The sequence below is a fragment of the Plecotus auritus genome (assembly GCF_963455305.1).
Source record: "Plecotus auritus genome assembly, chromosome: 12".
NCBI classification, from domain to species: Eukaryota; Metazoa; Chordata; class Mammalia; order Chiroptera; family Vespertilionidae; genus Plecotus; species Plecotus auritus.
Window position 1 is genome coordinate 10,742,859 of NC_137778.1, and position 58,633 is coordinate 10,801,491.

General features: G+C 40.4%; 1 protein-coding gene across 1 annotated transcript; it reads left to right on the forward strand.

Moving 5' to 3' along the window:
• Positions 1–27,227: 27,227 nt before the first annotated feature.
• LOC308237245 (complement receptor type 2-like) lies at positions 27,228–56,176 on the forward strand (the record flags this gene model as incomplete). The annotated part of the gene is made up of 25 exons (XM_080647799.1): positions 27,228–27,285; positions 33,422–33,601; positions 34,932–35,031; positions 35,453–35,541; positions 36,173–36,571; positions 37,495–37,671; positions 37,757–37,859; positions 38,508–38,593; positions 39,761–40,150; positions 41,462–41,650; positions 41,736–41,835; positions 42,072–42,154; positions 42,894–43,301; positions 43,902–44,078; positions 44,158–44,248; positions 44,543–44,619; positions 45,496–45,903; positions 46,284–46,460; positions 46,534–46,621; positions 46,976–47,058; positions 47,575–47,967; positions 49,565–49,750; positions 50,773–50,961; positions 52,635–52,710; positions 56,083–56,176. The coding sequence occupies 25 exons, from the start codon at positions 27,228–27,230 to the stop codon at positions 56,174–56,176; spliced, it is 4,401 nt and encodes a 1,466-aa protein (XP_080503925.1).
• Between the last annotated feature and the right edge of the window lie 2,457 nt (positions 56,177–58,633).

The window sequence follows — 58,633 nt, forward strand, 5'->3', positions numbered from 1 at the left end:
CAATGGATGCCTATATTGTTTCTATATCTTGGCTTCAAAATATTTTTTAGCATATTTAAATGCCACTGGGAATGATCCAATGTTAGGAAGCATTTGTATATGTAGAAAAGAGAAGAACTATTTGGTAATGTAATGTTTTTGAAATATTAGAGAAGAGTAGAATCCAATACTCAGGTGAAAAGATTAACCTTAATTAGGAGTAGAGATGGGGGAAGAAGCAGAAGATAGGTTTAGATGGAGGTTCATAGAATTGGTAGAAGGAAATTCAAATATATCTCTGATGGCGAACCGATGTTACCCAATAAATTCAATTTTTAAAAAAGAATGAGGTGAGAAGGCAGGAACAGGGGCAATATGCTTGGAAGAATAGAGAGTATAAAGAAGGTTCAAAGTTATTACTGAGAAAGTGAATTAAGAAGAAAAAAACTGTAAAGTTGCCGTGCAAGGTGGAATAGACATTTGATATTGGTTACTGAATTTATCTACCAGTACAACCTGCAATTAAAGAATAAGAAGGTGCAGGGGAAGCAGAAAAATAGAGTTGACCCAGATTTGGAGTTTTCTAAACACTTGTAATAAAATAACACTATATAATAAAAGTCTAATATGCTAAGTGTCCAGTCGTTCAGTCGGCTGTTCAACCAATCGAAGTGTAATATGCTAATGATATGCTAAGGCCTCTCAACTGCTTGCTATGACATGCACTGACCACCAGGGGACAGTCAATCAGTCAAACAGTCGCTATGACGTGCACTGACCATCAGGGGGCAGACACTCCAACAGTAGGTTAGCTTGCTGCTGGGGTCTGGCCGATCGGGACTCAGCGATACAGGCTGGACATGCTCTGGAGCCCTCCTGCAGTCCCTCCTCAGCTGGTCAACCTCCCACGTTCCTCCCCGGCCCTGATCATGCACCGGTGGGGTCTCTCAGCCTTGCCTGTGCCCTCTTACAATCCTGGACCCCTCAGGGGATGTCAAAGAGCCGGTTTCGGCCAGATGATGGAACGACCAGTCACTATGATGCGCACTGACCACCAGGGGGCAGATGCTCAATGCAGGAGCTGCCCCCTGGTGGTCAGTGCACTGCCACAGGGGGAGCACCACTCAGCAAGAAGCCAGGCTGATGGCTGGCTAGTGCAGCAGCGGTGGCAGGAGCCTCTCCCGCCTCTGCAGCAGCACTAAGGATGTCCAACTGCCATGAGTTGGACATCCCCTGAGAACTCCTGGACTGCAAGAGGGCACAGGCTGGGCTGAGGAACCCCCCAAGTGCACAAATTTCATGCACTGGGCCTCTAGTATAATATAAAGGCATACTATGCAAATCGACTGAACGACTGAACAGCAGAATGACTGTCTGGACAACTTTCCAGATGACCATGCTATAACATGCACTGGCACCAGGCCAGCCAAGGCAGGTACAGTGCAATTGGTTGCAGGGGGTCCCGCCATCACCCCATGATCACCCCAGAGAGGGAGGCCCAGGCCACCCTCTGCACAGCGATTGATGTGGAGCCCCGGCTGGGTGAGTGGAACCTCCCTCTGCTGGGCTATCAATCGTGGAACCCTGTGATCGATCACCCTGCAGTGGGAGGCCCAGGCCACCCAGCTGGCAGTGCTGCAGTGGGTGGGCGGGGTCACTGGCCAGCAACACTGTGGCAGGTGTGCAGGGCCAGCCAGCGATCACCCTGCAGAGGGAGGCCCAGGCCAGCCAAGCAAACGCACTCCACACCTGTTGCCCACAGAGGCGACCGGTGATGGGGGCGGGGAAAGGCAGCACACCACAGATGGCAAGCAGTGGCAGAGGTGGGGGCAGGGCCAGCTGCCGGCAGCCGGGGGGAGGAAAGCCCTGATAGGCCCTGATTGCTGGCCAGGCCTAGGCACCCTGCTCAAAGGGTCCTAGATTGCGAGAGGGCGCAGGCTGAGCTGAGGGACAGCCCTCCACCATGCATGAATTTTGTGCACTGGGTCTCTAGTCCTATATAATAAAAGCCTAATATGCTAAGTGTCCGGTCATCTGGTCGGCCATTCAACCAACCAAAGTGTAATGTGCTAATGATATGCTAAGGTCGCTCAACCACTTGCTATGACGTGCACTAACCACCAGGGAGCAGACAGTCAACTGGTTGACCAGTTGCTATGATGTGCACTGACCACCAGGGGGCAGACACTGACCAGTAGGTTAGCTTGCTGCTGGGGTCTGGCTGATCGGGACTGAACGAGATGGGCCAGACACCCTCCCTTGGTCTCTCCCCAGCTTGCCAACCTACTGTGTCCCTCCCCAGCCTCGATCATGCACTGGTGGGGTCCCTTGGCCTAGCCTACACCCTCTCGCAATCTGGGACCCCTTGGGGGATGTCGGAGAGCCGGTTTTGGCCTGATCCTGCAGGTCAGGCCGAGGGACCCCACTGGTGCATGAATTCGTGCACCGGGCCTCTATAAGAAAATAGAGAGGCAAAGGAGGCTCATGTTATTGGTAGAAGTGCTATTAAATTTGTGGATTATAGTATCTAGATTGATTAAGGAACTGAAGAAAGAGTGAAGTGGAGGGGCTACACAAGGTCCTAATTTGGTCAAACAAAAGTCATGAATGGTAGCAGTTTATTTTCTTTAAAAAATTTTTATTGTTTTCCTTTTTATTGAATATATTGGGGTTGGTGATGGAAGAAGACTTGATTTGGGGCAGTGAACATACAATACAGTGTACAGGTAATGTGTTGTAGAATTATGCACTTGAAACCTGTATAATTTTGTTAAAGAGTAAGTAGAAGTTCCTAATAGAGTCAAACAAAGGTCAAGAGTAAGTAGTTGAATAAGTAAGTTGAATATAAAGGAGAAAATAAATAGAGAGCAAGATGTTGAATTAATGATTTTGGAAGTTATGCAAAATTATGACATAACAAGGCCCAGAGTGTTACCAAGGAAGTGGTTTGTTTAAAATACCTACTTGAAACTATGCTAAATTTTAACCTTGCTCTTAAAGTTAATATACAGACAATTATCATTTTATCAGTTTATATTATTTTTAAAAATAAATCCACTAGGGATAAATGTTCATGTTCAGTCTCTGAATCTATTCTCATAGACTTTATTTACATATTTTAAACTAGCAACTGTAAAATTTTATATTTAGGTTGCATACTTCCTTTCAATGGCATTCAAATTTCTTTTACCCACCTACCAGTTCTACAACCTTGGCTGATCACCAGAATCACCTGTGGAGCTTTTTAAATTTATGAATTCCCAGCCTGCCCACAGTTAACCAGCAGATTAAGTAGTTCTCAGGTGGAGGATGGGAATATACACAGGCTTCCCAAGTAATTCTGACTATTTATCAGGGGTGACAACATTGAACCATTGGCCTGAGAGATGGGGAAGAATTCTGCCTTTGATTTCTCAACTCCTCAATACAAACTTTGGAACTAGTCATCTAAAAGGAAGCAGTGGGAACAGTGGAAATGCTAGAAGAAGGTGCCACAAACTATAAACAAATGAAGTAAAAATATACATTTCATGAAGCCAAATTTATGGATTTTAAGTAATTTTAAAATATTAAGATATTCCATTATTTTATCTTCTGGTTGTCTTAAAAAAAGGAGCAAGGGCTATTTCACAATTTCTCTATTATAAAAGTACAATAAAATTATAATAACTATTGTAACATTATATAATAACTGTATGATAGATTCACTTTACTATAAAATGGTATAAATATTTGTGATATTAATTTCAAACTGTTCTTTTTAAATATTCTCCTCCATATATGATTTTTGAAAATTGAAAAAAGAGATAACTGGAAAGTTATTGTAGAAGACTTATTAAAGACTAGAGGCCCGGTGCATGAAATTCACCCAGCCTGCACCCTCTCTAATCTGGGACCCTTGAGGGATGTCCGACTGCCCGTTTAGGCCCAATCCCAGCCTAAACAGGCAGTCGGACATCCCTCTCACAATCCAGGACTACTGGCTCCCAACTGCTTGCCTATCTGCCTTCCTGATTGCCCCTAACCACTTCTGCTTGCCAGCCTGATCACCTCCTAACCACTTCCCTGCCAGCCTGATTGACGCCTAACTGTTCCCCTGCCAGCCCGATTGCCCCTAACTGCCCTCCCCTGCCAGTCTGGGTGCCCCTAACTGCCCTCTCCTGCTGGCCTGGGTCCCCCAACTGTCCTCCCCTGCAGGCCTGCCCCCCCCCCAAGTGCCTTCCCCTGCAGGCCTGGTCCCCCCCCCACAACTGCCCTCCCCTGCTGGCCTGATCACCCCTAACTGCCCTCCCCTGCTGGCCTTATCACCCACAACTGTTCTCCCCTGCAGGGCAGCTCCCCCCCGCCCCCCAACTGCCCTCCCCTGCTGGCCTGGTATCCCCCAATTGCCCTCCTCTGCCAGCCCGGTCACCCTTAACTGTCCTCCCCTGCAGGCCTGGTCCCCTGCAACTGCCCTCCCCTGCAGGCCTGGTCCCCCCTAACTGCCCTCCCTTGCAGGCCATCTTGTGGTGGCCATCTTGTGTCCACATGGGGGCAGCCATCTTTGACCACATGGGGGCAGCCATCTTGTGTGTTGGAGTGATGGTCAATTTGCATATTACTCTTCTATTAGATAAAGATGATGCTGAAAACTACTAAAATAGCCAAAGGAATACAAAGAAGAGAAAAAAGAGAGTGATTTATGATAGGATAGAGACAACTTCGGATTAGGGATGACATCTTTAGATTTCTACAAGATCTCTAAAACTAACTTTGTATAAACTATATCTTTAAGTGACACAAAAAAGAAAGTTTTAACAACTTTTATTTAAAAAGTAGTTTCAAATCATGATTACTTCAAATTACATGACCATTCCTAATATTAGCTTCGTCGTTAATAACAACAAAAACAATCAGAGACTTAAAACCAACTTTCAAAGTAGCTATTGTCACAAACACTCTTTAACCTAAGAAGGACCAGAAAAAGAAGAATCGAAAAGAAGTGCAATGTACCTTGTTTCCTATTTCCCATGGGAACTCTGACAGCAGTTTAAGATTAAAACCTACAGGGGGAAGGGAGGAAGTGAAGTTAGTTATGTAAGTCAAATCACCACAAAATAGCTAGAGAAAAAAAGAGCAGTGAGACTCACCAACTCCAGGTAGAGGCAATGAAACCCTTTTAAAGTCCATATGTTTAGAAACATAGTTCAGTGACTATAAAACACCACTGTGAAGCACATGCATGATCTATGAGTTAGTGCTTCAGTTAATTTTACCTAAATCCTTACAAAATAATTATTCCTTACAATTGATAATTCACCTTAAGTAGAAGCCTGACTTTGGTCCTCTCAGTGACTTGGAACAATTATTGATGGCAGGTGTATGGAATTTGTGGTTGATCTGAAGTATACTAGTAAATGAATAGCCAGAGCTTATTGAAAGGAGAAGGATCCAAAATAATACTGATATAGGAAAACTTTAGGTCAAATCTAACATAAAGAAATATTAAAAACATAACTATAAGTGCTGGTACTTAATTATTTAAAAAATCTTCAAATGTTCAAATGCTTAGGTTCAGCATGGAAACTAACATGGCTTAAAAGCAGCATGTGTGGAAACCATTCAGTATTAAATTAACTCAATATTAGCCAATAAGGTGTTAGAACATTCTAAATCACTGCTGTTGTTTTGGAAAACATTAACACAAGTATAGTGTTCAGGAAAAGGAAAATGATAATCTCATTCTTATCTTCACTGAACCCTGCATGATGTTGAGGTCAGCTTTGCCCACCATATTTTAGAATGAGCATAAGCAAACCGGGCTGTTAGCAACAGTGAAGATGATGGTACCAGAACCCGACTCTAATGTAATTAATTAAAGAAGTGAAATACTTGGCCTATAGAAGAGAAAGATACAGCTGGTGTCAAATACGTGAAGCAGCATTAGCTCATTCTGTGTAGCTCCAAATGGCAGGACTCGGTAAGGCCAATGGCTGATGGACGAATTTTGTTTCCATGCCAAAACAAGTAAGGAGAAAATGCCCTTACAAATTTCAACTCAAGGGACAACTAGTAAAGCTCTTTGAGGATAATACTAGCACAGAGTCATGCTTTAGACCAGGGGTGGGCAAACTTTTTGACTCGAGGGCCACAATGGGTTCTTAAACTGGACCGGAGGACCGGAACAAAAGCATGGATGGAGTGTTTGTGTGAACTAATATAAATTCAAAGTAAAGGAGCGGAGGGGAGAGCAAGAGTACCCTCCGCTCTTTCGGCTCCACGGGCCGGATAGAACAGCCAAACGGGCCGGATCTGGCCCGCGGTCCGTAGTTTGCCCATGGCTGCTTTAGACAGAGGAATGAAATGTTCAGTGACTTTAAAAGTTGCTCAAGTATTGGTGCCAAGCTAACAACATCAAAATAATAACCTGGGAGATCATTAAAGACAAAAGTTCTAGATCCTTCACTCGGGGCTTCTGAATTATTTGGACTTAATTTAGGTTGTAGCACAGGAATCTACATCTTCAACATGCTCTTTGGTCATTGTGATAACCAGCCATGTTGGGAAAGCACTGAATCGTATTATTTCTAAAAGCCTATTCCAACTCTAAATGTTATAATCCCAAATGCATACAAAAGATGATGCTGTTGGCCAAATGGTCTAATGAAATATTCAGTGAGGTTAATATAATTTATATTTATTAATTTGCCATTAGTTAACTTACAAGAATATCCTAAAAATATGACCTGAAAGAGAATTTAGAAGAGTGAAGAAACAAAAAACAATGGTAGGTCATTTATTGTCTAATTATTCTACTAGACAAATTAAGATCATTAATGTTGGTTAGATTTTATGGATGCTCTGGGGTCAAATATAATACTCCTTTGCTATCCTGTAGAAAGCACCGGTCTTTCTTAGTCTAATACAGGGATTTTCCAAAGGGAGCAAAGGACCTTTTGTCCAAGTAGCCAATTGTACTGTCTCGTTAAAAAATACATATTAGAAAGAAAACTGCTATGATGAAAAGTTTCACAAAGCACAAATGTCCTTTAGTCAGCATGAACATAAGCCAGTAACTCTCAGGATTTACTGTTATCTACTCCTGGATCCTGTTTCCACTTTGTTGTACTCAAACAGGCATCACTGGGACCCCAGACAATCATTTGTTTCCATAGAGCAAGGACAGCTGAACTGATAAAGCTGTGATAAAGGCAGCGTTTCTACAGAGAGGCTGTAGGCCTCTTTTATGTAGATTAGTCTTAAAAGTGCTAATGAAGTGACTTAAAAATCATAAAACATGAGGGCTAACACGGCTCTCAAGAGTATACATTTCAAAGGCTTGGAGAAGTAATGTGACTTGACCAAAGTCTTTCCCTTAGACACTGATGGGACTGAGAGACTAGAATCTGAAACTCCAGTCTCGGGCATGTAGAAAAAGAAAATCCAAGAGCCTCTATCTCAGATACCACTATTGGTAAAATTAGCCCCAATGTAAGTGGAGGCAGGCAATTGTGATGGGAGATGTAATTAACACTCAGCTTGCTCCGTGCTGATGGAGTGATAACCGGGTGGTGATTTGCTCTGCATGTAGAAGGTGTATATGTAGCTTGACTATGGCAGGGGAATCAATAACAGTGGTGATTCAAGAACAAAGGGAAAGAACTGGAGGCTAAATTCAGGATATTGGGATGGAAATTTAACCTAGGGACTCTGGATTAGGATTTAGGAGATACCATTTATATAAGAAATAGTAAGAGAACCAGAAACAGTGCAGAAAGAGGACAATCCTGCAAAGCAAGAGATTTCAATGCATTCAACACATTGTGGATTCCTTGAGGGGCGGGAGGTGAGGAGAAGACACCTAGATAGGAATAATGGACTTTATTTATAACGTTGGCCCTGAAGTAAAGTCCTAGAGCAGTGGTCGGCAAACTCATTAGTCAACAGAGCCAAATATCAACAGTATAACGATTGAAATTTCTTTTGAGGGCCAAATTTTTTAAACTTAAACTTCTTCTAACGCCACTTCTTCAAAATAGACTTGCCCAGGCCGTGGTATTTTGTGGAAGAGCCACACTCAAGGGGCCAAAGAGCCGCATGTGGCTCGCGAGCCGCAGTTTGCCAACCACAGTCCTAGAGGAATTTAAGAAATTCAAAATGAGTTAAATAGTAGAGAAATCCTCAAATAAATTAGTGTCTATGAGGGAATATTGGGAAATATTCTAGAAGAAAATTAGGATTTTGGTCCACCTATCAAATTGGAGAACAACTGTTACTAAACAAAAGAGTTCATCACCTGGAACCTGCAGAGCTGAAAACTGAACACCAAGTTTTGCAGTGAAGACAGTAGAGTCGCTTCATTTGCAGAGAACTAAGCATGGAGAACGAGAAGCTGTATCGCTTAAAGCCTGAATTCCCCGATGGAGAACAATCAGAAGGTTTTAAGGAATTAGGAGCAAAAAGCACACAGAAGCTCTAGCTGGTTTGGCTCAGTGGATAGAACATCGGTCTGCGGACTGAAGGGTCCCTGGTTTAATTCTGGCCAAGGGCACATGCCCAGGTTGCAGGCTCAATCCCCCAGTAGGGGTCGTGCAGGAGGCAGGCAATCAATGATTCTCTCATCATTGATGTTTCTATCTCTCTATCCCTCTCCTTTCCTCTCTGAAATCAATAAAAATACATTAAAAAAAAAAAAAAGCACACAGAATCCCTGGCGGGACAAGTTTGACGGGAGAGTTTTGGAACGTGACCATTTATGGTAAGAGGCTTCAGCACTGGATCTCCCTGGAAACAGAGCTTTTGCTTCTGAAAGTGTTCTGGTGTTCATGCTCCGGTTAGGCACCACCTTTTGGGTTCGTGGGGAGGAGCGAGACTTTGGTTCTGGGTGCAGCTGGAGAACAGGGGTTGCACCTGCGCAGGACTGTCCCTGTAAAATAACTCAAAGGTTATATTAATCACCTATCTGCTTTAGGGAGAAGAACCAGTTTTGAACTGGTCTGTGGGATTTGTGTGCTGTTTCACAACCAGGTATTATAAAATAAGACTTTATATCTAGAAATGCTAACAACTAGCTGTCATTCAATCTTTTCGGATAGGAATCTGGAGTAATAGTTAAGTTGGGTAAATGGTTAAGTAAATTTTGGAATATGTTTAGTGGCATATTAATATGGATATTAAAATGATACATATGGAGCTTTTAGAAATACATGAAAAAAATTTAAGGCCTAGGATAAGTGAAAAAGTAGTACATATATCACAGGGTTGTTGTAAAAATTAAACTATAAACAATTGCTATGAACATAATTTTAAACAATAAAGTAGCTTTAAAATATAAACTATTACTATATAACTATAGAAAAATTATTTTTGCATTTGCATAAAGATTTTAAAAGATCACAGAATATATGTAGCTGTTGTCTTAAGAAGAATGGTTAAGGGCCTAATCCTATCTAATAAAGATGGAATATGCTAATTGACCCTCACGCCGTCGCAAATATGGCAGCACCCACAGCCAATAAGGAGGGAATATGCTAATTGACTGCCACACCCTCAAAGATGGTGGTGCCCACAGCCACAAGATGGTGGCTCCCAGTCCCCTCAGCCCCGCCGGGGCGGCAGGCACACGGCAAGGCTGGACGCGCCCTCAGGCGGGCCAGGCCTTGCTGCACACCTGCCTCTGGAGTCCCCCAGTTCCCTCAGCCCCCCAGCTGCCTAGGGCCGGCCCAAGGTGCAGGCAAGCCTCAATGGCGGCTGCCCAGCCGCCCAGGGCTGGCTCGAGGGGCAGGCAAGCCTCAATGGCGGATGCCCAGCTGATGCCCAAGGCACAGGCAAGTCTTGGATGTCGGCCACCCAGCTGCCCAGGGCTGCCCAAGGCTCAGGTAACCAGGGCTGGCCAAGGCTTGCGCTGCCGGCAGTGGCAGCAGCAGAGGTGTGATGGGGGTGTCACCTTCCCCTGATTGCTGGGTCACCTCCTGCCCCTGAGGGCTCCCAGACTGTGAGAGGGGGCAGGCCAGGCTGAGGGACCCCCCCCTCCAGTGCTTGAATTTTCATGCACCAGCCCTCTAGTTTTTAAATAAAACTTTCAAATAATACACATTTGTTTTAAACAGTTAATTGAATCTTTTGGCCAAATTGAGAACCATATAAAATGTAAATTTCAGGGGCCTATGGGAGGAATAAAATGTAGTTACCATTCCATAAAATCTTGAGGAAGAATGGAGATCCATGAATGGAAACACTAAAGGAAAACATGTACTGCAATTATAATGATCTTATCAAAAGTTAAAATCTTTAGCTGAAACCGGTTTGGCTCAGTGGATAGAGCATCAGCCTGCGGACTGAAGGGTCCTGGGTTCGATTCCGGTCAAGGGCACGTACCTTGGTTGCAGGCACATCCCCAGTGGGAGGTGTGCGGGAGGCAGCTGATCGATGTTTCTCTCTCATCGATGTTTCTAGCTCTCTATCCCTCTCCCTTCCTCTCTGTAAAAAATCAATAAAATATATTTAAAAAAAAACTTAGTTAAAAAAAAAAGTTAAAATTTTTAGTGAAAATTTTTTACACTATAGAATTAGAAAATGAACCAGATGACACTTACTGGGACAAAAAAGTTGACGCCCCAATTCCAAATTGGGATAGAAATTTAACTTAGGGTCTCTAGATTAGGATTTATGAGATATCATTTATACAATAAACTAGAGGCCTGGTACACAAAAATTCGTGCACTCGGGGGGTCCCTCAGCCCGGCTTGTGCCCTCTTGCAGTCCAGGACCCCTCAGGAGATGTCCACCTGCTGGCTTAGTTCTGCTCCCCAGGGGATTTGGCCTAAACTGCCAGTCAGACATCCCTCTGGCATCCCAGGAGCCCTCGAGGGATGTCTGACTGACGGTAAGCCGTCAGTCAGACATCCTTAGTGCTGCTGAGGAGGCAGGAGAGGATTGCCGCTGCCCTCGCAGCTGTCAGCCTGGCTTGTGGCTGAGCAGAGCTCCCCCGTGGGAGCACACTGACCACCAGGGGGCAGCTCTTGCATTGAGCGTCTGCCCCTGGTGGTCAGTGCGTGTCATAGCCACCAGTCATTCCAGGTCATTCGGCCATTAGGGTCAATTTGCATATTACCCTTTTATTATATAGGATAGAATGTTATATAAATAGAAGGCTTCAAAAAATGGCAAGATCTGGAATATGGGTTTTGTGCTGGGTAAATGGCAACTTCCAAAACACAAAGAGTGTTATCATCATAAGAAGTATGTGTGCATTTTCAATTTTGCCAAGAGAAGTCTTCCCTCTTTGTCTTCCCAGAATCCTACCATAGTGAGACCTTAAGCAGAAGTTTTGGGGTATTTGATTCCATCATGAAAATCCTTTGCAACTTGGACATGACTAAGGATATTTTCTTTTAAAAAAAAATGCTTCTCTAAGTCTTGATGTTTCAAGTTTTTAAATTACCCTTCACCTGCTTCTTTCATTGGCTCCTTTAAAAAAAAAATGTTTTCATTGATTTCAGAGAGACGAAGGAAGAGGAAGAGATAGAAACATTAATGATGAGAGAGAATCATCAATAGGCTGTTTCCTGCACGCCCCCTACTGGGATTCGAGCCTGCAATCTGGGCACGTGCCTGGAATCAAACCCTAACCTCCTGGTTCATGGGTTGATGCTCAACCACTGAGACATACCAGCTGGGCCATTGACTCCTGTCTTGATTTGGGTTGCCCCAGAAACAAATTTGAGTGCTCATGGTCCTTAGGGGAGACATCTCTGTAAAAGGTTACTGGCAAAAATAGTTTATAAAGTAGTAAATACAGACAAAGACTATTGAAACGAGGAAAAGAACTGCAAACAGGTTTGCCATAAAAAAAAAAAAAAAAAGATGTTACGTGAAGAAGAAACTGTGTGATATATTATTACATGTTGAAATTGGGAAACTGACTTCAGACGCAGTAGAAACACCTTCACTTTCCAAACACATTTAAGCAAAGAACAATGGGAGAAGCATGACCAATTTTACTGACAAATGAATTGTTAACAGTTGAAGAAATTAATGTTAAAGGCACAAGGAGGGAGTGATGCCATGTGGGAGTAATTCAGAAATAAAGCAATCGAACGGATAAATAAACAACAACAAAACCTTTCGCTGAGGCCTAAACCAGAGCCTCTGCGGGTGGTTATGCAGTTTGCTCTGCCCAGAGCTGAAGTAGCTAAAATAGAGTCCAGTTCAAGTCCAGCTCCCCAGCACAGGGTTCCTTCTGCCTCAAAGGGGCCCTGTTCTAGAGGCTGTGGCTAGGGGTACAAAGTATGTCAAGAAATCTTCATGACTGCTGTTAAGCTTGCAAAATCACCACCCATGGAAGCAGTAATAGCTTGTAAAATAAAAAAAATCCCTGGAGGAAAAACTGCATGTCTACTCACTCTGAGCAAGTTCACTTATTATTACTTATTCCACTTCTTCTACAAGCTGTTTCAGAGAAGCAAATTTTTAGATGTATGACTTACAAATGCTGGGGAATTCTTATCTGTAATTTATGGTATTAAAAGATAAACGGTTATTAACAGGAACTGAGAAGATGTTTAGATGCAGTGGTTCATTAATAGTTTCATGCATTATTTAACTTTGATGCATGAACTGTTTTCTTAAACTTCCGAAGGAAGGAAATGTTTCTTTTATTTGCTATATATTACAATGGAACTTGAAATAGTTATTAATTATCACTTAAAATCATATGTTCTCTGGCAAGAGTTTATAGACTTTCTGGGACATTTACAGTTTGGGAGATAATAGATTATCTAAGTTTCTTATCTGCTGTCACTGTTGATTTTATATATCTTTGCTCCCTATTAATTGGAATCAGTAGTGAGATTGTATATGCACGTGAAAGTTGTAGACCCTTAATGAATTTTGCCCTTTTCATTTATTTGCTATATTTGCAAATATTAACTAACATTGATCTACTTCTATCAAATATATATAAAAATAGCCCACTCTCAAATTGTGTGGTGCTGCCCAATGACCTGGGAATTTTAAAAAGGGATCTTTGGAAATGCTTATAAAATAAAGTTTTTATTATATTTATTGCTGGTGGGTCTTGTATTGCTTTTGATTTTAGAGAAATTGCTTTTATTTTAAGCTTTAAATTCTATGTCTTCATAGTGAGCAAAGTGATTTAGAGCTTTTATAGAGCTGTTAGAATTGCTTTAATAAGCTTAGTAATTTTTTATGCATATCATTAGTCTTATCATGAACAAATTGACTTTTTCACTGGATTAGTTGTAGTATTTGTCATATGAATTACACATTTTACAGCTTGTAGATTTTAATGAAATTCAAAACTACTTCACTTGATTATTCTTCGTCTTGTTTCTAATGTTGAGAATAATTCTTTCAAATTCCTCTTAATACAAAAACTGAATTTCAACTCATGAAAATTTACTCTTGGAGATAAATAATGATGGAAGAAGGACCTGACTTTGGGTGATGAATGCATGATGCAATATACAGATGATGTGTTATATAGAGTTGCACACTTGAAAGCTGTATAATTTTATTAACCAAGGTCACACCAATAAATTCAATAAAAATTTTAAAAAGAGAAAATAAATAAAATTGTATGAAATAGAGTAACAAAAAGAAATAACATGCTCTTGGTCTTTAAAAATGCCTTTTCAAAAATCTCACTTTTGTCAATATGGATGTGGCTCAGCGATTGAGTATTGACCCAGGAACCAAGTGGTCACCAGTTTGATTCTGCCTGGTTTTGAGGTCGATCCCCAGTGGGGGGCCTGTAGGAAATAGCCTAATTCTCTCTCATCATTGATGTTTCTCTCTCCTTTCCTCTATGAAATCAATAAACATATATATATATATATTTTTAAATCTCACTTTATTCTTCTTTGTGTATATATACACACATACATAAAAGCATATATACATATATATTTAATTAACTAATAATAATCTGTATAATTTGGCACTGTCTTTCCTCAATCTTCAAATTTTCAGTGAAAAACTTAAAAAAATGATTGATGATTAAATTAGGAAAAGTGCTTTCTTTTTAATGAAATTGTGTCTTAAGTGTTTGGAATTTAATTTAATGTCATTAGTACATTAGTTTGTTAACATTCTTTTAACAGTGAACTGTAGGCAAGGAAAATGAACTAAAGGACTTCTTCACCTGTCAAGGAGGAATAGGAATAAAGAAAAAGAGTCATGACTAATCCTTATCTTCTTGAAACCAAAGATCTTTGTTTAAAATTTGGACAAACCCAAGGAAGAAATAAAGGAGCCACTGAGAAAGGGTGGAGAAGTCTGGAAGGAGAGTGAAGAGACACCCTCTTCCACTACTTACTGGCTCCTCACTGCTCTTCTTAAACAGGCCACCTCAGGAGGCAAAGACGGATGCCACAGATGACAGCAATCAGTCCCATTCCCAGGGGTGCTCAGGGGGGGCATTCTGAGTATTCTGCACTTCTGAAAACTGTAATTTTTCAAACACAGAATCTGAAATAGGTTAAATGCAGTAAAATATGACATGCAAATCCATGAGTTTTGCAGGAAGGTAGGTCCAAATGGCAGCAAAACCTCTTCTGCCTTGACTTCAAAGGAAGAAAATATAAATGCTGATGAAATGTCTGTGAAAAGTTAGGTAGCCTGGAAAGCCCCTGTAAATGTCCCCCTCCCCTAGCCTCCTGACCATCCCACACCATTGTCACCTCTAGCACCACCACCTGGTGTCAAGGTTCAGCATCGCAACCCGATATTTGAACATTTTCATGGACTATTCATTAACATTACGTGATAGAATTATACTGAGGTAATTTACAATACAGGATGCTGGTTTTAAACTGGTCACTCGCTGAAATAGTTAATTGGTTTAGGAGGGAGGGTGGGGGGATTGTCCTAGCCAGGATCTAGACACAGATTCCACTAGATCTGATATTACATTAATTCTGCTTTCCAAAAGGGAACAACATTGCTCTTTATGTGACTTCTGAATAAACTTCTTTCACTATTGAGGGTGCCACATTCCACACTCCAAAGCCAATATGGAAACCCCCCAGAGAGAGCAGTTCCTCTTCTGCTTTTTAAATGAACCAGACTTCCCCCAGTAAATCTCTAGGAATTGATTTTCCTTTAAAAAAAAAAAAAACCACAAAAAAACCTCCAAGATATTTTATTGTATTCAAGAGACCCACATTCCAGTTAATTTAATTAGATGGTATAAACATTGAAGCTGTTTTAAAGTCCATATTAATGTCACGACAGGATTAGTGTCACGACAGATTCCTAAAACACTATTTGAGTTGGGAAAAATTAAGTCACGTGGAGAATGATTTTCTTCTCTGGTAGCTATCTGGGGGCTCTCTACCATGCCCAGACATTCACTGTACATGTGTGTTCTTGGCAATATGCCAGGAAGTTCAGGTCCCATACCCTGTCACCACCCAAAACCACAAGTTGCATATGTGTTAGCCCCATTTGTACAATGGCAATCGTCGTACAGTGTGTTAGTGCAAGGATCCCCTCCATAACCTAGGGTTGCTTTCCAACATAGTACAGATTAGCAATTCCAAAACTTTCTGTGTATTCTAGGATTAAGCAAACAAGTTCATACATCGTAGATAATGGGAACTAGGTATCTCTGTGGGAGAAGGAAGTTGCAAAGATGGAAAGAGGGAAGTTTATGTTATCTATGGTAATGGACTAGAATGTGAAGAATTGATGAAATCCATGACTTAGATATAAATCTATAATAATAAAAGCATAATATGCTAATTAGACCAGATGGCAGAACGACCTTCCGGATGACCTTCCGGACGAAGCCGGGGCTGTGAGGGCGGAGGCAAGCCGCTGCGGCTGCGAGGGCTGAGCCCCTTGCATGAATTTCATGCATTGGGCCTCTACTATAGATATAAAAATATTTAAATAGACATAGAATAGGTATACATACATATATTTCTCAGAACTGCTTTCTCAGAGGGGGTAGAAGCAATGATACTCCAATAGCAATAAGCACACTTAGCATCAAGATCTTGGTTTTCAAATACTGTTCTTTGCTAAAAGAAACCAGCCCTCTTTGGAGAAATGGCAAGTTCCATTATGTATATGGAAAAATGCAAAGTGAGTCTGGGACATCTTGTGTTGCCAGAAAGAAAAGCTCAAAGAATGAGGGGGTATTGGTCAATATGACACAGGAGCTAAGTTTGAGGGATCCTACTGGCAAAAACAGGGGCAAGCTGAGCACCAAAATAAATAATGATAATAATAAATTATGAGCCCTAGCCGGTTTGGCTCACTGGATAGAGCATCGGCCTGGGGACTGAAGGGTCCCAGGTTCGATTCTGGTCAACGGCATGTGCCTTGGTTGCAGGCACATCCCCAGTGGGGGGTGTGCAGGAGGCAGCTGATCGATGCTTCTCTCTCATCGATGTTTCTAGCTCTCTATCCCTCCCCCTTCCTCTCTGTAAGGAATCAATAAAAATATATTAAAAAATAATAAAATAAAATAAATTATGAGCCACTGAATAAAGTCTATATTGATATATTGAGTCCATGTTGATATAGATAAATGAATGAATACATAAATGGGAGCACTAGCCAGTTTTTCTCAGTGGTTAGAGTGTTGGCCCAATGGACTGAAGGGTCCCAGGTTTGATTCCGGTCAAAGGCATGTACCTCAGTTGCAGGCTCAAACCTCACAAAGTTGTCCTTGATAATTGAAAGAGATGAAGATTTCTAGACAAGCAAAAGCTGAAGTAATTCATCACCACAAGACCAGTCTTACAAAAAAAATGTTAAAGGAACTTCTTCAAGCTCAAGTAAAAGGGTGCAAATTAGTAACAGGAGAACATATGAAAGTATAATCTCACTGATAAAAATAAAAATATAGTTAAATTCAGAATGCTCTAATGTTGTAATGGTGGTGGCTAAATCATATTTAAAGAAGATTCCATCTAGCAGCAGCAAAATACATATTTTTTTTAAGTGCACATAATACATCCTCTAGTATATGTTAGGCCACAAAATAAGTAATAACAAATTTAATAAAATTGGATCCATTTCAAGCATCTTTTCTGACCACAATGGTATGAACTAGAAAACAATTACAAGAAGAAAAACTGAAAATGTCTTAGATATGTAGAGATTAAACAACATGCCACTAAACAATCAATGGATCAAACATATAAAAATAAAAATAAATCTTGAGACAAAATAAAATGGAACTACCACACATCAAAACTTATAGAATGCAGCTAAAGCAATTCTGAGAGGCAAGTTCATAGCAATAAATACCTACATCAACAACAAAAAATCTCAAACAACCAAATTTTATATCTCAAGGAACTAGAAAAAGAAGAACAAAACCCAAAGTTAGGATAATGAAGGAAATAACAGAAATATAGGCTAAAAAGACAATAGAAAAGATCAGTGAAACTAAGCTATTTTTTCAAAAGATAAAAAAATTACAAACCTTAGCTAGATTTACCAAGAAATAGAGGACTCAAATAAATAAAATTATAAATGAAAAAGGAACTTATACCAAATAAATACAAAGGATCATGAGAGACTATTATGAATAATTATAGACCAACAAATTGGGCAACCTATAAGAAATAGATAAATTCCTAGAAACATACAACCTATCAAGATTGAATTATGAAAAAAAATTAAATCTTAATAGACCAATTACTAGTAAGGATATTGAATCAATACTCAAAAATCTCCCAACCTAGAAAAGTCCAGGATCACATGGTTTCACTGGTGAATTCTACCAAATATTTAAAGAAAAATTAATACCAAGCCTTTTCAAATTCTTCCAAAATAGAAGAGGAGGCAATACTTCCAAACTCATTTTAAAAGGCCAGTATTACCCTCAGATGAGAACCGGAGGAGGATGCTACAAGAGAAGTACATTGCAGGCCAACTTCTCTCATTATATTTAAAAATCTTTAATAAAACATTAGCAAATGAAATTCAACAATACATTAAAAAGATCATATATATCATGACTAAGTGATATTTATTGCAGGGATGTAAGGATGGTTTAACATTCACAAATCAATCAATGCGATATACCACATTAACAAAATGAAGGATAAAAACCATATCATGTGAATAGATGTAAAACAGCATTTGACAAAATCCAACATACATTCATAATAAAACTTAAACTGGGTAAAGAGGGAATGTATCTCAACATAACAAAGGCCATATATGATAAGTCCACAGTTGTTCATGATCTTTACCATTAAGATCAGGAACAAGAGAAGAATGCCCACTCTTGCCACTTTATTCAAGTTAGTACTGGAAGTTCTGCCAGATTAATTAGTTAAAGATACAGAGGGAGAGAAAGAGAGAGAAGACACATCCAAATCAGTCAAGGAAAATATATAAAAGGCATACAAATCAGGAAGAAAGAAGTAAAACTGTGTCTATTTGCAGACAGCATGGTATTATATATAGAAACCCTAAAGATTCTAATAAAAAATTGTCAGAACTAATAAATTCAGTAAAGTTTCAAGATACAAGGTCATACACAAAAATCTGTTGCTTTTCTATAAACTAACAAATTATCATGAAGAGAAATTAAGAAAACAATACCATAGCTTGGCCGGCATGACTCAGTGGTTGAGTGTTGACCTATAAACCAGGAGGTCATGGTTCAATTCCCTGTCAGGGCACATGCCTGGGTTGTGGGCTTGATCCCCAGTGTGGGGCATGCAGGAGGCAGCCAATCAATAATTTTCTCTCATCATTGATGTTCTATCTCTCCCTCTTCCTTCCTTACTGAAATCAATCAATATATATATTTTAAAAACATTAAAGGTAACATTTGAGAAAAGAAAGCAATAACATTTATAATTACATCAAATGAATAGAATATCTAGAAATAAATTTAACCAGGGAGGAAAAAGGTCTGTACACTAGAAACTATAAGACATTAATGAAAGAAATTGAAGAAGACACAAAAAATAGAAAGATGTTTTGTGTTCATAGATTGGAAGAATTAATATTGTTATAATGCCCACAGTACCCAAAGTGATCTACAGATCCAATGCAACCCCTATCAAAATTTCAATGACATTTTTCACATATATATATAAAACAATCTTAAAATTTGTATGAACCACAAAGACTACAAGTAGCCAAAGCAATCTTGAGAAAGAACAAAGCTGATGGCATCACAATTCCTGATTTCAAACTATATTACAAAGCTATAAAAGTCAAAACAGTATGGTATTTACATAAACCAGAAACATAGGTCAATGGAATACAATTGAGCATCCAGAAATATATCCATACATATAGGTCAATTAATATATGACAAATAACCAAGAATATACAATGGGGGAAGGATAGTCTCTTCAATAAATGGTGGTGGTCAAACCTAATAGCCATGTGCAAAAAAATGAAACTGGTCCCCTATCTTACACCATACACAAAAATTAACTTAAAGTCTATTAAGACTTAAACCTAAGACCTGAAACCATAAAACTCTTGGACAAAAACATAGAGGGGTAAGCTCATTGACACTGGTCTTGACAGAGGTGTTTTTTTGTTTTGTTTTGTTTTGACACCAAAAGCAAATGCAACATAAGCAAAAATAAACAAGTGTGACTACATCAAATTAAAAATCTTCTGCACAGCGGGCAGGAAAAGGTGCTCAACTTTACTAATTATCAGGGAAATGTAAGTCAAAACCACAATGAGACATCACCTCACACCTGTTAGAATGGCTATCACCTAGAAGACAAGAGCTAACAAGTGTTGGAGATGATGTGGAAGTCTTTTGGTGGGAATGTAAATTGGCGCAGCCACTAAGAAAACAGTATGGCAAGTCCTCAAAAAATTGAAAATAGAACTACCATATACTCCACTTCTGAGTATATATCTAAAGGAAAATAAATCACTACAAGGAATAGTTGGATAAATGAATAAAGAAAATGTCACACACAGAGACAGAGGAATATCATTCATCCATTAAAAAGAATGAAAACTTGCCATTTGTGACAATAGATGAATCTTGAGAGGGCATAATGTGAAGTGAAATAAGTCACATAGAGAAAGACAAATACTCTATGCTTTCACATATATGTGGAATCTAACAAAACTAAACACACATAGAAACAGAGATCAGGTTGGATGTTGCCAGGGGTGGGGGCCAAGGAGTGGGGTGAATGGATCAAGGTGGTCAAAAGGCACCAATTTCCTGTTGACAATAAATAAGTTCTGGAGATATAATGTACAGCACGTTGACTATATTTAACAATACTGTATTGTATATTTGGAAGTTACTAACAAAATAGATCTTAAAAGTTCTCATCATAAGAAAAAAAGGTGATGGTAGTTAACTAAACTTACTGTGGTAATCATTTCACAATATATACATATATCAAATCATTATGTTGTGTACCTTAAACTAATATAATATTATATGTCAACTAGAGGCCCGGTTCATGAAATTCGTGCATGGGGGGCGGGGAGGAGGCTGGCCTGCACCCTCTCCAAGCCGAGACCCCTTGGGGGATGTTTGACTGCCTTCTCGCAATCGGGGACCACTGGCTCCTAACTGCTCACCTGCCTGCTGGCCTGATTGCCCCTAACTGCCCTCCCCTGCCGGCCTGGTCACCCCTAACCACCACTGCCTTGACCCCCGCCACCATGGCTTTGTGCAGAAGGACATCCAGATGGATGTCTGGTCTAATTGTCCTTTTATTAGCATATTGTCCTTTTATTAGTATAGGTTATATGACATAAACTCTAAGGTAGAATTGCATTAGTAGAAATTAAGAGACATTTCGTTAAAAAATGTATATTGGTTTGATATGATCAAATCCACTTGTTTATGACAAAAATCAAGTCTTTAAGAATAGGATTGCTTGCCATAGCTGGTTTGGCTCAGTGACTAGAGCTTCAGCCTGAGGACTGAAGGGTCCCAGGTTCAATTCTGGTCAAGGGCACATGCCTGGGTTGCGAGCTTGATCCCCTGTAGGGCGTGTGCAGGAGGCAGCCGATCAATGATTCCTTCTCATCATTGATGTTTCTATCTCTCTCCCTCTCCCTTCCTCTCTGAAATCAATAAAAACATATTTTAAAATATAAAAGAATAAGAATGCTTTGCTATCAAAGCCAACTAAGGTGTGTCATTCGTTGTCCCTGATGAAGTCTGAGCAGCTCAGTTGCTAAGCGACTTCACTGGGTTCTTATCAAATAAAATCCGTGGAGAAGCATCTACGCCCACCATGCATTTAGGCTATAAAGACCGAAAGTTGTGGAGGACAGAGTGCTTCTGGGGTAGGAGACTCTGAGGGTCAGCCGCTGGGAGGCAGGGAAGATGCAGGAATGACCAGTGCCTGGAAGCTCCAGAGGATCTGGGATATGCAAATCTGCTGGGGGCAGGGTCAGGCCCTGCGCTCTGAGAGGTCAGGTCTGGAGGGAGGGCAGGGGTGTGGTTCCAGAGATCCCCTTCCTGTGAGGCTCCTCCTCCTCCCTTCAACCCCGTAACCTGTCCATTTGGATGAAGGGGGTGGGAAGCAGGTAGCAATGCCTGGGCAGGATGCCCCTCATTCCCGAATCTCTCCCAGGGCGGGGGAGGGGTGTTTGTATTGGTTTATTTGATTTTTCTTACAGGTTTCCTTCTGCTTACTCGCCAGAGCTGCCCCCTGTGATGCCTTTTCCCTTCCTTCCTCACTGCCCGGAGCTAATGCGCATGAGATCTAAACCAAGCCACCGCTTGCTGCTGCTTAGATAGGCACCGGCTGAGCCATTTGCAGAGGGTTTATCATCCCTTCTGGATGTTTCCTTGGAAACCACAAACTCAAGATAGCAGAGCCAGGGCTGCCGCTTCTCAGCGCTGGCTCTCCTCAGTCAGCTGCTGAATTTACTTGAAGAATGTAGAATAATTTATTTATTTTATTTTTTATTTTTTATTTTTTGTATTTAAGCAGTTTTGTTTTTTATTATTTTTTTTTATTGTTTGAAGTATTACCAATAGTAGTACATATGTCTCCTTTTTTTTTCCCCATTGACCTCCCCCCCGGCCTCCCCTACCCCCCAGTACATGCCTTTACCTGCCCACCCCCAGTGTCTTGTATCCATTAGTTATGCTTATATGCATGCGTACAAGTCCTTCAGTTGATCTCTTACAGCCCCCCCCCCCCTCCGCAACCTCCCCTGCCTTCCCGCTATAGTTTGATAGTCTGTTCAATGCTTCTTTGCCTTTGTATCTATTTTTTCCCCATTTCTTTCCTTTAAAAAATCTTGCCTCTGCAGACTAGAAATAAACATATAATAACAAAAAATGTTTGAGTCCTAATTTCAATGTCCAACAGTTCTGAGTCCCCATTTCAATGTCAAACAGTTCCTTATGTGTACATGTCAGCAATGATATCTGGATGGTGGGCCCATGGTGGCAATGCAGGTCCGACCCTCTCTGGTTTGGTCCTAGGCAACCTGCTGCGACGCACAGCTGCTGACTGCTAGCGTGGCAAGGCATCGTCAGTGTCTTCCATCTCTGGACTGTTTCTCTTCTTGTCTTTGTGGTTGGAGCAGACCTGCCAATTCCTCTCTGTTGCAGGAATCCACATGGTCTTGGAGTTGTCTTCTGAAAATATACAAACATATTCTCGACCAAAAGTTAATAAAGGAATCTTTTCTATATAATTGATTTGGGATCCTTTTTATTTTTGCCCCAACGCTTTTCCTTTGTCTTATTTAGACATCATGTGTGTTTTTCATGGGTGTCTTGCTGTTAGCATTACAAATGAAAGTGAATTTTGTAAAGTAAAAATTTTCTAGATGTAATTTACTTATAGGATATTTTTCCTTACATGATATTACCCTACTATCCCCCTTTTTTTGATTAGTGGAGGCTTTTGTAAATTTTATAATGCAGTCTTGATAACTTTAAATTTTAATTTTTTGCACAAAAATATGACTGCTTTAGTTTCATTGCATGTTCAGGAATTTTACCATGAAATGAACTACCAATAGAAATTTTAGTTACCACTTTAGGAACAGCTTTTTGTCCAGTACAATTAAATTTTCTTGAATATTCACTTATTTCAATTAGCCTATTTAAATTAATCTGAAAACTTTATTATTTTACTGTCAAATTTAATACTCTACCAACAATCTTAGTTTACCCTGTAAATATTAGTGGAAAGGATTATTTGCATTCTTGAGTAGGCCCTGAGCATTCCTGGTGCTAGGCTGGATTTAGATATAGGGCAGCTGCTGTCGGCCAAGTCTCTGTCTGTTACCTGGGTTAGAATAATTTTTAAACTATACTAAAGTGTGTACAATTAGGTCAAAGCATTATGCAGTTGTTTCCTATTAATTTGTATGATTGAGGGTCCTGAGTGTTTGAGGATGTCAGCTCTCACAGAGCATAGTGATTTTAACTATTGAATTTAACCAAAGTCTCCAGTGACTCTTGTGGATGGGTGGCCTCTGGGCCGGTGGCCGCTTCTGCCAGGAGCCGCTCCCCAGCCTGGCGGCCTTTGGGCCCAGCGGCAAGGCATGCCTGCTCGCGCCTCCACTGGTGGCTGCATCCACCGGGGCCGCTCCACCTCAACCAGGGCGGGGATGCCGCGGGCCTGCTCGCGGCCCCCAGCCGGGCGGCCTCCGGGCTGGACAGCGTTGTGGGCCCACACAGGCCTCCGGTGGTGGCCACTTCCGCTGGTGGCCATTTCCGCTGGGGGCCGCTCCCAGACCGCACCTGACCAGTCCTGACTATTATGCACCTGACTGGTCGTGACTGCTAAGGCATCCGGGCTAATTAGCATATCCCTCGATTATCATATAGGATGATATCTCAATAAAACTTGGAAAAATAGGAATAAAAATAAATGTCAGTTACCACTATGAAAAATGTTCATCTCATTCAAAAGAGCTCTTATAGAAAGACTCAGAATGATGTTTGACCATTATCTGGGTTCATAAAATTAATCATCATGGCATCCAATAGGATATCATAGAGTAACTTCGGAGGATGGATTTTAAAGGACACTGTGGCTTCTGCCTTACTCTCTTATAATGGGAGAAGAAACCAGAACCATGTTTCAACCATGTTGAAAGGATACTCAGAGTCCTATGATGAGGTCCACATGGTAAGAATATGGGGCCTCCAGCCAAAAGCCATGTGAGTGAGCCATCTTAGATGAGGATCCTCCAGTCCCAGTCAGGCCTTCAGATGACTGCACTTCTAGCTGATGTATTGACTGCAACCTCATGAGAAATTCCAAACCAGAATTACCTCCCTAAGCTGCTCTCAAATTCCTGACAGAGAAACTGTGTGAGATAATGTTTATTCGTGCTTTAAATCAATATGTTTAGGGTAATTTGTTACTGTGCAATAGATAACTAATTTAAAAGTCATTCTACTGCTGACTGGCATGGCTCAGTGGTTGAGCATTGACCTATGAACCAGGAGGTCACGGTTCGATTCCCAGTCAGGGCACATGCCCGGGTTGCAGGCTTGATCCCCAATGTAGGGCGTGCAGGAGGCAGCTGATCAATGATTATCTCTAATCCTTGATGTTTCTATCTCTCTCTTCTTCTTCCTTCCTCTTTGAAACTAATAAAACAATTTTTTAAAAAGCCATTCTACCAAAGTAATTGATGTGTACTCTTCAAAAATGTCAAGGTCATGAAAGACAAACACACACACACACACACACACACACACACAATACAAACAAACCCTGAAGACTTTTTTTCAGATCAACTGAGAGAAAAACATACATAACAGTCAAATGAAATGTGTGATCTTAGAACAACAACAACAAAAAGTGTGTGTGTGTGTGTGTATTTGCTAAAATAAACATCATCAAGGCAATTGGAGAAATTTGAGTACTATCTGCTGCTTAGGTAATAGTATTGTACCAATATTAATTTTCTGGTTTTGCTCATTGCATTGTAGTTATGTAAGAGAAGGTTCTCAGTTTTAGGAAATGCACACTGAAGAATTGAGAGGAGGGGTGTTATACCTGTAACTTATCTCAAACAGTTCCAAAGTAACAATTATATGTGCAAGTATCTCTTGCTTTCTCTCCATATATATATATACTAGAAGCCCAGTGCACGAAATTCATGTATGGGGGGGGGGGAGGGTAGGGGGTCCCTCTGTCCAGCCTGCACCCTCTCACAATCCGGGACATCCCTCTCATAATCCAGGACTGCTGGCTCCTAACTGCTCACCTGCCTGCCTGCCTGATCGCCCCCTAACCACTCACCTGCCTGCCTTATCAGCCCCCACTACCACGGCTTCATCCAGAAGGACATCCGGTAGGTCATTTGGCTGTCCAGTCTAATTAGCATATTATGCTTTTATTATTATAGATATATATCCATATATAAAAATATCCATATATATAGCACTATATCTATCTACTAGAGGCCAGGTGCATGAAATTCATGCACCGGGGGGGGGGGTGTCCCTCAGCCCAGCCTGCACCCTCTCCAATCTGGGACCCCTCGAGGGATGTCCGACTGCCTGTTTAGGCCCGATCCTGGGCAGTCAGACATCCCTCTCACTATCCAGGACTACTGGCTCCCAACTGCTCGCCTGCCTGCCTTCCTGATTGCCCCTAACCGCTTCTGCCTGCCAGCCTGATCACCCCCTAACCACTCCCCTGCCAGCCTGATTGATACCTAACTGATCCCCTGCCAGCCTGTTTACCCCTAACTGCCCTCCCCTGCAGGCCTGGTCACCCCTAACTGCCCTCCCCTGTAGGCCTGGTCACCCCTAACTGTCCTCCCCTGCAGGCCTGGTCCCCCCCAACTGCTCTCCCCTGCAGGCCTGGGTCCCTCCCAACTGCCTTTCCCTGCAGGCCTGGTTGCCCCCAACTGCCCTCCTCTGCCGACTTGGTCACCCCTAACTGCCCTCCCCTGCTGGCCTGATCACCCACAACTGCCCTCCTTGGAGACTTGGTCCCTCCCAACTGCCCTCTCCTGCTGGCCATCTTGTGGTGGCCATCTTGTGTCCACATGGGGGCAGGATCTTTGACCACATGGGGGCAGCCATCTTGTGTGTTGGAGTGATGGTCAATCTGCATATTACTCTTTTATTAGATAGGATAGAGGCCTGGTGCATGGATGGGGGCCAGCTGGTTTGCCCTGAAGGGTGTCCCGGATCAGGGTGGGGGTTCCCTTGGGGCATGAGGCGGCCTGGGCGAGGGGCCTCTGGTGGTTTGCAGGCTGGCCACGCCCCCTGGCAACCCAAATGGAGGCCCTGGTATCTGGGGTTTATTTATCTTCTACAATTGAAACTTTGTAGCCTGGAGCGGAGCCAAGCCTTCTGCTTGCTCCGTGGCAGCAGCCATTTCTGTTGGGATGTATGTATCTTCTATAATTGAAACTTTGTAGCCTTAAGCGGAGGCCTAGGCCGGCCAGGGCTGCAGAAGCATGGCTTCCTCCATCACCACGGGTAACCCTAGCCTCCTGCTCTTTCCAGCTCTGTGGCTGCCGCCATTTCTGTTTGGTTTTATGTATCTTCTATCATTGAAACTTTGTAGCCTTGAGTGGAGGCCTAGGCCGGCAAGGGCCGGCGGAAAGCTTGGCTTCCTCCATTGCCGGGGAAACCCATGCCTCCTTCCTGCTCTCTGTGGCTGTAGCCATCTTGGTTGGGTTTATTTGCATATTCTCTCCTGATTGGCTTGTGGGCGTGGCTTGTGGGTGTAGCAGAGTGATGGTTAATTTGCATATTACTCTTTTATTAGATAGGATATCTATTATTCTATATCTATTCTATATCCATCCATCCAAAGTGAGAGAGAATGAGAAAGAAAACAGTGAAATGTTAACATCTGGAAAATTATATACATATTTTATATATATAAATGGTTTGTACCATTCTTGCAAGTTTTCTGTAGAAATTATTTCAAAATAAAAAGGACATAATATTAGAGGTTTGCTGCTGTTCATATTTTTCCTAAGTAAACTGTTGTTTCAACAGTTAAAGTCATTAAAAACTTTTGAAATGAATTTCGTGGATCCAAGCAAAAAAAATAATAATAATAATAATAAATGGAAGGGAAGAGAAGGGAAGGGAGGGGAGGGGAGAGAGTTCCTCCTTCTGCCCGCCCCCGCTGGCACGGGCGTCCCGCCCCCAGGCAGCCTGCAGGTGTGCCCGCAGAGCTAGCACGTGGTGTCAGACTCTATTTAAGAGCCCACCTTCCCTCGCTTGCAGCTGCCTCCTGTTCCAGCCCTGCCCTCCCGGAGCTGCCGGAGGCTCGCGGGTCTCGGACACATCCCGCCGCCGGGGCTGCCACCGGGGCATGGGTGCCGCGGGCCTGCTCTGGGTTTTCTTGGCTCTCATCACGCCAGGGGTCCTCGGTGAGCAGGGAGGGGGAGCGCGGAGGTAGGGACGCGACTGTCTGGGTCAGGGAAGATCTCTGCGCCGCCATGCAAAGCAGCGTCCAAAGCGAGAAGGCGGGGGCAGTGCCAAACGCTAGCCTGCCTCCCGCTCGCTCTGGGGGACCCCCGGGATCTCTTGGTCCTGAAGGTCCTCACTCTAGGTCCCCGGGGCTGGGACCACCGGACCTGGAGGCTGCACCGCAGAGGGGCACTGTGTGATGTGCCTGGGGAGGCGGTGGCGTGCACCCTGGCTCCCCGCTCCTGTCTCAGCAGGTGCTTCTCGCTCTCAGACCGGAGGTCTAGGGGCCACGCCGCACGCTCCACGCTCCGCTGGGCGCGGGAGTTTCTGCAGCCGCTGAATCCGCCCCTGCCCAGTAAAAGCAGCAGATCCTCCCGCTGCCTTCCCTGAGTAAGAATAACTAACGCCTAGTGCCCAGGCATGGTTCTATGTATTTTTTTTTTTGACTTGTAATATTGGTAATGAGATCCCAACTTGGAGTTATTTAGGAAACTTGAGGCATGAATTAAAGCTAGTTGTCTTTATGTTATTTACCTTCTGTCATGGTGAGGGTGCCAGGAGGTCTCATTTAATTTTATTGGTACCGCCTCTAACCCTCAAGAGCGGCACAATTTAAAGAAATGTTTTAATTTTTTTTTTTTTTTTTAAGATTAGTCTCCTGGAGAGAAGATAGGTCTAACTACCTCCAGTGTACAGTGAATTCCTGGTTTATTAAGAAGCTATTGTAGGCAGACCTCAATAACTGGGTGACTTTGGGCAAGTCGTTCAGCTCCCTGATCCTCAGTTTCCTCATCTGTGAAATGATGCCAGTAATAAACGGCCTTCCAGAACTGTCCTGAGTAGCAGGTGAAATGGGCAAATGAGAGTTAGATGCTAGCTCTTACTACTAAATATCAGTAATAAGGCTACACCGCATGAACCGTTCTTATGGAGCCAGCACTTAAGCTTAGCCACCTCCAGCTTGCTAAGGGCAACCACATAAACTGGTTCTATTACAGCAGATTGTGTCTGCCTCCTGACATTTAACTTTCTCCTGACCATCAGCTCCCTCTGAATGCACCTTCACAACTTCCGCTAACCCCTCTCTGAGGCACAGTTGCAGACTTGACTTCTCAGCCGCATGGCATTCCCATTTCTAAATTTCAAAGAGGTTATTATCAATTGAAAATCAGATTCTCCCCTAGCCCTGCCAGTTCATCCTTTCTTCCAAGTAGGCCAGAGCATCCTCTCCCAGTACCAGTGCAGGACCCTCCTATCACTCAGCTCCAGACACAACCTCCTCTGGCTATTCTGATCTCAGTCCTTAATTTTTCCAATAGTGAAAATCAGATTTTTGAAACTATATATATATATATATTTATCATTATTCCACTTCTTTGCTCAAAAATCTAAAAGGATTTCCTACTGCCTGTGGGATTTAAAAAAAAAAAAATCAAATGTCTTCAGCCTTTCAGGCCATTTGTAATTGGATCCCATCTAAGCATGACCCTCCAAATTCCCCGTTCTTCTGATCATGAATGTACCATTGATTGTCTTTGCTAACTGTTGATTCATGGTTCTTTGTTCATGCTTTGCCCATATCCCCCATCCAGACTTTTGCTCCTACTGTGTTCCTTCCCTGGCCTATCCCTTGACTCCTGGCCAGTTCTTGCCCTTGAGCATGCTCAAGAAATCCCTGCCCAGAGATTCATAGGTTTGGGTTGTGGCCCAGAAAGCTGAGGTTTAACAAGCTCTCTGGAAAATTCTGAGGCAGGTGTCTATAGGGCACACGGCTGTGAGCAGTCCTATGGGCAGCAAATTTCTTTCTTAAGAGTATTGATTGCTCCACTTCTTTCTTTTGTCTGTTTGCATACACTGATTCCTTTACTGTTTATATTTCACTCTTGCCAAAATTCTCAACTAGGAATTTTCTTGTCTTCTAATCCTCTACCTCTGTCAAAGATCAGATCCTTTTTCTCTGTTGATTAAAACCTGCCAAGGGCTTCCCACCACATTAGAACAAAGTCAATGCCCCTTATCCTTGACTCCAGGCCTCTGCCCCTCTCTCTCTCTGAAATTCTCTGTCCTGCCCCCTCACTTCCTCTGCTCCAGCCACATTGACTTTCTTTCCATTCATTCCTTGAATACATTCAACGTTTGTTTAGCCTTTGCACTAGGTGTTCCCTCTGTTGAAATGATCCTCCTACAGATCATCTTGACTGTCTCCTTCTGGGCATTCAGGTCTCAACTTCATCTGGACACTTCTCTGACTCTTACCTGAAACAGTCCTCCCCCAGGTCACTCTGGATCACATAACCACGTTCTATTTCCCAAAGAGCCCCTATCATTATATGAAACATTCTTGTTTACTTATTTACTTGTTTGGGGCTTGGTCCCTCGCTGGAATACAAGTTCCAGTGGAGCAAGACCTTTCCCTGTTTCATTACCCAAAGAACTCTAGAACGAGCGTATAACTAGGTGTTCAATAAGATTGTTCTTTTCAGAAGCATCGAATAGACTGTCAAACTTCAGCAGGAAGGTAGGGGAGACTTGGCGGGGTGGTAAGAGATCAACTTGTATGCATGCATATAAGCATAACCAATAGAGACAGACACTTAGGGGGGTGAGGGCATGTGCCAGGGGGTGGGGTGGGGGAGGCCAGGGGGAGGTCAAAGGAGACATATGTTCTACTATTTGTAATACTTTAAACAAGGAAGGAAGGAAGGAAGGAAGGAAGGAAGGAAGGAAGGAAGGAAGGAAGGAAGGAAGGAAGGAAGAAAGGAAGGAAGGAAGGAAGGAAGGAAGGGAGGGAGGAAGGTCTTTTCCTCCTGTAACAATGGAAAAGGTATTCTTTCTGCTGACAAAGTCAGCTCCTCTCCCTGTGTTCATGACCTCCTTCCATCCCCTCCTGCCTTCGGAAGGACTTTACTTCTGCAGATGTCCCTGACTTGCATCGTTGCATTTATACCACTTGTTGGCTCAAGCCCACCAGCCGTTAAACATGCCCGAGGACGTCTTCTATTTGGGAAAGGGGACTTCTCATAACACCGTGGAGCTGCATTTTTCTGCCTGTCTTCTCATCATTCTCAGCAAAACTCATTGGCTGCTTGCTCACATGACTTTATCTCCTTAACCCACTCCAGACAGGCTTCTTTCCCCACCAATCTCCAAAAACTGCTCTCAGCAAAGTTACTACTGCCCTTCATGCTGGCAAATCCAGTGATCATTTTCTATTCTTGGCTTTCTCAGTCTTTTAGCAAAAGCTGAATATTTCCAGCCTCTTAAAACAGCCCCATTCCCATTTTCCAAGATAAGACACTACTTTTTTCTGGACCTCCCTGGCTGCTCTTGTTCCTTTTTGCCCTATCTCTAAATATTTGAGGGTTTGGAGGCTCAATGCTGGACCTCTTCTGTTTTTCTCAACCCTTTTTCCTCCTAAGAGATCGCATCCAATCTCATGGTTTTAAATACTATTTATATACTAATGACTCATTATCTATAGCCCTGACCTATCTCCTGAGTGGCAAATTTGTACATCCAACTACCTACCTGGCATCTCCATCTGGAGACCTAGTAAGTATGTTAAATATACCAAATCTAAAGTGGAATCAATTCTGTTCCTACAGCACCCTGACACACACACACACACACACACACACACACACACACACACACACACCAAAAAAGCAAAAAAAAAAAAAAAAAAAATTGGTTCTTTCCCATCTTAGCACATAGTATTACCAGCAAACCAGTAGCTCAAGTCAAAAGCCTGGAAGTTATTACTAAATCCTCTCATTTTCTTATGTAACAAAAAGTCTTAATTCTATTTTTTCAAATACATGCTGAATTTCATCCACTTCTCACTATCTCTCTCTGGTCTAAGCCTCACTTTTCTGTCTGAACTACTATAATAGACTCCAGACTATGCTCTTCATTCCTGAAAGTAAAAGTTCACTCTATTCTCCACCCAATTGCCAGACTATTCTTTTAAAAAAGTAAATCAGACCACATGACTCTCCTGTTTTGAACTCTCCAAGGATTCGACTCAGGATAACACCCAGACATCTTCCTGTGGCCTGAGGAGCCCCCTGTGATCCATCCTTACAGAGTCTTCTCACTTGATCTCATGCCACTCTGTTCTGATCACTGCATGCCAGCCACACTTGCCTTTTGTCTATCCTAAAGTGTAGCAAATCCATCCCTGCTGTTAGGCCTCTGCCTAAAATGTGATTGTTCATTGATGCATCTCCTGTGCTTAGGACAGTGCCTTGGTTAATATTCATAACCACCGTTCAAAAATGATCAAGTAGCCAGTGTTAAGGCATTTGATTATAATAATTCTCAATGATCATTTCTCCTACCTGTTTTCCGACTGAATTTTTGGTTTTATTTTTATTATCCTCTACAGTTATTCTTCATTAATTTCAAATGGATTTCTAAGCCATGCTAGGTAAATCCCCTTGGATCCAAATAAAAAGTTAAATGTATCGTTCCCTAGAAACTGCTTTGCCTCGTTAGTTTTCACGATAGTTTAAGGGATGTCTATGTCAATGTCTTGCCACTATCTTCTATTTTAGGTCCAGTCATGATCGACTCTGATTTTTATTCTGGATTTTAGGAAGATGCCTGCAGGATTAAGAAAATTTGTATTACTTAATGACTCATCAACTAACCTTCACTTTTCTGATATGGAACAGACTATGATTGCTGGAAATTCTGTCTCTGATCTGGGATTTTGGCAGTTTCATGACTAATGAGAGCTAGTGTCTGCCAAAAGAGAAAGAGTCCCCAGTTGTCCTTATTGGGGATAAAAATTTCTCACTATTTTCCATCTGGGAAGTGTTAATTCTTATCTCCTTTCACTCCAGAAGGTCATGATATAAAGTACCTTCGTGCTTTTGCTACTTCAAAACCTTACACCATATCGTTGCTGCTGATTAAATATTGTGGACTTACATTGGCTTTCCAACTGGTAGTGAGTTATTTGGTATTGTCCTTATTTAAATTGGATAATTGCAGGTTAAATCACTTGCTTAGAGTCAATTGGCACACGTCATGATAGCGAAGTTGGTCAAAGCCTGTCTTTTCCTAAAGAGCCTTGCTGATTGTCACAGGCATGCACTTGGGAACATTTGTAGGTGTTAATAGAGGAAACTAAAGACATTCAGGGAATAAACAGGAGGAGACCTACAGTGAGGTCTGGGTCCCAGCAATGATGGCTATTCTTAACCCAGTCTGTCTGACTTCTCCGACAGAAGTGTTGGGCTGCAAAAAGGCTGGGTCTGGCTACAACCTTGGGAGCTCTGTTTGTCTTTGTGTCAGTCCATAATTTTTCTTTCACCTGAATCTGTCTCAGACTCATTTGAAAAAAATAATAAATTTCATGTTCAAATATACTGCCATTCTGGAGTTAAAAATTTTCCAGGCATATCCTCAAAGTATGTGGGTATCACAGATTCTTATCTATCTCCTAGGATAAAATTTGTTTCATCATTAATATTATTATTATTTAACTAACAGGAACTGACTTGAAATGACTTGTTCCTTTTATCTAGTACAGTTCAGAAAGAAATTACTAAGCTCTCTTAGAGAGCATGTTATTCTACTAGGTTAATGGAATACAATCATAAAAAAATAATAAATAAACACTTTTTATTGCTAGGACCTAAAGTTTTAATGACTAAGATAGTAATGTGAATTCATTAAAGTAATGTTAGAGAATCAAACATGTACTCAGTGTATAAGGTATCGGATGTACTTAGTTTCCAATGCTAGCCTGGAAATCTTTTTATTTGTAAGGTTTTAGTTTTTATTTATGAGGTTGAAAGAATATCACATTACTCCAGGATACATATGGAATTTAATGAAAAGTGATTTTCTCCATATCTTCCTAAAATCTCTAAAGTCTATTCTAAAATGTCTTTGAACTTCCGAGCTTATTTCTTTGTATATGTACCCCTAACTGCGACATAAGTTTTTTTGGTGCCAGAATTTTTTGTCCCATTTTAGGTTTACTTTCTACAGATTAAAGTTGTCAGGAAAATTAGTGACGAAACAGAAGCAGAGTGCAAGTTTTAGCCTCTCTTACTTTGATATTCCTGTGGTTTTTGTCTGTAGGTCAGTGTAAGTTCCTGCCAAGCTATCCTTTTGCTAAGCCTACAGTTAGGAGTGATCAGTCTGAGTTTGCTGTTGGGACACCTTGGAAATATGAATGCCTTCCTGGGTATATAAAAAGCTCATTCTTAATCACCTGTCTAGAGACCTCCCAGTGGTCAAATGCTCAGCATTACTGTAAACGTGAGTATTCTATAATAGAGGCATCTTTAGGTCTATAAGTGTATCTCTGTGAGCTAACTTGCTATTTTTCACAGTAAATGACCAGTGAATTAGTAAGTCCTCTTAATGAAGGGGAGGGCTGGGTTTTCCATGTTTTCTTTTACTCCTAAGGGCATTGAGTATTGAGGTTAAGTCATCACAGCTGGCCAATCCTACTTACCTGTAATCTCCATGAGTTTGCTCTATGCTCTCTGTACTGTGTTACAGTGAGTTGTAAGTTAGTATGCAAGGGATATTAGTTTCACTTCATTTTTACCCCATTTATTCAAGAGATATTTTTGAGTAACTAATAGGTAGGAAGCTTTAGGCTAGGTGATGGGGCTGGAGAGAACCATAAAGGTCTCCTAGTCCTTTCCTGTGAAGAATTCCTTTACTAATTGTAAAGACTGACTTTAAACAGATACTACACTATGATGTAATTTCAATCATTCATAGAAATAAATTTACATGGGATCATAGAGAAGTAAATAAGAAATGCTGTCTAGATGAATTAGGGAAATCCAGGCATTACAGGTTGAGGAAACAGCATATGCAAAAGCACCAATATATGAAAGACCATGAGGTCTGTGGAAAGTAGAAAAATTCAGTGTGGTTGCAGTATGAGGTGCGTGGTGAGGAATAGTAGTTGATTAAATGGATTGGAGCTTAACTGTGACAGGGCATGATTTTTTTCCTGATCAACAATGGTAAGTCATTATAAGTTTTTAAATGTAGGTGGTGGCATGACCGTATTTGTGCTTCTGAAAGATAATGTGGGCAGTGGTAGATGTGCATAGAAGATGGAGACCAAGGGACCCCAGAGTTAGAAAGGGAAATTTTGTTACTCAATGATCCAGTGAGAGATTAAAACAGTGATAACATAGTTGGTTTGGAGAGTTTTGGAATTCAGGCACTAAAATTGGATGACCAGATGAATGAAGGTCAGGGGATAAAGAATGAGTTACAGAAAGGAAATGGTGACTGTACGTGTGCTTTTTCTAAGCCACAAGGCTTGGTAAATGATGCCATCACCTGACAGAATATAAAAAGGGGAAAGAGGGATTATAATTATGGTTGGCCACAAATTATGTTTGCATGCACACTCAAAATACAGACTATGTGCTTTAAACAAATACTGTTCTGGAGTTGACTATTCCCTTGGGAGATAGAAATTTTGTAAATGTCAAAATTTCTTTAAATAAACATAAATAAGCTAGTCAGCAAGTCCAGTGAGGTTGGGATTTAATATAAAACACAAAAGGTCCCTCAAATTCCAGTCCCAAATCCTGTTTCGTTTTGTTTTCCCCTGTAGGTAAATCATGTGTGAGTCCTGGAGAACTCCTCTATGGCTCTGTCTTCACACCCATGGGTATCATGTTTGAGTCAACAATTACATATTCTTGTAATAAAGGGTGAGTTGGCAGGCGATATCTCCAGGGCACAGGGGTTTTACAGCAGCCTTCCAAGAGAGATCTGAGTAACTGCCACCTACTCTTCAAAGTAGATAAGCAGAAAAAATATCACCTACCTGAACTGCTCTCTAGACTACCTTTCAGGATTATCCACTGGAGAGGATCTCTAGAAAACAAAATGGCGCTTGGGCTACTTCCCCGTCTTCCCTCTTCCAATTTTAAATCTCTAGTGTTACTGACAAGAAGGCAACTTTTGTTTGGCTTCAGATTCTTTAGCTTTTTGTATGAGTCCTTAGTCTATCACTGCTATTTGTCCCACACGGTTTTCCGTTTCTTTGCCATTCTTTCAGTGGACAAAGAACTAAGCTTTCCTAAAATGTACATGTAGCTGGGAGATGATCACTCATCTCTTTGTCTTTAGATATCGACTCATTGGTGCATCATCTGCTACATGTGTTATCTCACACAACAATATTGTAACCTGGAATAGGGACATGCCTGTTTGTGAATGTGAGTAAAATGATCCCTGTATTGCACCCTATGTAATTCTGCTTATAGCCTTCTAGGGGGAAATGAGGCATCTACATATCAGAATGAGTACCCAGGAAAGTTATAGTTGATTTGGGAAGTTCTGGGCACAGAGTTATGGTTTGTTTACATTCTTCTAATCCCTCCTATTCCTACCTCACTTTCCCTTGGTGATAAGTTATTTTATAGTGAATAAGGGTTTAAATCTAAAATATGCTATGAGATTACAGACTGCGAAGTTTACACCATGCACAATGTAGGTCATCCCAGGAGCCTCCTACAACAGTTTATCTGTATTCTGGGGGTGGGATCTACTGACAGGATCGTAGCTTTGTGTTTTGTTTTTGTGTGTGTGTGTGTGTGTGTGTGTTTTGTTGTTTTGGGTTTTTTTTTGTTTTTTTTTTTTTTTGAGGTTTCATCAGGGAAGATTCATGTACCTTCCTACCCTGCTCCTCCTATTTATAACCATCTTTGAGATAAGGATACACAATTTCAAAAAAAAATGGCTTAATTGTAGGTTGAATTAGAGTTCATTTTGCAAGACTGAAGACAAAATTCCTAGAAGATATAACATTAAAATGTCTTCTTTCTTTTCCCACCTAACCCCAAAAAGCTATTCCTTGTAAGTCACCCCCAGCCATCTCCAATGGGGAATTTTATGGCAGCAGTACAGATAACTTTTACTATGGAATGGTGGTGACTTATTGGTGCCATGTTGGACCGAATGGGAAAAAGCTCTTTGACCTCGTGGGTAAGAGGTCAATATATTGCACCAGCAAAGACAATCAAGTTGGCATCTGGAGCAGCCCTCCTCCTCAGTGTATTGAGTTAGTCAAATGCCCATTTCCAGAAGTTGAAAATGGAATTATGGAATCTGGATATAGACGTTCATTTTTCTTAAATGATACTGTGATGTTTAAGTGTAAGCCTGGCTTTACCATGAAAGGCAGCAACACGGCTTGGTGCCGACCAAACAATAAATGGGATCCTCCACTGCCAAGTTGCTTCAAGGGTGAGTTGGGCTGAAAATTCGATGATCTATAAGTGAAATGAGACCTTTGATTGAATAGATAGCACAGTGGCTATGAGAAAAGGAGGAGAAAGATAGTAGAGGTGGTTGGGTATCCTTGTTAAAGAATTTGAAAGTAAACTTTGAAAGTAACATCTTAATGTTGAAGAGGTAGGAAATTTACCATATTTTGGAACAGTGTAGGGGAATTTAGATCCTTAAAGAAAAAAGAAAGCATATAGAGCAGAGCCAAGGAGCAGAGATTTTTCTAAAACATATTAAATTTTATTTAAATTGGGATATATAAATTCTCAATCTTATTGGCCATGAGGTTGGGAGAAGTTTGCTAGTGTCAGTATTTGATTCAAAAGACTGTAGACATTATACATTCTCATATTGAATAACGTAGCCTTTATGAGGTTAGAATTAAGATTGAGTCTCTTCCCTCATTCTTCCTTTCTCCCCTATTCTTTCTGAGAAATGTGTAACTTACCAAAAAAAGGACAACATTTGGAGCCCCTCTTACACGACTCAGAACCTTCATCAACTTGGTTTGGGGAGCAGGAAAATTGAGGACAATTTTGGTCGTGATTATGTATTACCAAAGTTTGAATCCCTTGACTACAATATTAGTGAAAGGATAACCAGGTCATTTTAGTTAAATGAAGTGGAAAATGATGAGTGGATGTAATGTTTCTGATACAGATCCAAAGAGACAAAGCAGGTGGTTGTATACTTCATCATGTCTAAAAAGAGTAATGCATGTTAGCCCACTCCATCTCACCAAAGGAGTCTCTGCTTTACATTGGGGAGAGTTGACAGGACCATCTTCATCCCATCCCTACCAACAACAAGTTGGCTTAGGTTGTAGAGAAGAAAGTTCTTATTTCAGAAATAAAAAGCCTCTGGTCCTGCTCTTTTCTCAGGGTGTCTACCACCTCCACATATCCACCATGGTAATTATAACAAAATGGATAAGGAATTCTTTGCAATTGGACAGAACGTGTCCTACAGTTGTGAGCCTGGCTACACTCTCATTGGAGCTAACCCTACACAGTGTACATCCTTGGGAACCTGGAGCCATACAGCCCCCAATTGTGAAGGTGCCTAAAGCTCTATTCCATCTTAAGGGAACTCAACTGTTAACTGACTTTTCGTGTGCTAGCCTTGTTTCTTTTTTTCCCCTAGTGAAATCATGTGATGCCATCCCCAACCAACTTCTCAATGGCCAGGTGGTGGCTCCTCCTAATCTCCAGCTTGGGGCAAAGGTTTCTTTTGTTTGTGATGAGGGGTGAGTGTGAGGTGACAGGGCCTGAATTGAGACCATGACTCATAGCTAAGCATTGCAAAATGTAATTTGTAAAGACAGTTTGTTTTCCTGTCTTAGCCTTTCCCTCTTTCCCTTTTATGACTAAGAATTCTCATTCTCTTATTAACCAAACCCTACTGGTTTCTTCAAGTGTGTGTATTGTGCATGGCCAGCCCAAACTGGGAATTACACACTTATCAATTGAAAAAGCAAAGTTTGGGATCACAATTTAAGCACCCTCTTTTGGAGATGAATAGATAATAGGGGTTTAGTAAGTGGGGCTCTTTGGGTGAACTTAGGGAACAAGGTCTTTGATGTCTTCTTTACTTTGAACCTGAGGTTGTTTTCATTCTACATGGTCAAGAGAATCTTGACATTTGGATACCAAAGAGAAAAGGGATAATTTTTTTAAAAAATATGTGATCATTAGGATATTTTTCTCTGTGTTTTCACCTGGTCTGAAGTCTTCACCTGGTCTGATTCACAAACAATGTTGGACTGTTCCCTTAACCCTTAAATGCTGAAAATAATAGAGCTAATTTATACCACTTACGTGAGAGAAGTGATTAAGTCCATGCAACTGAGAACTGGTTTGTTCTGATGATGATTTGCTGCCCCTTATTGTTTAAGGTACCGTTTAAATGGCAAATCTTCTAGTCAGTGTGTCTCTGAAGGAATGAGAGTACTCTGGAATAATAAGTTTCCTGTCTGTGAACGTGAGTAGAAGCGAAAATAAGTATGAACTTTGCCTCTTGAATTTTGGTGTGTTCTCATGCATTTATCAGTCATAACATCTTATCCATATGTATACTTTGAACATGTACACGCCACTCTTTGGTATGTTCTACCATGCAGACCAAAACTAAATTTATTCAGTGTACTACATCTTGTTTTGAGTCTTCTATTTATATTAAGGTAAAGGCTCTTATCCCACTGGAACTGAGCAGCACTGCTGTGCTGAAATGGTGTGGTGTGTGTTCTTATCCCAGTTCCTCTACTGATGAGCAGCTCTTGGAGCTAAATGGAAATCAACCAGCAGTTCTGGAGGTTGGAACTTTTCCATTTGTTCTGAGACTCACTCAGGAAAGTTGTGCATATACCAACACAGCCATAAATAAGTAACAATATGACAAGTATCTTAAGGATATGAGATCGTTATTCCAAACTCTTGATCACTTCCTGTGGCTTTTTCAAAGGGATTCAGCATCAAAGGATGAGAAATGACTGTAGCGAGGCTGCAGTCCCTTTGGTAGAGGGGAAGAATGTACTTCCACCACTTGTAGCCCTCACTGTATGTTTGAAATAGGCATCCGATAATTTGTACGTTTCAGGTATTGTTCTTGTTCCTTTCAGGTACTTGCATCTCTCTGACTTCTCATCTCAACATTATGAAGTAGCTTAATTTATACAATAGACTAGGAAACTGAGGCTTAGAGAGGGTAAGACTTGCCTAAGGTCACTCAGCTATTCAATAACAGTGGGAATTTGAAACCAGGTCTGAGTCCATATTTCATTAGTCCATGGTACCTCCCCACATGTGATTAGCATGTTATTAACATTATTTTCACAGCTGTTTACCTTTAGTTTTATTAAAATTTATTAGACTCTGAATTATTTAATAGATTATCTTTCATTGTTATTGTTTGGTCAAGATGGTACTTTTAAGTCCTATATTGATTTGTTTGCTGAGAAACAAAAGAAAGGTAAGAATTTAGGAGCTTGGGGATAAGTAGGGACGCTGAGTCCCTAAGGAATAAATTATACAGATTTCTAAGTCTGTTTCTGATGAGGTGACATACACTATATTTGGAGCTTTAATCTACATCTGAATCTTTTTCTTGTCATAGTCAATATTACCACATATTTCCTTTTCTATTTTTCAGGGATTTCTTGTGACTCTCCTCCTCCTATCCAAAATGGTCGGAATAGTTATATTTCGGGCCCCATACCTCTTAACACTTTGGTGAGGTACAGCTGTGCCTACAACTACCGCATCATTGGAGAAAAGAATCTTTTTTGTATAAGTAAAGACCAAGTGAAAGGAATCTGGGATAAAGCTGCCCCTACATGTGAATATCTCAACAGGAGCTCTATTTGCTCTGAGCCCATAGTGGCAGGGGGACACAGAGATAAAATATCTAGACCACCATACAGACATGGTGATTCTGTGACCTTTACCTGTAATGCCAACTTCACCATGAAAGGAAACAAGACCGTTTGGTGCCAAGCAAATAGCAGGTGGGGGCCGACACCACTACCAACCTGTGAGAGTGGTGAGTAAGAGAGAAAATCAACCTCAAGGGCGGGTGGATCCTTGCATTTCTCTGCAGATAATGTTTTGTTTCATTCTGAACAAAGAACAGTGTCAATGTGTAAAGGGTAGGGGGGAAGGGGGAAGCATGGCAAAGGGTGAAAATTATTGTTCCTTGTTTTTATTTTTTGTCACCAAGGATATGGATGTTCATTTAACAAACATCAATAGAACAGAAAATTTTAAAATATGATGATAAAAAGTAATTGAACACACCTAATAAGTGAAATGAATGAGTCTCACAAGATTGAGGGTGAGACTTTGATGGTGCTGTGTGAATTGTGTGGTTTTAAACTATATATGTGGGTTAATGTTAAAATGAGAAGAAATATACCCGATGTTTTAGAACTCACCTGTAAGTAGATGTTAATACAGTCTGGCAGAAATGATGCCTGTTCTATGAGACCTCTATAAACACTTCCTGAAGTGATGCACTACTGTGCCAAGTCATCTCTTCAGACATAACATTTCAAATCAAATGACTTTGAAAGTAAGGATTACTATAAGTTCTTCATTTATTTTTTTCTTAGGTTTATGTTGTTGTAGAAATCTAAATCTGAATTTTAATCATGCAATTACAGGGACTGTCATATTTGACTATTATAATCAAAAGTAGCTATTTATTTTCTTAGTGAAGAACAATATCAATTGATTCTAAATCAATAATGAAGCTGAAAAATTATTATTAGAAAAATATGATTCTATGTATTTGTAGATAGATACATAATCTTGGAGGTAAGGAAGATTTGAAGATAGTCACAATATGAGTGACTATAGAAAATAAGCCATTCTAAAGATTTAGGTTGACCTATATGTGTTGACATGGGAAGATAACATAAATAGATTATTAAGCAAAGAAAGAAAGGCGTAGAATAAGATGTGAGTACACATATAATCACCCAATATGTATGTATATAAGTAACACATGTGGGATCCTATAAAACTATATTACTAATATCTAGCAGGATAACCCCCTAATAATATGCAACTTTTGGACTAGAGAGTAGGATGAGAGTATTTGTGAAAATGGACTATTTTTTTGTAAATTAAAAATTTCACAAAATCATAAAGAGTAAAAATGGAAAATAATGAGCTATATGGTGTATAAAATGGATATTACATCACACTTGTTTTAAAGATTGAGTTGAAAATTTATGATGACTGATTACCACAGATAATGTGTCATTTAGTTGGATGAATGTACTATGTCAAAATCTCGATTGTGAAGGATGTGTCATCTGATGGCCTTTTCTTCTAATGTGTGTGTGTAAAGATTTCCCCCTGGAGTGTCCACCCCTTCCCATGATCCCCAATGGACATCACACAGCAGAGAATGTTGGCCTCTTTGTCCCTGGACTGTCTGTGACTTACAGCTGTGAACCTGGCTACTTGCTTGTTGGAGAAAAGACCATTCGTTGTTTGTCTTCAGGAGACTGGAGTGCAGTCATCCCACAATGTGAAGGTACCCCAAATTTGCAATCAATTTTCAGAAACGAGGCTATTCTGTTATTGGCCATGCTTTGAGCATCTTTGGCTTGTTTCCATAGAGGCACAGTGTGACGCTCCAAGACCATTGCTCAATGGGCAGATAAAGGGGCCTGCAAGTCGTCGGCTTGGCGTGACTGTGACCTTTTCCTGTAATGAAGGGTGAGTGTCTGGAAGACCTAGGAGATTTAATTCACTGGGCTTCTCCATACGTGGTATGACCGGTGAAGGCTCCTCTGTGAGGATCTGTGGAGAGCCGGGGGTGAGGTTATGAGAAATAATGCTAACAAGAGTTGATGCACACGAATTAAATGAGTTTGTATTGAGCTTTAAGTAGAGATTATTGATCCATATCAGCAACTGTCTAATAGTTCTGAATGACCACCCCCTGTCTCTAGATATCGATTACGAGGCCAACCTTCTAGTAAGTGTGTAATTGCTGAACAGAGAGCTTTATGGACCAAGATGCCAATATGTGAAGGTAGGTTATGCAAACTGTGGTTTGAACCTAGTTACTTATCTGAGGCTCAACAGGGCACTGCATTCTTTTAACTAAAAGATTTTGATTCAGTCATCACTATACAGAACCTTATAGAGCAAATATCTCTCCTAGACATCTTTAAGGATTATAACTGAAGCATCCTTCAGTTACCTCTCTATTCTCTGCTTATTCAAGTAAAACAGGCTTCCTAGGCTTTTCTTTCTCTAGAGCTAAGTAGACTTGTAAGCCAGGCCAGGCACATAAATGAGCTAGCATATTAGGTAACAGAAATCCAAGGATCAGCAAGATATACTTTTTTAATTATATTGTTACTAGAGGCCTGGTGCACAAATTTGTGCATGGGTGGGGTCCCTAGGCCTGGCTGGCAATCAGGGCCAATCAGAGCCATCTCGCCCAGTCCCAATCAGGGCCTGCTGGCCAGAAGGAGAAATGGGGGGAGGGACCGCGGGAGGTTGGCCAGCCATGGGGAGGTTGGCTGTGGGAGTGCACTGACCACGAGGGGGCAGTTGAGTCATAGTGACCCATCATTCCAGTCATTCTGTTGTTCAGTCATAATGTTCACTTAGGCTTTTATATAGAGAGATAGCTGCCTTGATGGTTCATCAGCGATTCAAATATTCTAGGTCCCTGAACCTAGGAGATGAGAATGGCATCAAGTCTGAGGGTTTCTAGTGTGCAGTACAGCTGCAACCTTGTCATTTCTCTCTAATTTCTCTAGAAATCCTTTGCCCACCACCTCCTCCTATTCTCAATGGAAGACCTACAGGCAACCCTTCAGTGAACTTTCCATACGGAAGCACAGTCACTTACACTTGTAACCTAGGCCCAGAGATAGGAGTGGACTTCATCCTGATTGGGAAGAACACTATCCGTTGTACCACTGATAGTCAGAAGACTGGGATCTGGAGTGGTCCTGCCCCACGCTGTGAACTTTCTACTCCTGGGATTCATTGCCCACCTCCCCAGATCCTAAGAGGCCAAATATCGTCTGAGCAGAAAGATCAATATTCATATAATGAGACTGTGGTATTTGATTGCTGGCTTGGCTTCACTATGAAAGGTAGCAAGAGAATAACGTGTAGTGCCCGAGGCACGTGGGAGCCATCTGCACCAGTCTGTGAAAAGGGTGAGTGTTCCAGTACCAAGAAAAGATTCTACTGATTTCATCTTTTCTAAGAATTCTAGGTAGGGATTTTGGGTGTAAGCAGGTTATTTTCCAGTTTGCAGTCAGTTCAGTTCTTCAATATGTATAGTGTTTATAAATTATGCAGAAGGCCTTTTTAACACTACACCCACCGTTTGTTCATTTTGTAGAAGCGTCCTTGGGAAAAATAACATTAGGAACTACTAAGTTGCCCATTTCTTTATGGGAAAAATGTTTGTTTGTGTTAATACTGATTTCTTAAAAGGGAAGTCATCAAAGCCCCCATTCCATGGGTATATTAGAATCTCCCATTGAGAACAGATGGGGTGATTCCTTAAGAAAGGAAGAAATGAGTGGAGGTAAAGCACCGAGTGGAAACAGAACAAAATCTGCAGCAGCCTAAGGGCAAAGAAGAGGAAAGATCGTGAAACGCTGATCTAAAATTACCCCAAACTGGGCTGTAAGATACCTTCTGCATCACACAGCTGCCACCAGAGAGGAATTATAGCATTAGTGCCCATTTCTTTGGCTGTTTCTCCCTGTTGCTGTTGTTTATACAATAAAATTTTTTCTTTCCTGTAGATTGCCAAGCCCCTCCTAAAATCCTCAATGGGCAAAAGGAAGATAGACACAGGATCCGCTTTGAGCCTGGAGCATCCATAAAATACAGCTGTGACCCCGGCTATGTGCTGGTGGGCGAAGAATCCATACATTGTACCTCTGAGGGGGTGTGGACACCCACTGCCCCCAAATGCAAAGGTATCAGGACTTGCATGCAGATGTTTTGTAGTTTTGAGATTGCTTGAGTTGATTTCTCATCTTAGTCTCTTTTTCCTAGTGGCAGAGTGTGAACCTATAGGAAAGTATCTCTATAAAAAACCCAAGGATCGATTGATTAGACCAGATGTTAACTCTTCTTGCGTTGAAGGGTGAGTGAGGGCTGGCTCAGCCTGAACTGGGTCTGGCTTATCGGTGCATACTGCAAGCTCTGTGTAAGAGTTTACCTCAAAGACCCTTCCCTGGCCTGTGTCCATGGCAGTGCTAATCTTGCTAGTTTTCCATGTATGGGAACTATGCCTGTGCAAAGGGTGATGGAGCTGATGCTGGCTACATTCTGTTCGTATTGCTTCTTGTCCTGAAAGTGGTGAGTCTGCTTTTGAGCCAATAGCTCTTGCTTAGTTTAATGGTCATTAGACGGCAAAATGACGTGACTCTATCTCTAGGACCCGGTTAGGTGAGAGTTTTTATCAGCTGTGTGAAGGCACCATTCCTTGGTTTATGGAGATTCGTCTTTGTACAGGTGAGTGACACCTATGTATGCCCTGTGAGATTTCTCTTTTAGACTATGTTGTGGGAATAAGAATATTAGCCTCTGTTCCAAAGACTTTGTCAAGTTTTTCTGTCTTTGTACTGTCATCTCTATCCACTTCAAAGCATAGCAACCACTTAATTTAAATGTGTTCAGTCACTGATCCTCTTTTGTAATTTAAGTGTATAAGATGATGAAAGCAGTGAGTATATGAGCCACCATGTTTAATGTGGAGTAAGCTATAGTTTGGGGAGAAAAAGGAGATTGGTGTGGATTCTGATCTCTTATTCTGTATCTATAGCTTCATATGATCTTGGATGATTTATGTAACTCCTTTGAAATTTTAGCCCCTCATCTATAAATTCAGCTTAAGATTGCAGACTTCAAAGTTAATTTACCTAAATGGTATTATCTCTATTTTTTAAATGATAAAATTGTGTGTCAGTAAGTAGATACTCAATCAACAATAAATATTCTTGGCTCAACTATCAAATAACCTCCGTACAAGGATGAAACTAAAAAAAAAAAGGCTTAATTCTATGCCCTGTGCCTTTTATTCATCTATTGTTTATTTTAAAAATAATTCTTATTTTAATTAATAATTTACCACTGGCCTTTACACCCTCGCTATATGATATTGATGTACATGTTCACTTTTAACAAAGATTTCCATTACAAAAATCTTTGCTATGAAACCTGCTTAAATTGAATTGTGTACACATAAGAGCTTTGATATAACTCATATCATCCAAACTCACTCATATCCTCCAGGAAATGTGATAACAACAGGTTTGTAACCAGCTTCCTTTCTCTTCTATGGTGTCTAATACTGAAACAGAATTATATAGTCACTTCTCATCTCTCCAGAAATCACCTGCCCACCACCCCCTGTTATCTACAATGGGACACACACAGGGAGTTCCTCAGAAGACTTTCCATATGGAACCACAGTCACTTATTCATGTAACCCTGGGCCAGAGAAAGGCGTAGAATTCAACCTCATCGGGGAGAGCACCATCCGTTGTACAAGCAATGGTCAGGAGAGGGGCATCTGGAGTGGCCCTGCTCCTCTCTGTAAACTTTCCCTCCCTGCCGTTCAGTGCTCACGTGCCCACATTGAAAATGGATACCAGCTATCAGGCAAGGAAGCCCCATATGTCTACAATGACAGTGTGACAGTCAAGTGTGATGATGGATTTACTTTGAAGGGCAGCAGTGAGATTCGTTGCAAAGCCAATAACACCTGGGATCCTGAAATACCGATTTGTGAAAAAGGTAAACAGCCCAATGGGGGAAAAAAAGGTATTTACTGATTATTCTCATCTCCCACCCAAAACTACACTCATGGGAAAAGTCAATGGGACACAGATTACTATCCTACTTCTTTTATCTGTAACAATGTTCCATGTGTGTTGTGTATGTTCATTATGTGAATGGCTCCTGTATCCAGAATATATTCAGGGTAGATATTGAGAGGACCTGTTTATAGAAATCTAGTTCTTTCAAACGAGCAGAAAGCATTCAGTAATGAATTAGAGCTTTATGATCCTTGGCAAAGATGTTTAAGATTGTGTGTTGTCAAATGTTGTGCTCTTAATGTTCTTGAGTATAAATTCTTCTTTTGTTGGTATTTATGTGGGAAGTTTTTCCTTCAGACTGCCAGCCACCTCCCGGGCTGCACCACGGTCGGCATACAGGTGGAAATAGGGTCCTCTTTGTCTCTGGGATGACTGTAGACTACACCTGTGACCCTGGCTACTCGCTTGTGGGAAACAAATCCATTCACTGTATGCCTTCCGGAAACTGGAGTCCTTCTGCCCCTCGGTGTGAAGGTACTTTAGCTCCAGAGTTGCCTTTCCCTTTGATAGCAAGCATGTGTGAGTAATTCCAGCTGTGCTCCTCTAGAAGCGCCATGTCAGCCTGCAGGAGAAGATGTTCAAGAGCTTCCAGCTGATTCGCATGTGGTTCTAGTTAATAGATCCTGTCCGGATGGGTGAGTATGAGATGATCCATCCAGAGTGGGTCCCCCCTTTATTTAGTACATTAGTTCCACCCTCAGCTTGTCTTGGTGACTTTTTTTGAGGTTCCTCATTGCCACACTCACAGAGAATATGAGGTTCCAAAAGTCTAAGTAGCATCTCTGATTTGTTAGTTCTTTTTTGACATGGAAATAGCTTTGCTGTGAGCAACTCTCATCTAAAGAAGTTTGCTTACTGGGAGGGTCAAGGTTTTAATTCCTCTGTACCGAAGTTCTTACATAGGAGTTCTTCTGTATTTGTTGTGTGACAAGGCGAGGTTTTAGAGACGTGATATTGGGAAAAAGAAATGTTTTATAATCTCTCTCTAGGTACCAGCTGACTGGGCATACTTATCAGAAGTGTGAAGATGCTGAGAATGGGGTTTGGTTCCAAAGGATTCCACTCTGTGAAGGTAAGAGAGAAACTAAAGTTATAAGTGAGGTGGTTGGGGGTTAGAGAGGGCAGGCCCCATAAGAAGCAGCTTATACCAGTAACTACTTCAGCTCTCTGTGTTCTATCTCAATGTACCTGAGATAAGAAATACCTGTCACAGTTTGATCAGCACTCTCACTGACAAGCAAAGTTGTCAAGTAGGAACTATTTGGCATATATCTGCTAATTGGTGTGTGTGTGTGTGTGTGTGTGTGTGTGTGTGTGTGTGTGGCATGTTTTTCTAATTTTTGGTAATATAGTTGTATTTCTTATTACTTTATTGTATTTTTAAAATTTTTGGAATGAATATGTATTACTCATATAATCTGAAATGTTAATAAAGCTGTTTTGATGAGAACACAATGCAGATTGTAAAGCTACATAATTGTATGGCTGTGTGTCATACATGCAGTCACATAGTTTTATTTGCATCCGAATGATGACTGTCCGCCTTGGTACACTAGCTGAAGCCGCATTTCCCGAATCTCTTCTGCAGCTATTCACTGTCCACCTCCACCAGTGATTAACAACGGGAGGCACACAGGTGTGATGGCAGAACAGTTTCCATATGGAATTGAAATCGCTTATGAATGTGACCAAGGATTCTCTCTTCTGGGAGAGAGAAACATACGATGCATAAGTGATTCTGAAGGACATGGATCTTGGAGTGGACCTCCCGCACGGTGCTTAAAACTGCCTCCTGTGGCCTACTGCCCTGACCCAGAAGTCAAACATGGATACACGCTGAATAAAACTCGTTCATCCTATTCCCACAATGACATTGTATATGTTGCCTGCAACCAGGGTTTCATCATGAATGGCAGTGACTTGATTAGGTGCCATACCAATAACAAATGGGTGCCAGGTGTACCAACTTGTATCAGAAAGGGTAAGTTATTTTAAGAAGTTAACTATGGGATGTTGCTTAGAATAAGGAAATGTTTTTTTGAATCTGCACTTGCCATTTGAGCTAAAGAAAAGCATGTAAATGCTAAGACAATGATAGTGTTTTATAAGACACCAGCCTTATTCTCTCAGTGAATTCTCCCCGCCCCCCCCTTCCTTACTAAGTCAGTTGAGCAAAAGTACATGAAAGGATTATGGTTAACTTCCGAAGTGATGGCTTCTACAAAATGTATTATTTTTCTTAAATTTGAATAATAAAAATTCCCTTATCATTTTTGGGGGCAAATGTTGGCAGTAATATAGCTTGATAATTTTATATTTAAGGCTATAATACCAGTTAGAAAGAGAACTTTGAGTGTTCGGAGTCATGAAGCTGGCCTTCAGACCCAGTGAATTGTCTTTCTTATCATTTTAGTTGTCCTTTATTTTAGTTATCATTTAGTTTTATTCTTGTCAGTGACTAGGTGACTGTGTACACTAGGGACTAGCAATTAATGACCCAAGAACTGAATTCAACTTATCAGAACTGTTCTCTTTGGCCCATGGTCGGCAAACTGCGGCTCGCGAGCCACATGCGGCTCTTTGGCCCCTTGAGTGTGGCTCTTCCACAAAATACCACGGCCTGGGCGAGTCTATTTTGAAGAAGTGGCGTAGAAGAAGTTTAAGTTTAAAAAATTTGGCTCTCAAAAGAAATTTCAATCGTTGTAATGTTGATATTTGGCTCTGTTGACTTATGAGTTTGCCAACCACTGTCTTTGGCCAACACAGTAGTCTCTCTTTAAGTGAAACCCATATCCAAGCCAAAGATCAATGTTGAACCTGAGATTCAGTGAGGGGCCCCTCTGCTTTCCTGCAAGGCAGCAGTTGCTTGAATCGGGCTTTGGCTGTCATTTGTAGAAGGACACGTTCCTTCCCCTTAGTCATATCTGGTGGCTTCACTCCCTGGCTACTTGTGTGACCCTTAGACTACAACCTTTCTGCTATTTAAAGGGAAAATGAAAGAATACTATTGGCATAGAGTACCATTGTGGGCTGCAACCATTGATGTTTCATTATCTTACTTTTTTAAAAAAATATAGTTTATTGATTTTTTACAGAGAGGAAGGAAGAGGGATAGAGAGTTAGAAACATCGATGGGAGAGAAACATCGATCAGCTGCCTCCTGCACAGTTCCCACTGGGGATGTGCCCGCAACCAAGGTACATGCCCTTGACCGGAATCGAACCTGAGAACTTTCAGTCCGCAGGCCGATGCTCTATCCACTGAGCCAAACCAGTTAGAGCTCATTATCTTACTTTTGACATTTTTCTTCAGGTCAGGCCCCATAAGAAGTAGCTTATACCAGTAACTACTTCAACTGTCTAGGCACCAGCTGACTGGGTATACTTATCAAAAGTGTGTACAACATATGTAGGCAGTGGAAATCTCTGTCCAGCACTGCTGGGTTTGTGTGGAATGGATATTACTAGATACCAATTGGTTGGCTTGTTGCCTGCATTCTTCCCATATGGCTATCACTCACAGATAGTGTTGGCTATGTGTTCCTCTGTACTAAAGACCCTTTTTTATTGGTGTTTAAGCCTTCGTAGGATGTCAACCTCCATTTAAGATGTCCAATGGGAATCATACTGGTGGCGAGATAGCTCGATTTTCTCCTGGAATGTCAGTCGTGTACAGCTGTGACGAAGGCTACCTGCTAGTGGGAGAGGCACTCCTCATTTGCACACATGAGGGCACCTGGAGCCAACCTGCCCCTTTTTGTAAAGGTGCATTATCTATTTTTTTTTATTTTTAATTCAGATTTGTTCCAAATAAATATATGCAGTTAGGTACTTTCAACTTAAAGTCACCAAATAAATGCCTCAATTAGATACTTTAATTAAATGTATTTCCTTGGATTAATACATGTAATTGATCTAAATACCACAGAATAAGAAAAATGACTTAGAATGTAGTCTCTGTTGAGTGATCACTTATGAAGTCATTTAAATACAGAAAATTGAAATGCTTATGTAAATTAAACAACCAAAGTGTAGATTGAAGTTACACTGTGATTATGGATATTATAAGTATGCATCTGGCAAAATACTAATGAAAAAGCACAATGCTTTTTTCAGTGTATTTCCTTTGAGTGATAGTAGGATTATGGGTATATTTTTTTATGTTTCATTAAGCATATGGAATTTGAGAATTGAATTAATATGTAATATTTGTTGAGCACTTTTTGCTGTATGTCTGATACTGTGCACTGCATTTTGAGTGCATTGTCATTTAATCTTTTTGAGATCCATATGAAGTTGGGCCATTATTATTCCTATATTATAGATGTGGTCTCAGTAGAATGAAGAGATTTATAACTTTCCCAAGGTCACACATTAGGAAGTCCTAGAGTCAGGATTCATATCCAAAATTTCACAGTACTGACCCCTACACTGAAGAGATGAAAGAAGGAAAGAGGAAGTATGTATGTGTCTGAAGAATTGGAGAGTAAGAGTCGATACTGATAAAACAGTAATTTAGAATTTGTACCCATTTAGCCCTAACAAGTCATTAACATTAATCGGCTATTAGTTAGAAACTAAAGCACAAGGAAGGAAAATAATCAGGCTTAAGTTACCTAGAGGTTATTGAAACAGATGGCTGACACTAAAAGACTCTACCGAGGTTATCATTTTGTTATTTCAAGGGGGCTGTATTTACTGAGAATGAACTAAGTTAATGGTTTCATAAAACTTTCCATTAAGAGCAGTATTGACTTCATTGGTAAATTAGATTCCTTTCATTTCAGAGGTAAACTGTAGCTCCCCAGAGTATATGAATGGAATCCAGAAGGGGCTGGTGTCTGGGAAAAAGTATCAGCATGGAGCAGTTGTTAATTTGGAGTGTGAAGAGGGATATACCCTGGAAGGCAGTCCCCAGAGCCAGTGCCTGGAGGATCATGGATGGAACCCTCCCCTGGCTGTTTGCAAATCACAAGGTAAGTACAAGGGACTTTGCTGGTACTTGTCTCACTGGAGAGAAGACAGTAAGGGGTATTCCTCAATGTTAAGGACTCCTGGATTTTAAATTGACATAGGCCTGTAACCAGTGATACGATAGATAGATTTGAAGTTGGTTGTCTAATCTAGAAGAAGCAAAACTTTTTCTGAGGATGAGGGAAGTAAAGAAAGAAAGTAGAGGAACACTAACTTAAAAGGTGCAAAACTAACATTGCATTTTGTAAGAAGTTGCTGCTGCGACTTTCCTTATTGCTATATCTTGATTTATCAGTGCTTAACGATTTGACAGGGGCCTCAAAAAATATGTTAACAAACCAGTTATAACACTTAATATTTGCATTCTAACCCAAGAAATCCCTGGTTATACTGAGTATATTGTTTTTTTATTTGGTGAACTACTCCCACTTAATTAAAGTGAAAATATTTTTAAAGTCCAATGAATTGTTATATAAAAAATGAAGGAAGACTGGGTAGACTTAAGATTCCAATTAATTTTTTAAGTAGAATTCAAGAGATAGGAGTGATAACTTAGAGAGAATGCTAACTTCAGACATTGCCATGGGTCTTTGGACTTCATTGAATCATGCAACTAGACTAACATGTTCATGATTTTGGATTCTCCGTAGGCTCACTCACTCCTCTTGTTGGTGGTAAGTTCTCTTAATTACTTAAAAAATGTTCTAATGATCATTTTTAATAAACTTTAAAAAATTTTGAACAATTTTAGGTCATTATTTTATTTTTAACTTTATATCTTGAAATAATTTCAAACTTAAAGAAAAGTTACAAAAATATTGTAATAAAAGCTCCGATATATAATTTAACTATATTTACCAATTGTTTATATTTTGCTACATTTGCTTTAATCCATTTATATCTCTCTACCTACATATATCCAACACATTATTATTATCGTTGCAAAACAATTTGAGACATCAGACCCTTTACACCTAACTACTTCAGAGGGTAGTATCTCTGTTAGTTTTCATGAATTTGAACAAGTGATATTTTATAAAAAATTATATAAAATTTGAGGTCTTGTATCCTGCCTGAGTATTACTAATTTTTTTTCAACTCATAAGAAATTTATCTTTTTTGGTGTTTATGGAATTTTTAATATGCCCTTCACATTACAAGCTGTCACTTTTGGATAGAGTTGAATAAATTAGTAGAACAGCCAGCTATTCTCAGTTTTTAAGTTGAAAGTTTAGTTTACATTAACTCTTAATACCAAATCATGCTAAAGACTATCAAATAGGCTGGCTTATTCTGCAGTAGAAAAACTATTTCACAACTGACAGTCAGATGTTATACAAAACTGGGGGATCCTGGTCTTCTGAGCTCCTAATTTTACCCCGGTGACAGAATATTACTAATAAAACTGAAAGGAACAGAAAGGCCCCACAGAGCTTGACTGGAACCATGTGGTCAAATGCTTGGTGCTTTAGATTAAATGTGGACTAGGTTGAATCAGAAAAACCTTAACCCCTAGTATCATTATTTAGGAATTCAATATTTACATGGCTCAGAAAGGATGAGTATAAAAGTAACATTCCATATTCCCCTCCACTAGGAATAGGCCCCACAATCACTTCAAAACCATATAGGTCACATTTTCCTGGCATTTGATGCTTGCTGTTTTATTTTCTAGGACTTTCTGTAGGTTTGCTATTTCTTCTCTTCTTGACTGCTGTCACCTTATATCTGCTCCCAAAACACAGAAAACGGTAAGTTCAATGCATGCTGGACCAAAATTCACTAAAGGTTTCAGCTTCTTGCCTGAAATGAAACATGGAAGCACAAGTTACCGGAAGGAGGAGTATAGCAATGTGAGAACTGGAATATGGCATTTTATGCAACATACAGGAAACCCTATCTGGCAGATCTTAAGTGATATTAGGCGCGTATTTCAATGATATGTATTCAGATGACTCATTATAAAAGTTCTAGAAAACAGAAAGACAAAAATCCTAGTGGAAACAAATGCAGGTATTTTGGTATGTTTTATCTGATCTTTTTCTTACATTTTTTTTTTCTTTTCAAATTGAAATTTTGACATTGTAATCTCCTGCCTTAATTTTTTTTTCATTTGGTGTATGTACATATTTTTGTGTCTTGAAATCATGCTTTCTTTTTAATTATATAATAGATTATTGTTCTGTTTCATGTATTTCTGTATTGTGGTAATTTTAGGTTGATTCCACATTTATCTTGATAATAAAGATATGATGAACACCTTTAGTAAACCTTTTCACATACATGTATTTATTTCCAGAGCATAGGTTTCTAGAATTTCTAGGGATAAGTGTATGATGTTTTAAGATGCATAATAAATATGGCCAAATGACTTTCCAGAAAGTTTGTCTTAACTTGATCAAATATCAAATTATTAATATATTTGCATATTTTGTGTTTCTGGACTCCTTTTTCTGCTTCATTGATCTATTTTATCAAAATCACTTTGTATTTAATAAGTATGGCGTTCTACTCTTATAATATTTGGTAGGGCAGGAATCCCCTCGCTATAACTTTTTTTTTAAGGATTTTTTCCCTCTATTCTCTTTTGTTTGTTCTTTCAGGTGATTTTAGATCATTTGTCATTTTCTAAAAACAGACACGTTGTGATCGCATTTAAGTCTATAGATTAATTTGTGAGAAATTGGCATCTTTTCTGAAAAGTCCTGTAATCAAGAAGCCAGTTTCATGTTTTTTAAACCAGTGTTTCCTAAACTAATTGGACTACACAACTCTTTTTTCTCTTTCTCTCTCACATAATGCGTTTAACAACTCTTGGAACTAATGTTCCACTTAACAGACATTTGAGGAATCTAAGAAGGTGGTCAGGAGCTAGATCATCAAAAGCCTTCAGGCCATAAAGAGGAGTTAGGGATTATCCTATAGGAACTGAAGCAAGAGAAAAGTGTGTTCAGATTCGCATTTTTAAAAGAAGGGGCAGGGTTGGGCCATCAGCCGAAGCAGCAGTGGCAGGGATCCAGAGATGGAACAGATGCAGGATGTATCTTCACTGAGGAGAACCTAGGATTCCAGGACTGAGTGTCCCGTTGAAAGGAGGGACAGGGGGGCACAGAGAATGAGCCAAGTGGCGGTCATTTGATGGTCCCAGTGTTTCACCAAAAGAGGAAAAGGGCAGGTTTGTGGGGGAAGATGATGAGTTCAGTGCTGACCTTGCCCGTTTGTGGCCCTTGTGATGTAGGACTCAAGAGAGGGGCCTGAACTCAGATAGGTGACGTTTAAATCACAATGGAAGCCTTGGCACCAAAATAAACTTAAAAGGTAAAAATAGGGCTGAAAACCAATTCCAGAAGGACAGTAATGCTTAAAAGACAGGAGGGGAAGAAACAGTCAGAAGTAGGAGGAAAGCCAGGAGACAATTATTTCACAGAATTCAAGGAAGAAAAAGGTCTCAAATATATATATATATATATATATATATGGATGTCATTTGCATGGCTTTCCTCACAGGAAGTTAGAAGATAATTTTAGCCAAGAATAATAACAAATTTAAATAAGTAGAGACTGTGGTCTCTATCTCTTTCCTTCATGCCCCTTCCTAAATTTGCTATCAGGACATAGCATGTGTAGAAGAATATGCAACCTTTGGGAATGCTACAACCTGAAATAATTATGTTCATGACTAGAAGCCCAATGCACAAAATTCATGTAAGGGTCTTGGCCCCGGCCCCCACCCACCGCCGCTGCAGCCAGGGGCCTCTGCCAAGGCCCCTGTCCACTGTGGCTTTGTCTGGAAGGAAGGACATCCGGAAGGACGTCTGGTCTAATTAGCATATTTTGCTTTTATTATTATAGATTATTATGAAGTTTATTAACATGATTACATTACATACTATTATTTAAGTGCCTCAATTGATATGAACCAAATGTTTATATTAAACCAAATTCCTAAGCATCACCTTCTTGTTTTATTTTCATTTTCTAATCAAATTCAATTTTTTTATAGTTGATATACAGACATTTCATCTGCCTTAAGTACTTTTTGCAAATGTGATGAGTAATCACTTTAAAATGGATATCTTGTAACAAAATTAAATATTTATAAACGCCATCTAAACATTTGAAGGAGAAACTATTCTATTCTTTTTTAGGCATCTAAGATATTTTTATAAAATCTAAATGTTAAATTGACCTAAAATTACCACTTCATGACATTCTTAATGTATCTTCCTATAATCTGACCGCTTAAATACCGTAGTTAGGGGCATGCTGTAAATAACCCTAGAAGTAATCTTTCTTTCCCAGCAGTTTTGTAATACTTTATTTCAGAGTTCTACATGGTAGAATAATGACATTTTCTTGTCCTTTCCTAATTTCAGCAAAGTGGTTTTAGAAGCACAGCAAAATATATGTGCTTTCAAAGAGGAAAAATAAAAATACTCACTTAAAATCATTTATAGCTTTCAATGGTATATGACTATGTATTAAACATCAAATATAAAATTTTCCTTTTAAGTTAGATTTGAAGATTATGTCCCCAAAAGGCAAATCTATGATGATGTCCTAAAAAAAAATAGCTTTGATTTTTTTTTTTTCAAATGGGGGGTCATAGTTATTAGTCACTGAGAGTCCTGGATCTAAAGTAAAGCTGTGTAACGTCAACTTTTGACCAGGGCACTTGGCAACCTAGCAAGTCATTTATTTTTATGGGCTTTCCAAAATTGAGGATTATAGTGATTATTTCATAGATTGCTTAGGACAATAAAATAGTATCATCCATGCCCTAGCTGGTTTGGCTTAGTGGATAGAGCGTCGGCTTGTGGACTCAAGGGTCCTGGGTTCGATTCCAGTCAAGGGCACATGCCCGGGTTGCGGGCTCGGTCCCCAGTAGGGGGCATGCAGGAGGCAGCCAATCAATGATTTCCTCTCATCACTGATGTTTCTATCTCTCTCTCCTTCTCCCTTCCTCTCTGAAATCAATAAAAATATATTTTAAAAAATAGTATCATCCATGAAAAGTACTTATTATGTGTTGTGAATTATGGAAAGAAAACAACTGTTACATCTTTATAGTAATCATGGCCAATGAGTAAAGACTTTACTTTTTTCTTCCTCCTTTCATTTAGCAATTATTATACAAATAAAAGCCCTACAGAAGGAGATCTTCACTTAGAAACACGAGAAGTATATTCTATTGATCCATACAACCCAGCAAGCTAACCAGAAAATAAGCAGGTATTTAATTAAATTAAAATGTTTATTAATTTCTACGTCAAAATGTTATTCAAATTCTACTTATCAATAAGCACAGTGCTAAGTACTTATTCTATTGCAGTTTTTAAATCTTGCATAGAAATTAACATAATTAGATCATGTTGCCAATTAATATTCCTGTTATTTTTTATTCATCTAGTCAACAAATACTTAAATAGCAAAGTGATTAAGAATACTATAAATAAGAAGTATTTGAACACAAATAAAGCAGGAAAAGGGGATAGAGAGGACAGGGTAGTCGGAAGGGAAGATTTCACTAAGAAAATGGCATTTGAGCAAAGATTGGAGTGAAGTAAGGAGCCAGCCATGTGGGGGAAGCACACTGCAGGAAGAAAGGACAGTAAGTGCAAAGGTCATAAGGTGTTGTGTGCATGCAGTGGCCAGTGTGGCTCACTATGGACTGACCAAGGGAGAAAGTGGCAGACATGAAATCAGAGAGGAAAGGGGAGGAGCAGAAGGACGATCCATCATGTGGAGTATGCTAGGTCATTGAATGAACTTGGTGTTTATTCTAAGCTGGGAACCATTGGAATGGTTAAGTGGAAAAGCTAATGGTCACCTTAACTGCTATGTTAAGAACAGAGTGTAAGAAGCCAAGGGCAGAAAATGGGGAATCACTGAGGACTCTTATCACAATTATCCAGGCTTAAGCTGTGAGTGGCTACCACCAAGCTGGTGGGAAGAGGTCAGGTTCTGCATACATTTTTAGTACAGTGATCGGAGGATTTTCTGACAGTTTGAAATTAGGTTTGGGTCATTAATTGGCAAGGGTAGAATTCAAGCTCAAATCTGACTTCAAACGGCTTTATCCTACATAATCTATAAAATAAAGATACCACTCTGATCTCTTGGAACTTATATAGTAAAATGAAAAATAAGACACACATAAGAATATATACCACAAGCAAGATACAGAAAAACTGCTGTGGCAGTGGAGCGAGAAACGTTTATTTGCTGCTGGTGAGTCAGAAGAATGTAGTTGAGGAGAACAGGGGAGGCCGTGCCAGAGTGATCTCTAAATCCAAACCGGTGGGGATCCAAAGTAAAGCTATTACATCAGTATTTGTTCAATGCATATGTGAATGAATGAGGATGAGACTATGGCTTGATGCTTTATTGGTTCTAGCACTTACAATGTTAACATTCCCATTATTTAAACTTTGATTCGTACCAGTGCTATCCATGCTGCCTCCTAACCAGGAGTTCTTATTTCAGCGTGCCTTCTCGCTTGGAATCCAGCTGAACACGGGTTGGAAAGAAACCATTGGAATATCAGCAAGCCTCTTTGTATGGGCGCCACATCACTGAAATGATTTCTTAAGCTGTAGCTTCCTACTTGCACTTATTCCCAAGCAGCACAAGGAACGTTCGCTTGATGAGAAAGATGGGAGCCCAGTTTCACTGCCAGCTGCTCTTCAAGGACTTTCTGAAGCCTCACCTGGGATGTGCCTGGAGCCAGGCTTCGGCTAGAAGCAATTAATTACATAGCTTTGAGGAGTCCCCTTCTCTAGGAAGGCACTAAAGTGAACTGTTTTTATATGCAGATCTTCTTTTTTTAATAATCAGCATACTCAGTTACCACATACTTTTGGTTATAGTGTGGTTTTAATTAAGTAAAGTATGAAGCATTTTCTGTGGTTATGTGATCGCATAAGTTATGTGATTGCATAACTTTGTTGGGAAGTCCAGTTTTACTGTGATAGTAGTTTCCTTCTCAGATATGATTAAATATTTCACTTCTTTTTTCACTTGGCTTGAACTTTTCTCACAATATATTGCCTTTGGTTATTGGGTTTGTTTGTTTTTGGCAGAATTTATTGGTTTATTTGCCTTTCCTCAATCACTCAGTAATTATAATTTGCACATTTTTTTTTTTAAGTTAAGAGAGTCAAGTTTTAATTGTAACATTTTGGTGTACAATTTACACTTAGAGTGTTTCATTGGCAGTTTTGTCAGAAGCCCTAGTTGTTTATAAAATGTCGTTTAATAAAATGTACATTTGTTATTAGAATAAACTTTATCTTTAAGAAATGTGCCTTATATGATATTTTTCTGGATTCAATGAACTCCTGAATACAGACATAGTCAGGGTTTTAGAGTTTGTGATTTAACATTTATGCATTCTAGATACCACCACTTTGGGGTTTTTTTTGGCCAAAGTCTTAAATCACAATCTTATTCCCTCATCCTCAAGAATTTCTCTTACATTTGTCCAACTATCAGCTTCCCCCAGCGCATCACCACCCTCTTCTCTCTGGCCACTCTCTAAATCTAGCTGTTGATTATCTCTGTTCCAGCATTTAATCTATTGAGAAAATAAAACCCTGCTCACTAGCTACCAAAAATGACTCTCCCCATCTCCTCTCAGACTATATACGCTGTTCGGCATGTTTTTTAAAATTG